This window comes from Odontesthes bonariensis, chromosome 18 (genome assembly GCF_027942865.1).
Source record: "Odontesthes bonariensis isolate fOdoBon6 chromosome 18, fOdoBon6.hap1, whole genome shotgun sequence".
Lineage (NCBI taxonomy): Eukaryota > Metazoa > Chordata > Actinopteri > Atheriniformes > Atherinopsidae > Odontesthes > Odontesthes bonariensis.
Window position 1 is genome coordinate 24,235,802 of NC_134523.1, and position 72,089 is coordinate 24,307,890.

The 72,089-nt window shown below is 41.1% G+C and overlaps 2 protein-coding genes across 2 annotated transcripts; both read right to left on the reverse strand.

Annotated features, from left to right (window-relative positions):
- Positions 1-14,716: 14,716 nt before the first annotated feature.
- On the reverse strand, positions 14,717-29,178 carry LOC142368292 (major histocompatibility complex class I-related protein 1-like). Its single transcript, XM_075450420.1, has 8 exons — positions 29,034-29,178; positions 26,537-26,797; positions 17,764-18,042; positions 17,342-17,644; positions 16,831-16,926; positions 16,574-16,591; positions 16,350-16,418; positions 14,717-15,928 (listed from the first exon to the last, which is right to left on the reverse strand). The coding sequence occupies exons 1-7, from the start codon at positions 29,083-29,085 to the stop codon at positions 16,372-16,374; spliced, it is 1,056 nt and encodes a 351-aa protein (XP_075306535.1). The 5' UTR covers positions 29,086-29,178; the 3' UTR covers positions 14,717-15,928; positions 16,350-16,371.
- Positions 29,179-36,394: 7,216 nt separating this feature from the next.
- LOC142367201 (major histocompatibility complex class I-related protein 1-like) lies at positions 36,395-49,054 on the reverse strand. Its single transcript, XM_075449158.1, has 8 exons — positions 48,914-49,054; positions 47,021-47,281; positions 38,979-39,257; positions 38,560-38,859; positions 37,843-37,953; positions 37,592-37,609; positions 37,410-37,456; positions 36,395-37,264 (listed from the first exon to the last, which is right to left on the reverse strand). The coding sequence occupies exons 1-8, from the start codon at positions 48,963-48,965 to the stop codon at positions 37,223-37,225; spliced, it is 1,110 nt and encodes a 369-aa protein (XP_075305273.1). The 5' UTR covers positions 48,966-49,054; the 3' UTR covers positions 36,395-37,222.
- Positions 49,055-72,089: the final 23,035 nt, after the last annotated feature.

Genomic DNA, 72,089 nt, shown 5'->3' on the forward strand with positions numbered 1-72,089 from the left:
CTCGTTATCTCGAGAAAACGTTAACGGCACCTCTTGTGCTTCATTCGGTAACCATGGAGACGGCCTGGACCCCTCAAATGAAGTTGACTATATCAGCAGGATCACTTAGGTGTAAACGCCTATTGAGCTGCAGTCGAGCCAGCCGTCTCCTTAAATGACGCGGGCTGATATGAAAGTTATCTCTACAAGACAAACAAGTTGTGAACACATAAAACACATATAAACAGGGGCGGACTGGGGAGAAAAAGTGGCCTCGAAAACCATCGGTAAATTAACTCTTTATCTCTAGATAACCATCAAAAAAAGGTTTATACGTACCACGTCCCCTCTGGGCTTCCGTATACATATGATTTGAAAAAATATGAAAAATAACAATAAATACACTATAAGATAAATAAAAACAAGTGGAAATTGTGCTACAGCCAGTATGTATAGCTAATTGGAGAGCCATCACATTGTATTAAACAATAGCCGCATTCGCACTGTAGGAACCTTTGGCAGTCCTATAACCTTTTAAGGAACGGGGCAATTTTTTCTCGCATTCGCACATACAGGAACTCGGTACCATCGCTCTCAGTTCCTATAACCATTTTAGCTCTTTCTCCGAGGCTGGGTCTGTTCTGGGTTCTGTAGGAACACATCTGACGGAGGTGTTTGGTGGTTGGTAGCTCCGTCCCTTGTCATGTTGTCACGGCTGAAATGTTTCCTCATACGACACGGACACAACCGGCGCGTGTTTAATAAGTTAAACTGACACGTGGTCTCCTTTGTCTGCGTCGCTCTGCTTTCCTTCCTTCATGAAACCAAGAAGTATGGCCTGCGCTCGATCCTTCGTCTCCTGACTCCTGTGAGCTCTTCCAGCCTCCATGTTAGACCCCCGATGTGATTGTCCATGATTAATATCACCATCATGCAGACCATGAACACGGTGGCCTCCCCGCTCTCCATGTTAGCTTCTTGGTGGTGTTTTTTCTTCTCTCCTTACTTTTCGCGGGTTTTGTTTTGTTTTGTTGTTGAATGTGGCGCTAAAGTAACACGTCGCTGTCACAGACGGCTGCGTCGCATCAGTCCCGACTCGTGCTAATGCAGACTGAAACAGTTCCGCTGCTGAAGGACAGTTATCAAAACGAAATTCGAGAAGGAATTTCAGCGTTCTTAGAACTACTCTGTCTGAATGCGGCTATTGTGTTAAACAGTGTGATGGCAGAGGGCACAAAAGAGCACAATCACTACATTTTACTCCTGGGTAGGATGAGTATATTTGACTGAATTTGCTGCCCAGCTGCCACAACTCATCATGGAGAGGGTGAGAGGGGTTTTCCAGGATGACCTGGATCTCGTTCTTCATCCTTCTCTGCCATGTGTCTCCAGACTGTCCAGATGCAGACCAACCACTGAGCCAGCCTTTCTCACAAGTTTATTTAGTTTGTTGACATCTCCAGTCTTGCAGAAAGAAGAGGGCACTGGCTACCACAGACTGGTGGTGCTTTCACTGAATGATCTGAGTCTCCTCAGGGAAAACAGCCTGCTCTGACCTTTCTTGTAGAGGGCATCAGTGTTGTGTGACCAGTCCAGTCTGTTGTTAATATGTACCCCGAGGTACTTGTATGAAACCACCTTCTCACTTTCTGGATACAAACAGGGACAGGTAAGCTTCTGTTCCTCTGGAAGTCAACCACCAGCTCTTTGGTCCTGTTGATGTTAAGCTTCAGATGGTTGTTTGTGCACCATACAATGAAGCTCTCAATCAGTCCTCTACACTCCTCCACTTCCTCATTGATGCATCCAACGATGCAGGAGTCGTCAGTGAACTTCTGCAGAGGGCAACAACCAGAGTCATAACAGAAGTCAGAGGGTGAAGAGGAACAGTGCCAGAACTGTTTCCTGGGATACGCCAATGCTGCTGAACACAGTTGAGATACAGGCATCCACTCTGACATGCTGTGGCCAACATGATGAGGTAGTTTGTAATCCAGGGTGTAGCGTCAAGGTGTAGGTTCATCTCAAGTAGCTTCTCTCCCAGCAAGAGAGCTGGATGGTATTAAAAGCACTGGAGAAATTTTAAAAAACTTTCACAGTGACTTTCCTGCTTGTCCAGATGGGAGAGCGCTATGTGCATCATTTAGATAATGGCATCATACACCCCAATGTATGGCCCAAACTGTAACAGGGCCAAAAAATGCTGTTAGCAGGGTTTTCATGTGCTGCAGAACCAGTCTATCAAAGGTCTTCATTTAATGTGAAGACAGGGCCACAGGTTGGTAGTCATTGAGTCATTGAGACTGTCAGAACCAGAGTTCGCGTTAACCGACAATTGTCCGTCATTGACGGATTTTTTTCAGCTATGACGGAAAAATTTGAAGGCCGTCCGTCATTTTGAGGGATTTGACCATTACCATTACCAATAATAAAAAAATAACAATAAAACACACAATTGGAATCATAGGCAAGTTATGACATTTTTCTTACTCTACATAAGTTTCATTGCCGTCACCAACTTTCAATCTGAGCCGCAGCTTTGGTGTTCAGTGGGCCGATACATAGCCAGCTGCGCGAGGGTGTTCTGATAGCCGCCCGTCTGTAACTTTGACAGATGATGAATCATAAAAGTAGCCTACCGGTAACCTCACACCCGACCTGGTGGTGGCGAGCTCGTGCATATTAATTAGCAATTTATTAGCGATTGATTAGCTGTCATCACGTTCAGAGGCTCTTGCCGGCTTCTTATCGTTTCATTGGGAGACATGTTTCCCGACTTCAGAGCTTTGGCTGAAGTGGCGCTGGTCATTCCAGTCTCCAGCGTCGCAGCTGAGCGTGGGTTCAGCCTTCAGAATAAAATTAAAACCTCAATGAGAAGTCGTCTGTCGGAGGCAAGGACGCAAAATTTCAGCAGGGGTTGTAGCTGAAACCGTGGTCTGTCCTGGGACCATGGTCTCTGGCACGGACCAGTGGTCACTACCACTAGGGGCGCTAAAGACACTGGTCCTGACCAGCTCCTCGGTGGTCTGTCCCATGGTCCTTGTGGTGTGAATGGTCTGTGAAGCGGTTTTTGTCATTTTAATACATATTCTCCCTTTTCAGGTCGTGGTGGCAGCACTGTTTGATGAATAAATCATAATCTTTTGTCCATAAAATACAAACTTCTATCGTTTGTATTATTTATGCGGGTCCATGTAGCCATGACCAGCTCCTCAGTGGTAGCGACCAGCTGGTCTCTGGCACGGACCAGTGGTCACTACCACTAGAGGCGCTAAAGATACTGGTCCTGACCAGCTCCTCAGTGGTCTGTCCCGTGGTCCTTGTGGTGTAAATCAGTTAGCGGGTGGTCTGTGAAGCGGCTTTTGTCATTTTAATACATCTTCTCCTTTTTCTGATCATGGTGGCAGCACTGTTTGATGAATAAATGTCATCGATCACAATCTTTTGTCTATAAAAGACAATCTTCTATTATTTATGCAGGTCCATGTGGTCACGACCAGCTGGTCTCTTGCACGGACCAGTGGTCAATACCACTAGGGGCGCTAAAGACACTGGTCCAGCACTGTTTGATGACTATAAAGATCTATGAAATGCAATCTTCTATTATTTATGCAGGTCCATGTGGTCACGACCAGCTCCTCAGTGGTCACAACCAGCTGGTCTCTGGCACGGACCAGTGTTCACTACCACTAGGGGCGCTAAAGACACTGGTCCTGACCAGCTCCTCGGTGGTCTGTCCCGTGGTCCTTGTGGTGTGAATCAGTAAGTGGTCTGTGAAGTGGTTTTTGTCATTTTAATTGTCATTTTAAACTTCTATCGTTTGTATTATTTATACGGGTCCATGTTGCCATGACCAGCTCCTAGTGGTCACAACCAGCTGGTCTCTGGCACGGACCAGTGGTCACTACCACTAGGGGCGCTAAAGACACTGGTCCTAATGCTGATCAGCTCCTCACTGGTTTGTCTTGTGGTCCTTGTCTTCTGCCTGTTGTCTTAACCAGAGTGGTCTTTGGAGTAGTTATTAATATATTTATATATATGTTTTTTTTAATATAATTAATTAAATTATTAATATATTAGATGAATGACCTCATTGACCTGGTAAAGCAAACGCTGTCCTTGGAATACAGCTTCCTGGCAAACACTGACTTCATTATTGACGTCATGGTGCCAGAGGTATGTTCCAATTTTAGTTGTTGAACAGACATAAAGGTATCCATTAATGTCACAGTTCTAACATTCTAACATAATTATATTTATGGGTAATCAAGTAACAGTAAGCTCAATTCTATCTGTTAATTTAACATTAATAAAACTGGTAATGTGTCCTTCCTCAATTTATTTATTTTTTGCCTTTGTTGTCCTGAACTAAAATCTCTTTTATGCAGGCCACAATTGACATCCTCATGAGGTTTGAGAATTTCTCAAGATTTTATGCCGAGAGAGTCCTTGGAAGGATCATCGAGTGATCAGGTGCTGGATAAAAAAGATTTGAGATTATTAAACTTTTACATTTTTGGATCTCCATTTGATGTCTACATTTCTTCCACTAAATTTATTTGACCGTTTCTAGATCAAGATTTGATACAAGGGTAATGCAACAAGCTCTTAAAATGCAACACATTAGTTTAAACTAGTCAGGAAGACAAGGACCTGCATAATCGATGCACTAGTCATACAACTACAACTAATGATAATTTAATCATTATGATTTCTATTAATATTAATGATCAATATTTGACAGACAAAAGATCATTTTACATGTATTCAGCACAGTGTTGCCAACAGAATGAGAAAAGGGAGATGTATTGAATATAGGCTACTAATATCCATCCATCCATCCATTATCTTCCGCTGGTCCGGGGATCGGGTCGCGGGGGCAGCAGCTTGAGCAAAGAGACCCAGACGTCCCTGTCCCCGGCCACTTCCTCCAGCTCTTCTGGGGGGACCCCGAGGCATTCCCAGGCCAGCCGAGAGACATAGTCTCTCCAACGTGTCCTGGGTCTTCCCCGGGGTCTCCTCCCAGTGGGACGGGCCCGGAACACCTCACCGGGGAGGCGTCCAGGAGGCATTCTCACCAGATGCCCGAGCCACCTCATCTGACTCCTCTCGATGCGGAGGAGCAGCGGTTCTACTCCGAGCCCCTCCCGGATGACCGAGCTTCTCACCCTATCTCTAAGGGAGAGCCCAGACACCCTGCGGAGGAAACTCATTTCGGCCGCTTGTATTCGCGATCTCGTTCTTTCGGTCACTACCCACAGCTCGTGACCATAGGTGAGGGTAGGAACATAGATTGACCGGTAAATCGAGAGCTTCGCCTTCTGGCTCAGCTCCTTCTTCACCACGACGGGCCGGTGCAGAGCCCGCATCACTGCAGACGCCGCACCAATCCGTCTGTCAATCTCCTGTTCCATTCGTCCCTCACTCGTGAACAAGACCCCGAGATACTTGAACTCCTCCACTTGGGGAAGGATCTCATTCCCGACCCGGAGAGAGCATTCCACCCTTTTCCGGCCGAAGACCATGGTCTCAGATTTGGAGGTGCTGATGGTCATCCCAGCCGCTTCACACTCGGCTGCGAACCGCTCCAGTGAGAGCTGAAGGTCACGGCCTGACGACGCCAACAGAACCAAATCGTCCGCAAAAAGCAGAGACCCGATTCTGAGGTCGCCAAACAGGACCCCCTCGACGCCCTGGCTGCGCCTAGAAATTCTGTCCATAAAAATTATGAACAGAATCGGTGACAAAGGGCAGCCCTGACGGAGTCCAACCCTCACAGGAAACATGTCCGACTTACTGCCGGCAATGCGGACCAGACTCTGACACCGGTCATACAGGGACCGAACAGCCCATATCAAGGAGTCCGGCACTCCATACTCCCGGAGCACCCCCCACAAGAGTCCCCGAGGGACACGGTCGAACGCCTTCTCCAAGTCCACAAAACACATGTAGACAGGTTGGGCGAACTCCCATGCTCCCTCCAGGATCCTGCGGAGGGTGAAGAGCTGGTCCACTGTTCCACGGCCAGGACGAAAACCACACTGCACCTCCTGAATCCGAGATTCGACTATCCGGCGGATCCTCCTCTCCAGTACCCCCGAAAAGACCTTACCAGGGAGGCTGAGGAGTGTGATCCCCCTATAGTTGGAACACACCCTCCGGTCCCCCTTTTTAAAGAGGGGGACCACCACCCCGATCTGCCAGTCCAGAGGCACTGCCCCCGATGTCCACGCGATGCTGCAGAGGCGTGTCAACCAAGACAGCCCCACAACATCCAGAGCCTTGAGGAACTCAGGACGGACCTCATCCACCCCCGGGGCCTTGCCACCGAGGAGTTTTTTGACCACCTCGGCAACCTCAGCCCCAGAAATGGGAGGTCCCACGTCCGAGCTCCCCAACTCTGCTTCCTCATCGGAAGGCGTGTCGGTAGGATTGAGGAGGCCCTCGAAGTACTCCCCCCACCGACTCACAACGTCCCTAGTTGAAGTCAGCAGAGCCCCGCCCTCACCATACACGGTGTTGACGGTGCACCGCTTCCCCCCCCTGAGCCGCCGGATGGTGGACCAGAATCTCCTCGAGGCCGTCCGGAAATCGTTCTCCATGGCCTCCCCGAACTCCTCCCAAGCCCGAGTTTTTGCCTCAGCAACCGCCGAGGCTGCGTTCCGCTTGGCCTGTCGGTACCCATCAGCTGCTTCCAGAGTCCCACTGGCCAAAAAGGCCCGATAGGACTCCTTCTTCAGCTTGACGGCCTCCCTCACCACTGGGGTCCACCAGCGGGTTCGGGGATTGCCGCCACGACAGGCACCGACCACCTTGCGGCCACAGCTCCGGTCGGCCGCCTCAACAATAGAGGCACGGAACATGGCCCATTCGGGCTCAATGTCCCCCACCTCCCCCGGGACATGGTTGAAGCTCTGCCGGAGGTGGGAGTTGAAACTCCTCCTTACAGGGGATTCCGCCAGCCGTTCCCAGCAGACCCTCACAATACGTTTGGGCCTGCCAGGTCTGACCGGCTTCCTCCCCCACCAGCGGAGCCAACTCACCATCAGGTGGTGATCAGTTGACAGCTCCGCCCCTCTCTTCACCCGAGTGTCCAGGACATACGGCCGCAAGTCCGATGATACAACTACAAAGTCGATCATCGAGCTGCGGCCTAGGGTGTCCTGGTGCCAAGTGCACATATGGACACCCTTATGCCTGAACATGGTGTTCGTTATGGACAATCCGTGACGAGCACAGAAGTCCAACAACAAAACACCACTCTGATTCAGATCGGGGGGGCCGTTCCTCCCAATCACGCCCCTCCAGGTCTCACTGTCATTGCCCACGTGAGCATTGAAGTCTCCCAGCAGGACGAGGGAGTCTCCCGGAGGAGCACTCTCTAGTGCCTCCTCCAGGGACTCCAAAAAGGGTGGGTACTCTGAACTGCCGTTCGGTGCATAAGCACAAACAACAGTCAGGACCCGTCCCCCCACCCTAAGGCGGAGGGAGGCTACCCTCTCGTCTACCGGGGTGAACCCCAATGTACAGGCGCACAGCCGGGGGGCAATAAGTATGCCTACACCTGCTTTACGCCTCTCACCGCGGGCAACTCCAGAGTGGAAGAGAGTCCAACCCCTCTCGAGGAGGCTGGTTCCGGAGCCCAAGCCATGCGTCGAGGTGAGTCCGACTATATCTAGCCGGAACCGCTCAGCCTCGCGCACCAGCTCAGGCTCCTTCCCCAGCAGAGAGGTGACGTTCCACGTCCCAAGAGCCAGCTTCAGTAGCCGAGGATCAGACCGCCAAGGTCCCTGCCTTCGGCTGCCGCCCAGCTCACATTGCACCCGACCCCCATGGCCCCTCCCACGGGTGGTGAGCCCGTAGGAAGGGGCTACTAATATATTAATTTAATTAATTATATAAAAAAAACACAATATAAATATATTAAATACTCCAAAGACAACTCTGGTTATGACAACAAGCTGAAGACAAGGACCACAAGACAAACCAGTGAGGAGCTGATCAGCATTAGGACCAGTGTCTTTAGCGCCCCTAGTGGTAGTGACCACTGGTCCGTGCCAGAGACCAGTTGGTCGTGACCACTAGGAACTGGTCGTGACCACATGGACCTGCATAAATAATAGAAGATTGTATTTCATAGATTTTTATAGTCATCAAACAGTGCTGCCACCATGACCAGAAAAGGGAGAAGATGTATTAAGATTACAAAAGCCGCTTCACAGACCACTCACTGATTTACACCACAAGGACCACGGGACAGTAGCCTGATTAACATAGACTTTCAAATCTCTTCGAGATTCTGGTCTGACCAAGACCATAACGAATACGATTCGAAATGGCCTGGTCAACCCGCCTCCCTCGGGTTGCTACTGTTTGAGGCCAGAAAAGGCTGTGCCTAAGCTTAAAGGGATAGTTCGTCTCTTTTGACATGAAACTGTATGACATCCCATATAGCAATATCATTTATGAACATTGACTTACCCCCCGCTGCGTCCTGTGAGACGAATCCCAGCTGAGCTTTGCGTTCCACGAAGGTAGTCCGGCTAGTTGGCTGGGGTCAAAAAAATAAAGCGTTTTGCTTCTCAAAAAAATATCCGTTCAAAAGAGTAATACATTTGCATCACAAAATGTTGTCCAGGAAAAAGTCAGACCTCGCTTCGCTTGGCGCTATTTTTGCCTCCCTTGATATCAATGCGTCCAATGTAAAACTGTGCAGACCGAAGAGCAGACCCAGCAGTCCCCTGCTTCCGAGCAGTAAACACCGTAACAGGTGCGGCTATCGCTAGGTGGCTAGGGAGTGCTCGGTTTGCTCTTCGGTCTGCACTTTTTTACATTGGACGCATTGATATCAAGGGAGGCAAAAATAGCGCCAAGCGAAGCGAGGTCTGACTTTTTCCTGGACAACATTTTGTGATGCAAATGTATTACTCTTTTGAACGGATATTTTTTTGAGAAGCAAAACGCTTTATTTTTTTGACCCCAGCCAACTAGCCGGACTACCTTCGTGGCACGCAAAACTCAGCTGGGATTCGGCTCACAGGACGCAGCGGGGGGTAAGAAAATGTTCATAAATGATATTGCTATATGGGATGTCATACAGCTTCATGTCAAAAGAGGCGAACTATCCCTTTAAGCCAATCACACCACTCTTTCCTCTGACGTATGATTTAGCTACCAGCGGGGCTAACTGGTAGATTAAACTCTTACCAAAGCCAGTAGGGAGCAAGCCAGGCGAAAACGTCTTTCCTGTCAAGAAACGATTCAAGGGCTGTTCTTTGCTCGATTTTTAACGAGAATCTCCCGTCGAACACTTTCATTACAGCATCTACAGCAGTGTCAAAAGCTTGATGCTGCTCCATGTTGATATTGAATGAAGCGCTTCCGTGTACAATCCATGGGTTGAGTGGCAGTTCAACCACGTCACTACCTTGAACCCGCCTTGGTTGGCGCTGCTCAAAGTTGATTGCTTCCCGACAAAGTGGGTAGAGTTCCCATTTTTTCGGGAACTCGAATCCACCTGAATGAGCAGTTGGCCTGAGTAAGTGTAGCAGAGCCGAAGGTGTTGCGTCACTGCGAGGGCGGAGCCTGGGTAACGGGACAGACCACTGAGGAGCTGGTCAGGACCAGTGTCTTTAGCGCCCCTAGTGGTAGTGACCACTGGTCTGTGCCAGAGACCAGCTGGTCGCTACCACTGAGGAGCTGGTCATGGCTAGGGCTAGCCTGACTACGTCATACTCACGATTCTAGTCAGAATGTGAGTCTGATACCGCTCAATAGAGATTTGAGTATGGGGCGTGTTTCAACCGAACCAGGAGAAAAAATGCCTCTTCGCTCAATTGGATAGACCTACAACCAATCAGAGCAACGTAGTATGTGACGTAGATTAAGCAACACACACTTGTTGTAGGAAGGACGGCAAAAACATCTTTTCTATCGATAAAAGCCTTTATCGCGTTCCTCTGTTCGTCTTTCAAAATGACTGCAATGTGGAGATCCTGTAGAACAGACTCGATGGCAGAATCTACACGCCCTAGCTCTCCAGCGGCAGCCATGTTCAGCTCTTTAGTGACGTAGTCGATAATGTCCCTGTTGATCATCTGTCCATCATCGTATAAAGCCCGCCCTGGCAATCTGATTGGGTCGACCGATTCTTGGTCGGGCATAATGATTTCCCAACTGAGCAGAGCCAGACCGAACTTCCCGACCAAAACTTTTATGGGCAGGGCTAAGTTCGGCTGGCACCCAGGCTAGATCATGGCTACATGGACCCGTATAAATAATACAAACGATAGAAGTTTGCATTTTATGGACAAAAGATTATGATTTATTCAAACAGTGCTGCCACCATGATCAGAAAAGGGAGAATATGTATTAAAATGACAAAAGCCGCTTCACAGACCATTCACACCACAAGGACCAGGGACAGACCACTGAGGAGCTGGTCAGGACCAGTGTCTTTAGTGCTCCTAGTGGTAGTGACCACTGGTCCGTGCCAGAGACCAGCTGGTCGCTACCACTGAGGAGCTGGTCATGGCTACATGGACCCGTATAAATAATACAAACGATAGAAGTTTGTATTTTATGGACAAAAGGTTATGATTTATTCATCAAACAGTGCTGCCACCATGATCAGAAAAGGGAGAATATGTATTAAAATGACAAAAGCCGCTTCACAGACCATTCACACCACAAGGACCACAGGACAGACCACTGAGGAGCTGGTCAGGACCAGTGTCTTTAGTGCTCCTAGTGGTAGTGACCACTGGTCCGTGCAAGAGACCAGCTGGTCCTGACCACACGGATCTGCATAAATAATAAAAGATTGTGATTTCTGAAATTTATCCATGCACCTAACAATGTGGGCAAACCGACTGGAGTAGGGAGAAAATACTAAAGCCGCTTCACAGACCACTGAGGAGCTGGTCAGGACCAGTGTCTTTAGCGCCCCTAGTGGTAGTGACCACTGGTCCGTGCAAGAGACCAGCTGGTCCTGACCACATGGACCTGCATAAATAATAGAAGATTGTATTTTATAGACAAAAGATTGTGATCGCTGACATTTATTAATCAAACAGTGCTCAGTGATCAGAAAAGGGAGAAGATGTATTAAAATGAGAAAAGCCGCTTCACAGACCACCCGCTAACTGATTTACACCACAAGGACCACGGGACAGACCACTGAGGAGCTGGTCAGGACCAGTATCTTTAGCGCCCCTAGTGGTAGTGACCACTGGTCCGTGCCAGAGACCAGCTGGTCGCGACCACTGAGGAGCTGGTCGCTACCAGTCTCTCTAGCGCCCCTAGTGGCAGTAACCACTGGTCCGTGCCAGAGACCATGGTCCCAGGACAGACCACGGTTTCGGCTACAACCCCCTCTCCAAAATTTAATGACAATCGCCTCGGCAGCAGTCTCAATTGATGCGTTCGATTACACACAAGCGAGCTCCCTATTCAAATCAATGCGGGCCAGAAGGAAGGTTTGAGCTACAACAGGTCAATTGCAGATTACCACTGCAACCATTCTAAGTGGACTGTTCATATTTCACTTCAATTGTTCTAAGTGGACTGTTCGTATTTTCACTACAATTTTCTTCGTTCGACTACGTTATAAAATAACATGTTCATATGCCCAACAGCCGCAATGTTTTTAGCAGCGAAAAAAACGAGTTCACAAGTGATCGAACGTCAATCTCTGAAGAAATGCATAAATAAAAAAAATATTAGATAATACACACTTGTTCTGTGAATTATTTTTTAAATGAAAATAAGTCAATAAAACACGAGTTATTATAAGCATTAGGATATAGCCTGTATATGTATATTAGCCTACCATTTAAAAGCCTGTATATTACCATTTAAAATAAAATGACGGATAATAATGGACAATGACGGAATTTTTACGACCCCGTCCATCAAAATGACGGACAGTGAAAAAGTCTAGCGCAACCACTGGTCAGAACAACTGATGTTCGGCACCGGAACAATGTGGGAGAACTCCAGTTGAACCTGGCTGGTGGTGAGGATAAGAGTGGGTGGAGGTGGTGGTGGGAGGGAACTGGACATACTCGCCACTGGTGGCTGTATTTTAGAAGGGGAACCAGGGAGTAATGAGTGGTCTCCACTGAAGTTTGAGGTGTGCAGAGGAGGGGGGGGGGGGGGGGGGGGGGTAGTAACAGAGGTGTCAAAGGATGTGAGTGGGAGTAGAACTAGAAATGAACCTTTTGAAAAATAGGCTTAGCTCTGTTCAGAAGTCCTGGACCCTCAGCCCACCAGGCACTGTTGTCCTGTAGCCTGTTATTAACCATATTCCATTCCACATCTCTTTGGTGTTATTTTACCACAATTTTTCCTCTATCCTCACCTTGTATCTGTATTTTGCTTCCCTCAGATTCCTGAGTTCCTCTTCCTGTACAGAAGACGTTTAATGACTTTACTGATCCATGGTTTATTGTCATGGAAGTGTTGGACCCATCTGGATGGTATAACTGTGTCCAAGCAGAAATTAAAGTAGTCTGTGATACATTGAGATAGGTCCTCAAAAGTCCCCGAGAAACAGTTCCCAGTTGAAGTGTTAAAAAAAATCTTGAAGAAGCCCTCCAGCCTCTTTCGACCAATCCTTCACACTCTAACCTGTCTCCCCAGAGGCTTATAAGTGGCTACAAGGTGGATGAGGTTATGGTCAGATTCACTGAGGAGGGACAAAGAAGTGCGGCTGTAGGGTCTCTGTGACATTGACGTAAAAGAGGTTCAGGATTTTGTTCTGTTGTCGCACACTTCCCATATTGTTTGAAGCTACTTAGGACAGGAGAGATACACACATGGTTAAAGTCACCATTGATCACTGTGATGGTGCTGGGATGTTGTTTCTGCAGTCTTGCAATGATTGAATGGATGACGTCACAGGTGACATTACACAATTTAGAGTTTACAAAGACAGCCATACCCGCTCTTCTTGCCGCTTTGTTTCCCTTGTCTGCCTACACAAGCTAGAAGACTGTGGCCGCTCTATATGTTTTGTGGCACATTTGGTAGAACAATTACGGTAACGACTTGGGTAACCCCCAAATGATCGAGGAACTAACACTGTTGTCATGTTTACAAAAAATATCCTTTATAATTGACCTAAAATGTAATTTGTATTCTCGTTTAGATGTAGACTATCCCCACCACAAATTGGAAGTCATTTTACAGTTTTTGAGAAAATTAAAGGAAAAGTCACCAATAAATGACAGAGTAACTAACAATGTTATCATATTAAAATAAAGAAATATCCTTTATACCCCTACCAGAATTTGTCACTGCATTCTTGTTTAGGCTGATGTTAACAATTGACTACGACTATTCTCGCATTTTAAAGTGTGTTGCCACACCACTCCACAAAGCTGTTCACCAAGCCTCATCAGCCCCACTGACACGGCCCATAACTGCAGAGTCATCAAAGAACTTCTGCAAGTGACAGGAGTCAAGACTCTTACTCAGTGGGTTTTTATGTTTTTATGTGACTGAAAGTCAGTGGTGCACAGGGTTAAAAGAAGGGGTGAGAGCTTGGTTCCCTGTGGAGCTCCTATATTACTGACCACCTGCTCAGAGACAAACTGTGGTCTGTTTGATAAGTAGTCAGTCATCCAGGAGGATGTGGAGGCCTCCACCTGCACCTTTAGCAGTTTCTTTTTCTGCAGAGCATAATGGTTTTTCTTAAATTAACTGGAGAAACACCTCAACAACAAAACACTTGAGTAACTTGTACAAGTACTAACTGATGTTTTCTTGAAAAGTACAAGGCCTTGAAATTCCCTTTCATTCTGGACACATGGCAACATTGTTAGTTACTCAGTCATTTCTTGGTGATTTTCCCTTTATTTTTTTCAGAAACTGTACAGTAAAATGACTTGATGATTAATTCGGGCAATACTCAACATCAGTTTAAAGAGAAAACATTGTATTCTTGTGAAAGTCATGTTCCCATGTCTCTGTGAAGCAGAGTGAACTCCATTCCTTCTAAATCTGCTGATTGTTAACCAATCTCATCTTTTGTTAACCAGTCCCGTTAACTCGTCTATTTTGTTGAGCAACGACCTCACGTATCTCATAATGACTGAAGGTAGAAAAGGTTTGACTCTCCAAAAGAATTTATACTCCCTGTAAAACAATCCAGTCCAATTTTTGTCTTAATGTGATTTTCATAAAAGACCCATTGTAGGATGACCTGCTGTGAAGTAAGAGAAATAGCTCTTTATCCAAATCCCCTTATTGGGAAATCAAAAGGGAAAGGAAAAAAAATAATGTCCCTCCATAGTGTACTGATAATGAAAAGAGCTGTTTAACTTACAAAGGGACATGAAGTCTGTAATCAGTTCAGCAGGTTTTTCTTTTCTTTACTCTCTACAAACCAAAGTACCTCACTAATAAACCTGATAGATGCAGTAAGAGCTTTTGTCTTATTAACACTGATAAACTGAAAAAAAAAGACAAAAATGACTGCTGAGCTTCCGATATAATTTCCTTATTCTATACATTTACAAGATACTAAAACTGAAAACACACTAACTTTACATCTTACATGACCTAAAACGTATTTTTGTTCAAAGTTTTCAGTTAAGAATCATTTCTACAGATAAAGGCCATGTTCATTTAATCTGTGACACCAGTAAATACTCATCAGGCAGCATTTATGAAACTGCAGCGTCACTCTGTTGGACATGTTGATGCTATAAAGAATTATAAAAAGACACTGAAATTTGGCTTATTGGAGACTTTATTTAAAAGCAAGAAAACTTCCAAAATTAAAAGAAGAGTAATAAAACTTATCTGACATTTCTCCATTAAAACCAACACCGGAAGTTATTTGAGCCCAACGGCTGAAGTTTTAAATGTTTACAAATCAAAATAAATCCCTTTTCCCAAAATATCTTCAATGCACGATGAAAAGCAGAAAATAATTCAAATCTCAGCTAAATATATTAAATCAAAGAAAAAAGAAAACCTCTACTTTGGAGTAAATTTAAATAAAACTTAAAATCATCATTTACTTCAACTTAATAAAATCAAAACAGTTTTATCACAAAAAAAACATAAAAGCAGAATATTTACACATTTGTAATATAATTTGGGCCAATGTTCATATCTGTTATCTGTGCATATAGATGAGCAGTATCTGTAATGTTCTTTTCCATTCTTATAGATTCTCTGGAAATAAAACTAATAATTTGGAGCTGCAGTATTAACCAGACAGTAATTCTGTTTAATTACTGAGAATCAAGATATTCATGAGATTAATGTAAAGCTATAAAGTTTCCTGATGACTGGAGTCGATTCCAGCTCATCAAACAGGAACAATTTACCATCAGGAGTAACTGAGATAAACCAGTTACACTGACTGATGTCTAAAATCTGCACTTTAAACGTCATGTTTTTAGCTGTTTATGGTTGATATCATCATGTTTTCAGACCCTAATAATATAGATTTATTGACAAGATGGATGCATGCATGTGGTTGTCCGTCTCTTTAGCTGTTTTTATGTAAGTGTGTATGCTTATGTATCATTAATATTAATAACTGACTGATTGAAATACAATAAAACCCCAAAACCAGAAATAAAAGTCTGTAAGTCTGTTGGATTTGTTGTACAACTACACAAACACAATTAAATGCTGATTATTTTTGCTTATTTGAAGAATATTGTGACACATTTTCTGTCTTTTCTCGTAAGAATATAAAGAAACTCTTTGATTTACCAGAATTTAAACAGTTCAACAATGGAAACGACCTCATTCATCATGATACCAAATCAAAATATTTGCCAAATTTTTCAATTTATCTTCCTTTGAATTTCAATGACTAAGAATTTATATTAACTTCTCTCATCAAATGTTAAAAACAAATTAATTCATGGTTTATAGAGAAGAGGGTGGTGATGTCGTTCCTTATTTCAGTGCAAACTTCATAAACCTGGAGAGACACAAAGATAAAAGATTAAATAAAGAGTTCTAATCAGGAAACAGTTTTTATTGTGTTAAAATGCCCTGAAATATAATTTTACATCAAAAAGTTTTTAGCTAGAATGCTTTAAAATCAGATTAATTCATGGTACTTAGGTTAAACCATAGATGTACATTTCTTTTACCATCTTTCTGAAGGTTAATATTGGAGTTAAAGTAAACTGCAGATGTGAAAAACTTCAGAAAAAAAAGTATTTGTACATTTCTTCTAATGATCTCAGTCAACGTTACATAAATTAGTTTATGAAAATATAACTTAAAGTCAGACTACAGTGTCTCAGAGGTGCATTACTGCGATTAAAGAATCACTCTCATATGGTTCTTACTTTTTCTAATTCAAGCAGCTTTGTTTAACATATGAATCAACTCACTGTGTTCCCGGCTGTTTGTTGTTCAGGGATTCGGGATCATTTGCTCCTGGACCTCAGCGTTTTCTACAGCTGTGAGGTCAGAACACACAGTTAGACCACATCCTGAATCAGGAATAAACAGCTGACAGAAACAGTCCGTAAGAAGTTCTCCAGCAGAAAATATAGAAGTCTGCTGTTACTACACAATTAATGTGAGATTTATACAAAATAAATGTATCACTTACGAGATGGAGGGCGCTTGGCTGAAATGAAAAGAAGAAAAAGCTCATTATTAAAGTTGTTACAGATTTAACATTCTCATACAGATCATGTCTTACAGCATCTTGTAATGTTCACTTTCTCATGAAAATGGCTCAAAGTCGTTCACAGCTTATTTTTTATTTAACCTCATTTTGTAATTGGAAATTTAGTTTTTTTTTCTTATTTGAACTTTACATAAAGTCAGAAAACTGAGAAAGTAGAAAATGTGTTTCTCTCCCACCGTTCTTCTTTTTGTAGAGAACGACTCCGATCACAGCGATGATGCCGAGAACAGCAACTGCAACAATGATGGGGACGATCATGATGGTGGCATTCGCTGTTGAGGAAACAAATAACACATCACAACTTTTTTTATTAATAAAATTCATAAACAATGATACTGAAGCCTGTATGTGGTCAGTGTTTGAATCTATTCACTATTTATCTGAGTATAGTTACTGTGACTCTTTGCTCAGTTCTGTCTGTGCTGGCTTCTGTCCACAAGACTGTTGTTACACTGAATATGTTTCTGTCAATATACTTAGAAAAGGAACAAAGTTTTTACTTTATTTCATAATAAGTAACTTATTTTTTGTCTAAATTGACATCCCATTAGGACATATGAACAGTAATAATGTGTTTCTGATCTATTACTTCAAACTATTCACAAAATATTGGAAGAAAAGACCAAACAACAACATCATAGAATAACATTTAGCATCAAACTTCATCAGATATGACTTTAGTCTTACAGCCTGCGTTGGTCTTGATTTTTGTTTTCTCCAGTTTGGTGGCGATGTCTTCCGCTCCAAGGAGCTGAAACACACATTCGTACTTCATCCAGTCTTCAGTTGGAACAGAGGAAAGTTTCAGGTCAGCGCTCATCTGGAAGGTTCCATCACTGTTGGGGAGGACCTCTCCTTTGACCACACCCTCATGAATCTCATCTCTATCTTTCCTCCAGAACAGTTCAGCTCTGTTAGGATAGAAACCTGTAGCATGGCAGCTGACTGGAGAGGAGGCAGACTTCTGGAGGAGAGACACTGAGGGGAGCTCTGAGGAGGAAAGAGACAGACTAACAAGTTTAATATAATATAAGATAATATAATATAAGATATAGAGGAGGCTGATGATCACAGTATCCATTTCACTAAAACAGGTGATGTGATTTTACCTGTTCGCTGGAGAGAGCTCTTCCCATAGGCCACATACTTCTTCAGCCACTCAGGACAGATCTGGGAGAGGTAACTGATCCATTGGGCATTATAAGCCTTGTCTTTGTCCCACTTGTGTTTGGTGATGACACCTTGTTGTTTTGGAGCGACCCATGAGGTTGTTTTGAGGTCAAATACTACTAAGTCGTCACCATCATAACCAAACTGAGTAAATCCTTTAACCTCTCCAGTCTCATCGTCCCACTCACATCCATACATTTCTTGGTATAAGTGGATACCTGAAAGACAGAGAGAGAGATAGTAGAGAAAATCTATGTAAGATCCAGCACGGTCACTCATAATTTTATTTGCTCTTTCTTGAACCAAGAAGGTCTGACTGAGCTTCACTTACTGAGGAGGTGCCCTGACAATCAGATGCAAGTTAAACCCGATCCTGAACATAACATCCCATCCTCTGAAACTCTACAGAGAACTGATCATTTAACAAATATCCTCTTCCTGTGAAACATCCCCGACTACAGACTGTTCTGAGTTTTATCCAGGAGCCGTCACTGATGGAGAGTTTCAATCCAATGTTTGATCACAAGGCTTCGCTGGTTAACAATAAATCTTTTTAATTCTAATTATTTACTAAATGATTAACTGTTTTAAAAATGTCAGAAAAAAAGTTAAAAGAAACAAATTACTCACCATTTAAAAAATTTAAAAACCAGGACCCAGGAAATGTTTAACTTTTACACAACAAAGTGATGATTTCACAAACAAAACTGATTTTCTGCAGGATATCAGTGAACAGAGTTACTGCTTAAACACTACATCTGTTTCTTAGAGCAAAGTTGATCAGATCTTATCCAGTTTTGTTACATTATGGACGTGCTGTGCCTCAATACAGAAGAGTCACGTGGAGTGAACCTCTGATGAATACGATATAGTGTAGCTCACCTTTAAAACTTATGAAAAAGGCAAACTCCTACGATGCGGCCGCTTAGTCTGTAAAACTTGTTTGTTTTTCAGGGTTTATATGTGTTGATAATAGGAATATTAAGGATTATTGACATAGTTTCAGTTACAATCTATATTTGTGCAGGTGGAAACCCACAATGTTCTTTTAGTTGTTATTAAAAATGTTTTAGATGGACAGAGATTTGTGTCAGGAAATATTTAAGTCAACACCTTTAGAATCAGTTTGTAAAAATCCTGCTGGCATTTATAGAATATGCAACTATGAATATTGAGTTTTTAATGATGAAGTCCCGCTGAATTCAAATGGTGTCTGAAATGATTCAGCGGCTGTCTGTCCACTAATGAGTACTTTATATAACCAACACTATAAAGGGATGAGAGTAAAAAGTGAACAATCCAAACACAGTCAGAGATGTTCAGAGAGGAGACGCCCCGATGAAGAGTCACTTCCTGTGTCTGTGTCACATGGTTTACCCCGACTGACACGCCCCTTTAGGAGACCAGCAGCAGGTCCTGAAGGGCCGTGTATACTCTCGCAGCAGTGTGTTGCAGTGAGCTTGTCGCAGGTATGACACAGTTATTTTTGATTTATGCCCAATTTTGAAGCGCGGTGTTAACATAATAGCTATGTTAATTCCACGCCACAACGCAAGAGGGACAATCACGAACAAGCTGGGATTGTGGGTGTGGTGGGTGGCGTGTTTCTTTTCCGGTTACGGAGGTCATTCAACAACAATGGCGACTGGACGAATGCGCACTTTGATTGAGATGCAGCTGATCGATCTAGAAATAGAAGAAATATTGCTCCTACTGGAGCTGGCAGAGAGGCGAAAGAATTGTCACGGTTAGCGTCACCATTAGCCGGTTAGCAAACCGGAAATACGCATAGTGTAGAGTGGATGTAGAGGTGACCAATCAGAGGCCTCCTTTCTCTCCTCCCTGCGGCGATATCTGCGGCACTGTCTGCGGTGAGTTACAATTTTGCGGAGGTGCACCAGAGTGTCTGCGTGTGGGGGGGGGCCCATGTCTGCGTTAACTGCGACACACACGCAGATGACCTGGTTTCCGACCATAAACCGCCCTAGAGTCTGTTCATTCTAATGGAGACGTGAGCATGAACACAGATTCTGATCATTTCTTTCACCCGCAGTTTCTGAAAGAAACGTTGGACCCATTTTAAACAAGACAAACATCTTCTGAAGATTCTGACACTAAACTGATATTTTCCAGACCAACGAATCAGGAGAAAATTTACTTTGTTTGAGGCTGAAATCTGACAACACAAAATCCTCTGAGTAAAAGTTTTAATATATGACCCAAATATAACCTACACACAACTGTATTATGATATGTACTCCTTATGCAACTCATCTTTTATTGATAAAATCATACAATACTCATCCAAATGTACTTTTATCCATCCAGGCTGCGTCTGAAACACTTATGCCACGCCCACTTTGGAGAGCAGAACTCTTATTATTATTTTGTAATCTTAGTGCAGCTTGAAATACGCCATCTTGTTGGTATAAAGGCTCCTTGAGTTTTATGGGATTGTGCTGTCAGCAGAAGTGAAGAAAACAAGGCATTGTGGGTATTACAGACATCAGAAGTGTTGTAGTAACAGAAGGTGGAACAGGGAAGTTTTATCAAGTTAAAACTATGGAGAATAACCACTTCCTCTGAGTTAAACTGATGAAATACCTCCAACACCTGTGAGGCTCTCATTAGTTATTATTTCACATTTCTTATCATACGTCTGATACGTGGCTACCTACAGTTAGCTTATCAGCTGAAGACACTGAGTTAAATCTGCACTCTGGTCTGTTAACCGTCATGATTTTTACTCTTGATCTTCCATCTGTGAGTTTCTCCTCCTTTAGTTCCTCTCTGATGTTTCTGTGGGCTCACAGTTACTGTAAAGACTTCCCGCAGCTGCACAAAGACGCCTGTTCGCTAACCTGCCGACTGCTACCCAGAATGCAGTGCGCTCATGGCGTAGTTGCCCGTTCTCTGTAAAGCAGCTGAATCTAAAACGCTGCTGAACATGATGTGTTTTCATGCTGTTGGTAAAGACTTTCAGCCACACTGAGTCGCCTCATTAGAGGAAAACACGATGAAATATTTTCTTCTTCCTCTTCAGCTCAGACAATAAAAACTGTTGCTGAAGGTTGGACAGACGGTCTGAGCTGCTTAAAGCCGCCATCAGTCCTCTCCATCATCAGCCATAACATCAGTGCATTCTAATGAACACACAGTTCAGCTGCTCTCACTGAATTATTTTCCTGTTTCTGCTGTCAGACGACTGAATGAGCAGAAATCTGACCGAGGCTCATAAATGTGAACGTTCCCCGCTAACCAGACAAACTGTGACTCCTGCACTGTGGTGCTGAGACGCTCCTTAAATCACTGTTTTACGATCATGAAGGACAAAGTGGACATAAAAGCAGCTTGATAACAGCAGCTGTGCTGTGTGCTGACAGAGAGGCTTAAAGAGGAGCTGCAGCACAGAAACTGAACCCTGTCTGAGCACACTGAACACACTGTTACTGTGTTTTCCACATTTATTTCATCCAGTCTGGAAAATGGGAAGGAAAAACTCTAAAACTGCTGCTTTAGTGTGGATTTACTGTTTGTTTTAACTGCTGAGCTTCACTGTTAACACACACTTGATGTAGTTTTACTTTCTTGTAGCTACTGGATGACGTGTTTCTCATTTTTTACTGTTTTCAGGAACTAAGAGGAGGATCGTGTCTCCATCTCTTCATCCTCCCACAGCAGCAGCAGTCCAACTCTAACCTGTCAACATGAACTAAAACGTGTCCCACTGAAAACTTTAAATCATGTCCTCGTCTCATTCTGAGAGTCAGAGAACAGACTGAGAAGAAAAGCTGTGTTTTTAATGAACGTACAGAATAACAGGACAGGAGTTCGATTTTCCTGCTTCGCTGAACATTTATGATCCGCGATCAGATCAGCGTTTGTGTTCATTCACTCGTCTGACAGCAGAGACAGAAAAATAACTGAATGAGAGCAGTTACACAGTGAGTGTGAACGTGAACACACAGTGTAGGCGATGATGGAGAGCAGCAGAGGACTGAACTGAGCTTTAACCAGATCAGACTGTCTGTCAAGCTGCTCCACACATGTCGGCTGTCATCTACAGTTTTTATATTTCTCAACTAAAAAGGAACAAGAACACATTTGGACATTTGTTACTCTGATTGGGTGTTTCAGTTTGGTTGGAGATCTTTACCAAATCAGCCTGAAAACACAGAGTGTTAAACAGTGTTTTCAGATTCAGCTGGTTGAGCCTGCAGGAAGTGAGCTAACAAGCTAGTTAGCGTTAGCTCACAGTAAAAGTCAGAAACTTAGAGAACAGTCACATATTTTCCTTAAAGGTTTTCTAATGTCAGCAGTGAGGTTTCATATATCAGAGATGGAAACAGAAGTGGAAACACCTTAACTCTCATCTTTCGGTGAGAGCTGCTGGCTGAATGCTAACAGCATCAGAGGTCTGTGGTCACTTCCCAGAGCTGCCTGCAGGAAGTGACTGACAGCTCATCTGACCAATAGGAGAGCAGCAGAGAGAAGCCCCGCCCCTGAAACATCCCTCTGATTTAAGAACAAACTCGCAAACAGGACGTAGGAGCTGTGATCTGAGATTAGGATTTCTTTTCATTTTAACCTGTAAATCATCATGATTAAACTTAAATAAATTTGAGCTGCAGTTGATGTTGAACGGTTCGTGGCACCACATTTCTTTACTTCTTATTCACAGACTAAATTAACTTTATACCACTTTTGTTTCACGTTTAGGGAACAAACTGATTTTTTCTCTCCTCGTTGTTGCTCGTCCAGTTACAATATTTTCATTAATCTACTTTGATGATGATCGTCAAAGTCACTGATCTTTAATGTTCTGTGAAGCAACGAGGAAATAACTGACAAACCTTTTCTGAATCATTGTGTGTTTTTAACAATGAACAGGCTGATCTGTTAACTGTGAGATAAAGATTGATCCCGTATGAGACATCTTCCACTGTATCCAGTCAGGCAGGTTAATTAAAACACTCGTGTTATATGAGGACCCGTCAGACGCAGCCTGGGTCTCCTTTATGGCCCTGATCTCCAGTTTAACTAACAAGGCTCTAATATTCCTCTATCAGCTGTGTGCTGTTAAACTGATATAATATCTACGACTACAAGGTTTCTACTGTGAAGTTATTCTGAGGCAGCTCACTGTCGGCAGCTCCGCAGAGTTATTCTGATTTAATACAGTGGAGTTAATAATGTTTCTGATTCACATTTATTTTTTCACTTCTTTTAAAAATATTCCTTCAGATTTGTTTCTGTAGTGAATGGAAACCCAGCTGCTGTGCATCAGGACAGAGTTTATTTAATCTAATCTGTGTTCTCCTACACATTATGGATTATTTCATTTATTTCATAAATACGGTTTATACAGTATTTTACTGTAAAACTTCAAGAAACTAAAGAAAATTAAATAAATTAAAGCCTGAAGATGAATTTTTAAACTGATTCTTTCTTCTTTTCAACCAACAAGTTGTTCATTTAACTTTAATCACATTAAACAGAGAAAACAGTGAAATGTTCATATCTGGGAAACAGAAACCAGGAAATGTTTCATGTTCCGTGTGATGGAAGAGTTTAATGAGTATCTGATTGGGAATATTTATGGTTTTATGATCAGTTAACGGCTGACTAATAATTTCAGCTCTGTGTGTGTTTATTACTCCACCGACACGCCGCCGTTAAACAAAGTCAAACTGATCCAAACTGTCGTCCAACTCTGTGTTTATCATCGATGAACAAAGTGTGATCAGAACAGTAGAGTTAATGTAATGCAGCCTGTAGTTGGTGGAGTTTAATTTGTGTTCATAAAGACTGTAAAGGACCTGAAACATGTGAAATATGTCAGTGAGCTACGGGGTGAAACATAAAGAAATGTTACTTTTCTAACAGATCCCAGCTGGTATGGTCTGTCTTTAGGTGTGTGTTTGCTGAATCTGTCAGGAGTTGAGTCAGACTTGTTGGATAGTTTCCTGCTGGGCGTTACTTCTGCTCACATTTAAAAGATGGTCCGTGTCGGTGCTGTTACAGGCTTCTCTCTCACTCTTACTGTCTTGTAGTTGGTATTTTGGTATCAGCCTCAGCTGATCAGCAGCAGGAAAGCTTCTCCAGCCACGTGCACACAATGACGTGCAGCAACGTGGACGTTATTTTGGTTAAAAAGGAGCGACAGAGTGAATAACTGATTAAAGAGTGAGGCGGTGTGAAATCATTTTATATAACTGCTCTAACTGCTATGAAACCTTTGAGCTTTGAGTTGTTTAAGTTGGATAAAATTCTCTGTTCTGGCGGCCGTGTTCTGAGTAGCTGTTAGCTTAGCTCCACGTCAGAATTCCTCCCTGATTCTCCAAAACGAGTCCTCGATATAACCAACACTGTGAAATGGATGAGACAGAAAAGTGAACAATCCAAACACAGTCAGAGATGTTCAGAGAGGAGACGCCCCGATGAAGAGTCACTTCCTGTGTCTGTGTCACATGGTTTACCCCGACTGACACGCCCCTTTAGGAGACCAGCAGCAGGTCCTGAGTCTGTTCATTCTAATGGAGACGTGAACATGAACACAGATTCTGATCATTTCTTTCACCCCACAGTCTCTGAGAGAAACGTTGGACCCATTTTAAACAAGACAAACATCTTCTGAAGATGCTGACACCAACGATTCAGGAGAAAATTTACTTTGTTTGAGGCTGAAATCTGACAACACAAAAACCTCTTAGTAAAAGCTTTAATATATGACCCAAATATAACTGAGATACATGAGGATTTTAATATTCATTCCTTATTTTCTACCCTGATTAGGGGTTTCAGTTTGGTTGGAGATCTTTACCAAATCAGCCTGAAAACACAGAGTGTTAAACAGTGTTTTCAGATTCAGCTGGTTGAGCCTGCAGGAAGTGACTGACAGCTCATCTGACCAATAGGAGCGCAGCAGATAGAAGCCCCGCCCCTGAAACGTCCCTCTGTATACTGTAACATTGAACTCCTGGTTCAAAAAAGAGGAAATAAAAATCTGTGACTGAAAAACTAAACATGAGAGAAACAAACCGAACTAAAGGAAATACATGCTGTGATTAAATATTAAAAGAACATTTCTTTAGTTTCAGATTTGAGCCTTTTTGACATGTTAAATGATACCAAATGTAACTTGTAGCTGTTTATGGATATAAGATGTTTTGTGATCTCTCATTTCTTTGTTCTTCTATTAATAAATAAGCAGAAGGTGGTTTTATCTTGATCTAATTAGTATAAGTAGTAATATGTCAGTAAATAAGGAGAAAAGTTCTAAATAATTTATTTCAACTGGAACTGAACACGGTCAAATTTTCAGATGAAACATAAAAATCTAAAAATATTCGTAAATTACAAACACGAGCCTATAAATATTTGGGATTTCTTCCAAATGAAATACTTAAAGGATAACTCCGGTATTTTCAACATTAAGCCTCTTTTATGAGTCGTTTGCAATGTTTTAGAACCCCCCTCACCGCTTTTTTGAATTTTACTCATTTTGATTCTTCTCAACCTGCTTCAGAACGGCAAGTCTTGTGCATGTCCTAAAAGGTCCGTAAAAGCACCATAAACGTCCGTTTTCAAAATAATCAACTCACCGGAGTGGTTACTGGTGTGCACTGGTAATCCATATCAAATTTCGTTGCGAAAAGTTGCTTCTGTCATGTTTTATTTGACATTTTGTAAATCCCATTGAGTTCTATGGAAGACTGGATGTACGTTGATATTACTCCGTCATCAAGTGGTGTGGAGTATAGCAAGTCAGATTCAACTGCTGAGCGGAAGTTTATCCACGGCTGTGAGGTGGCTAAGAAAATAGTGCGAGCATGAACGAGCTGCCAAATAAAACACGACAGAAGCAACTTTTCGCAACGAAATTTGATATGGATTACCAGTGTACACCAGTAACCACTCCGGTGAGTTGATTTTGAAAACGGACGTTTATGGTGCTTTTACGGACCTTCCTAGACATGCGCATGACTTGCCATTCTGAAGCAGGTTGAGAAGAATCAAAATTAGGCAAATACCGGAGACAGCAGTAAAATTCAAAGCGGTGAGTGGGGTTCTAAAACATTGCAGACGACTCAGAAAAGAGGCTTAATGTTGAAAATACCGCAGTTCCCCTTTAATTAATCATTAAATCATCAAAATAGCTGATCAATAATATTTGGTTAATTTTCTAATCAAATAATCAACAGTTTCAATATTGTATAACTTCATCTTTACAAAAGCACATAAATTAAAGTTGTTCTTGTCATCTTGTCCGTAGTTCAAATGTAAATTTATTTTAGGACGGGTAAAATATGAGTGTTTGACCATTTAGATCTGATCTGAAAATACATTTTACATTAAATTAAGTTTATAAAATACTTTTTGTGTCTTTATACGGGGACACAAGAAAAACTCCAAAGTTTAAGGAACCAGGATGTAGAGTTTCTGCCTTGTTGTGAAACTGTTTCCAGTCCAGATGAAACAATGTGGTGAAACTCTGCTCGTTGCTCCAAAATGCACAGAAACACTGCATCAGTGCAGTTTAACAGGTGAGATGTGTGTGTTCAGTCTGACCGTGTGAAAAGGCTTCTTACAAGAGAAGAAACACTAAAACCATCAGAACACACGATGTGCGTGCATGTGTGTGTGTTTCATACGTTGCAACAAACAACAACACAAAACACACAAACAACAGACGGCGGAACAGAAACAAACCTCCAGTTTGGTTGAAACGCCGCTTCAAAATGTCAATGCCGGCTTTGAAGGTCTGCTGGGAACCCATAAAGTATCCAGTGTTCCTCTCCCAGTACTGTGGATCTACTACCTCGTTCATCCAGTCCTGTTTGGGCACTGTGCTCCTGGTGTTGCTGTCGTAGTGAACTATCTGAACTTCATCAAACAGTCCAACAACAACAAACTCAGGGAAGTTTAGGACTTGTGAGGACGCAGTGTAGAAATACTTCAGCGAATGAGTCACTGTAAAAAAAAAAAAAAAAAACTGATTTCAAAATTTCAACCATTTATATATATACTGTATATAAATACTTCCCCCCCGTGGGGGAAATTTAAAATGGAAATGATAATTTTAGAAAATTTTAATTAAAAATAAACAAAAATTCAATCCAAATTAAGAGGAGAATAAACTATTTTTCTTTTTTGTATTTATATGTATTTATATATCAGTGTTTCCCATACATACTTTTGGCCGCCATAGTTTCCGAATCCCAATCGTTTGAAACACAGCGATTTTTTTTTTTTTTTTAAACAGCGATTTCCTCGAAACCAACCAATATGACTATACAACAGGTTAATTAGTAATTAAACATGTCCTAAAGTGTGCAATGTCAGAGTTTTGAAGTTTAGTGGCAAAAAAGGTTTATGTGTTATTAGTCGCTGTCGGGGCGATTGACACACACGTTATCGATCAGTGGGTGCGCGTGCATAAAGTTCAGCTGTAATCATCGTGATTTCGTTGACAAACATATTTTTTTGACCTATTTATATTATGAGAAATAATGTGAAATTTGAGCAATGACGAGTACACTAGTATGTTGTCCGGTATGTTGCTTAAAAAAATAGTAAGCTCAATAGTTTCTGTTTAAAATAAAGTGTTTCATCCGTCCCGACTAGGCGGAGCAGGGTGAAGTTGGTTTTATATTCGACATTCGCCTATTTTCTGGCTTTGTAATTGTAATAGCGTCACGAAAACCGCACCAATTAGCGTCAGGATGGTATTAATATTTACAGAAAACTAAGACTAACATACCACAGGCTTTATCAACTCACCAAAGCAAGCAAGTGTGGCGAAAGATCAGAGTAACCGCGCCAAATATACTTCTAAGTGAACTACGGCAGCCGGAGCGCTTAGGGACCGTCGCAAAAGTGCAACGCCTTTTTTTGTTGCTGTGAAGCTGTGAAGCCTTTAGTTGGTTTCACAGCTTATCAGGTTCAAAATTTCACCATAAAACTATTTTTTGTCAGTTTGTGTTTCTAATGGTTAATCTGTGTTTCTCTGTACTTCTCCCACGTGAGTTAAAAAGTGGTATAACTTACACATTTTATTGTGATTAGAATATTTCATACAACACAATGATAAAATTATTGGATATTTCTCTTTTTTTGCTTCTTTTCATGTGAACACAGCATTAAATGACACAGTTAATCACTTTGTTATTAGTTAATGATTTCTGACAGATAAACTGACAGAATTACAGTTTCTAGTTAACTTCAAACATATTTGGACTTTTCTGAAGAATAATTTCTTGTTACGTATATACTGATACCAAACTGAACCCAACCTTGATATTAGTCACCAAATTATTGATCTAGATATAAAACAATGTTCATATTTTTAATTGATAGCTTTCAGGGTTGTATAATTAGACCAAAAGAGTAAATCAAACTCTACATTTATCTAATGCTAACAATGTGCAACTATGGTCAAATAAGAAAGCATTTACATTCATTAGAGAACGATGTTACAGCCCATCTTTACCAAGAAGGAAGCTGATTTCCTCTGAGAGGTCACAGTGTCTTTGAAAACAACTCTATAGATGTGAAAAGTGTTTAACATGAACAAAAATATAAATGTGGCAGCCTCCTGTGGACAGGTTTCCATAATGTGGAAATGTCTATAATTATTAGTGACGTAATCAATTAGCTTCTAAACTGAACAGAAAATGAGGATTTTCAGTTTCAAATCATATTTACAATTATCAACCGATGAGATTTGATGAGAAAAGAGTAATTTTATTCTCGCATTCATCCCTTTTTCTCCCTTTTATCTTTATTTACAGCCATGTACAGTGAGGTGGACCCAGAGCGCCATTTCGATGCCATCTTGAACCATTTCCGAGTCGGACACCAGCTAATGATCATCAAATGAATATTGAGTAAATTTATATTTGAGCAAACAGGCACCTCTATCAATATCCATAGAAATAATCAGATACATACCATTTCCTTGCTTTTCTAATTTCAACAATAAAGTTTGATAAATTAGGACTTATAGTTATGAGCAAAATAGATTTTACTGCCTAAACTTTTAGGATAATTGATTGTTTTAATCAGCTGTTTAATATGCAAAGATTTTCAAAAACTAGTCGGTTTGACACAATGAACGGAAACGTCTGTAGGATCTTTCTCTATTTATATATGTAGCAAATATAATAATAATATAAATAATAAAATAAAATAAAACTTCTAAACTCACCAGCGGCCGCGCTGTGTATTCCAAGGAGGATGAAGAAGATAAAACTCTTCATGTTGTCCGTCAATATCAGAACTTTTATCTGCTTGTGCGCTTCGTATCCAGCACCAGTCTCTCTGTGTTTTCAGCAGCAGAGTCAGAGCTAAAGTCTGATAGAAGGAGGGATAAAACAGAGAGAAGTAAACACCTACACTCTGTCTGAGCCAATAGGAATTTACAATGAGCCTCAACGTCACTTAAATCTGGGTCAAACTGACCAACATAGGTTTTATTGACGAAAGTGAAACTAAAATCCGTTTTTTTTCTGCTTTTTTGTAACCAGGTGGAGAAACTTATGGGTTTCACCTGTAAAGCCCACCTTTCTTCTTATAACAGGAGTGTTTAATCTTTGCTTCTTTCACCTTCTGTGTCAGATTTATTTCAGGTTAATGGGATCTAAAGTGCAGAAATGTTGTTTTCTCAGGGGTCACCAGTCCCTCTAAGCTGAACATTAACCTGTGCAGCTGATGATATCTTTGTGTTTGATAATGGCTGATGTGAGGACACTGAAAACAGTTCAAATCATCAACAGATAAAGTTGTGTTTTGCTTCATGTCACAGTGACTCTCTGAGGTGAGGAGCTCCCTCCTGTGGTTCAAACTTTCAGTTCACTTTCTGTGTTTGGAGTCTAAAAATGTTGTTTCAGTTGTTTCTGCTAAAGATAGAGATCATACAGCAGCCTCACTTCAGTTTTACTACTGATATTACAAAAAGATCACATTTCTACCATGAAAGAGAATGAAACAGCTTGTTAAACACAAACAGTTCTGTCAAACAGGCTAAATGCAGCTGAGGAGCCATGTGCACTGAAACCTGCCTGAAGGGAAATTTAACACCAGAGTGGATGTTTCAACACTTGATGCTGTTTTAAGTTTTCCTTCTGATTGGAACTGTTAATATTTCTGAATTATTAACTCCTTAATGGACTTTATATGTATGATAAAATTCAGGTTTAAATGTTTTTAAAACATTATAAAAATCATATTTTTTATACAAACAAAAGTAGAACTGTATGTGCTGCATCTGATTTTAATTCAAATCTCATTTTCTGATGTTTATTTTCTTGACACTGAAGCTCGAACCAGAAAAAGACACTTCCTGGTTATTGCTGATAAGCACCATGGTCTAAATCAGCTGAATAAATAAAATGAGTATCAACTATTAAACTGCTTGGAAGGGCGTCATTGTAAGGACATGCTGTATTCTGAAATCATCATACCTTTAAAATATCCAATATATTTATGAAAAATTTTTCCTTTATGAAGCAATAAGACTAAAATAAACAATAAATAAATGTAAAAATAGTCGCTTTATTTTATAAAACCACCAAAGACACAAAGTGTTTATTTTCCTTCACTTTTCATTTTCCTTCAAGTCTCTTAAATGTTTTGGATACCATTGCTCCGTCAAGGTTAGAACGGTTAAAAGTAGGCAAAGGGCGCCATGGAGGAAAGAAGAGTCGGTCAGGGCACAGAAAAGGGAGTGCCGGAGAGCCGAGTCAAAGCTCCGGGTTCATTATGAGACTTACAAAGAAAAGCTATGTGTGTTCAACCAGACTTTGCGTGGAACAAGGGAGAGTTATTTTTCTGAAATCATCAAAAACTGCAGTAACAACTCTCATGTCCTGTTTGCTACAGTAAACAGATTAACAAACCCTCCAGTTTCACTGCCTTTAGAACTCATTTCTACATCCAAGTGTAATGAGTTTGCAATATTCTTTAATGACAAAGTTCAAGGCAATAAAAATGCAATAATTTCCACAACACAAATAACTACTCTGCAGCCAGCGAGACACCTAGAGCTGACACATTTCACACCTGTTACTGACAAAACAGTCGAAGAGACCATCTGCAGTCTGAGTTCATCAACGTGCTGCCTTGATGAGTTGCCCACTAGATTCCTAAAGTCTGTGCTGAGCAGTTTGTTACCACAACTCGCTCATCTAGTCAACATCTCACTCCAGACTGGAACATTTCCAAAGGCCTTAAAAACTGCTGTCATTAAGCCTCTTCTAAAGAAGAGCAATCTTGATGCCACAGTACTGAACAACTACTGGCCCATATCAAACCTGCCATTCTTAGGCAAAGTCCTAGAAAAAGTTGTATACCAACAGCTTAGTGACTTTCTCCTGTCTAACAATGCTTTTGATACTTTCCAATCAGGCTTTAGGCCCCACCACAGCACTGAGACAGCTCTGATCAAGGTGACAAACGACATCCGCCTGAACACAGATGCAAGTAGAGTCACAGTCTTAGTTCTGCTGGACCTGAGTGCTGCCTTTGACACAGCTGACCATGCAACCTTATTACAGAGGTTAGAAGACTGGGTGGGAATCTCTGGTAGTGCTTTAAACTGTGTCTCAGACCAAATTTCACCAAAATAGTTCACTGTGTCAGCATTAATTCTTGTAAATTCAATTCTTTCATTTGTTTGTGTTTTTATCTGTGTAATTTGTAACTGTGTTTTGTATTTGCTGCTGCCTATCTTGGCCAGGTCTCCCTTTAAAAAGAGGTTCTTAATCTCAATGGGATCTTCCTGGTTAAATAAAGGTTATTATAATAATAATCAAGAGGGGTTGAATCACATCTTCAAATTGTTTTTAAAAAGTCTGGGATGTTTCCAAGTGGGAAGAACAGTGGGTCTACTGACACCTGCTTACTTATCTCATTACTCATGTTTGTGCACATTGTTCCTCCAGAAAGCCTGATCCCACAAGCAATGAAATGTAAACATTATTGCTAATATTATATTGTAATTCCTTAAATCTTTGCAGACAGACACTCGGGAGAGCAGGAGGAAAATTCTATTTTTTCTGTATATTTCTGTATATAATTTTGAGATAAAATACTTTTGGCCTCTGCATTTCAGGAGAAACTCCTCGAGTCTTTTAAAGACAACTACAAGTTATATCAAATGGAACTTTTTATATATGTGTAGTGTCTGAACTGTAGGTTTTTATAAAAATCCTTATTTGAGACGCCATATTCTGTTTTCAAAGTCTCAAATGTTGTTTCAAACCTTCTTTTATCAAAGAGACCATAAATTTTGCAAATACTGTGGTCTGTGATGAAAGTTCTGTCAGCCAGAGTCATAAAAGGATTGAGAGAGTGGTTACGTCTAAAAGTCTTCCTCAGTTTGCCCCGCGCCAGCAGAACATTATTTATTAAGGGGTTACTCTTGGCTATGTGCGGTATTTTATTCAGCTGTTGGTCCAGCAGATTAACAGCTGAAAAAGGTCTGAACATCACTGATTCGATTTCAAGCCACGGACATTCTGGTTGCCTGGTGACCCAAGAGGAAAGAATCCTGGCTTAAAAGCTAAGGTATAGTTTTCTTTGTGTGGTAAACCCCACCCACCTCGTTCTTTTGGGATCTGAAGTACATGTACAGCTTAAGAAATTAGAATATCATGAATAAGTTCAATATTTTCTGTATATATCATATAGATTCATTACACATAGAGGGGAATATTTCAAGCCTTTATTTCTTGTAATTTTTTTATAATTATGGCTTAAAGATAATGAAAACCCCAAATTCAGTGTCTCAGAAAATTAGAATATTGTTAAAAAGTTCAATATTAGGAACTCAGGGTGTCACACCCTAATAAGCTAATCAACTCAAAACACCTGCAAAGGTTTCCTGAACCTTTAAACGGCCTCAGTCTGGGTTCAGTGGGCTTCATAATCATGGGGAACACAGCTGATGTGACAGATGTTCAGAAGACAGTCACTGACAGCCTCCACAAGGAGGATAAGCCAGAAAAGGTCACTGCCGAAGAAGCTGGCTGTTCACAGAGTGCTGTATCCAAGCATATTCATAGTGGAAGGAAAAGCTGAACCAGCAACAGGGATAACCATAGCCTCGAGAGGATTGTCAAGCAAAATCCATTCAAGGCTTTGGGGGAGCTTCAGAAGGAGTGGACTGAGGCGGGAGTCAGCGCATCAGGAGCCGCTACGCACAGACGAATCCTGAACCAGAGACGACGTCAGAGGCGTCTTACCTGGACTAAGGAGAAGAAGAACTGGGCTGTTGCTCAGTGGTCCAAAGTCCTCTTTTCAGATGGAAGTAAATGTTTCATGTCATTTGGAAACCAAGGCCCCAGAGTCTGGAGGAAGAGTGGAGAGGCTCAGAATCCACGTTGCTGGAAGTCCAGTGTGAAGCTTCCACAGTCGGGGATGATGTGAGGAGCCATGTCATGTGCTGGTGTTGGTCCACTGTGTTCTCTGAAGTCCACAGTCAACGCAGACATCTACCAGGAGATTTCAGAGCGCTTCATGCTTCCTTCTGCTGACGAGCTTTATGGAGATGCTGGTTTCATTTTCCAGCAGGACTTGGCACCTGCCCACACTGCCAAAGCTACCAAAAGCTGGTTCAGTCAGCATGGTGCAGAGGTCAGAGGTCATGACTCGAGTCATGTGACTTGGACTCGTGTCAGACTCGAGTCATGAATTTGATGACTTTAGACTCGATTGACAAAATCTGATAAGACTTGTAACTCTACTTGGACTTTAACATAAGTGACTCGTGATTTAACTCGGACTTGATCCTTTTTGACTTGAAAAAACTTGCTACTTTCCCCAAATCCAAAGATTAAAAAGTATGTTGACACAGATGCTCTATCTCTATTTGCACGTGTGCATCGGTGTGTGTGTGTGAGAGAGAGAGAGTGTCGGCACAATATCCAGTCAAATTAGATCCACGTTGTTTTGATCTGACAGCATCAACTAATCAAATTACAGGACAACCAATGAAGAGGAAGCTAGCTACAGGCTAGTTTGATGGCAAGGTAAAGCAGTACGAATATTGGCCGGGTTTCCCGAAAGTGTTCTTAGCATCATAGAAAAGCACAACCCTGTTCATTGTCATGTTCATGTACCCCCCCTTCCAATCTCTCTCTCTCACACACACATACACACACCAGTCTCTCTATGGATGGCGTGAATATATTACATATAGATTTATGTTTGTGTGTGTCTCTATATCTGTGAGGGCCGTAGCAGAGGATGTGAACATGCAGGAGTGGAAGGAGAGTTTTTGGAAAGTGTGGATTTGTTCAGGATGTGAAGAAGACAGTTTTAGAGAAAATGTTTGAAAACTAAAAAGACTGTTTTGCAAAACTAAGGATATTTTGTGATGGAGATGAACACTTGGAAGAGTTAGGACAGTTTAATAGAGTGCAGATCATTTTTTTGGGAGAGAGGATATATTTTATAAAGTGTTTGAAAAGGTTAAGGTTACACTTGGGTTTTGAAAGGAGTTAAAAAGACTGAAAATATTTGATTATATGAGATCAATACAATACAGGACAGAAACTGCTGTGCAACTAGTTATAGTGCAATAAGCTATGGAAATACAATGTCAGCACTTTTTGAGGAAATTATATTTGCATTTGTTTATTTCAAATGTGTTTGAACAATGTTCTTGCAAAAAAAGATTTGATAAATAAATACAGATCTTAAAAGCATAAATGATCTGTGTAAATATTATTTCTCTGTTGTTAAAAGGACTCGAAATTGAAACGGTAGGACTTGGGACTTATCAGGCTTGACTCGGGACTTGAGGGCAAAGACTTGAGACTAACTTGTGACTTGGTCCCACCTCTGGCATGGTGTGACTGTGATTGACCAGCAAATTCGCCTGACCTGAACCCCATAGCGACTCGATGGGCTGTAGTCAAGAGGAAGATGAGACCCCAAACCCAACGATGCAGATGACCTGAAGCCGCTATCAAAGCAACCTGAGCTTCCATTACACCTCAGCAGCGCCACAGGCTGATCGCCTCAGTGTCACGCTGCATCGCTGCAGTAATTCATGCAAAAGGAGCCCCAACCAAGAGTTGGGTGCATAGAGATGATCATACTGTCCAGCAGCCTGACATTTCTGTTTAAAATATCCCTTTTTTAATTGATCTTGTGTAATATTCTCATTTGAATTAGAATATTGAATTTGGGCTTTTCATGATCTTTAAGCAATAATTGTCAAAACTACACGAAATAAAAGCCTGAAATATTTCACTCTGTAATGAATCTATATAATATGAGTTTCACTTTCTGAAATCAGTGACAAAAATTTTTCATTATAATTCTAATTTTTGCAGCTGTACTTGTATGTGCGGCTTGATTTTAGTTATCCTGCCCAAATAAAGTCAATAAAATCAGTTTATTAATAGCTTTAAGAGCCTCAGACTTGAAAATAACAAACAGCATGGATGTAGGATATGTATTTCTGGAAGGACTGTCATCTTAATGAGGTTAATTCTACCTAAAAATGATACAGGAAGGTTCTTCTATTGTGTTAAATTTCCTTTAGTGTTTCTTATTAAACTAGGAATATCTTCTGCATAAAGCTGAGCAAGTTTGGGAGCAATTTTAACTCCCAGATATCCAAATCCTGTTGGGCCCCAGCGAAATGTCATTATTTCAGACCTTAAATCCAGATATTGATCCAAAGCCTTTCATACAATCAATCAGCAATGGTAATGACTCTGCTGGTTCTGTTAGTGTCAGGATATAATTTGCATATAACAAAACTATGTTCATCTGTTCCAGTTGATAATCCTTGAATATGTGGGATTTGTCCAATAACCACAGCTAAAGCTTCGATGGTGAGAGCAAACAGAAGAGGGGACGATGGGCTTCCCTCCTTAAGCTGAAGGGAGCAGAAAAGAGATAATTTGATATATACAACAGTTTAATCCTTCCCAAGAAATTAGTCCAAAACCAAATATTTTCATCACTTCAAACAAATATTCCCAATCAGTTCTATCAAAGGCCTTTTCAGCGTGCGGGGAAACATCTGCCCCGGGATTTTTATTAGAGCTAAAATAGTGAATTATGTCAAATACACATCCCGTGTTGAAACCTGTCTGATCTGCATCCACAATGGAAGGCAACATCAGTTCCAATCTCAGCGCTGGTATTTCTGATAATATCTCATCATCCACGCAGAGCAGGCTTGGGTTTTTATCTTTTTCTCCTTTCAGCACTTAAAACAGCTCCACCGGGAAGCCTTCTGCCCTCGGACATTTGTCCGATTGGAGCTGAGATGGATGTTTTTATTTCTACCTGTGAAATGGAAGCTTCAAGAAGTTTCAGATTCTGACAATTAAGGGAAATTTAAATCTAACCTAAAACCTCTTCTAAAAAAGGATGAAATTGGGTGAGATGCTTTAAAAATGACTTCCCATAAATGAACAGCTTCACTGCTTCCTGACAAGTGGAAAATACCTCTGATAAGATTATTCTTAAAAAGATCCTTTTATGTTATGAAAGATCTTTGGGCTTCAAAAAATTAAGACACTTCAACAGTTTCTTTCCTTTTAAAGAACTTTATTAATTTTCAAACCCCTCAATACATCTTCTAGTATAAATCTGGAATGCTTTACTATGTATTATGCCGTCATTAATCCCAAACACAAACTATAATAACAGAAGATACAACAGGAGCTTTGAAAAGAAGCTTTGAGATAAATTAAAAGAAACAACCTCTTTATTCTAAAGAACCCAAAGATTATAAAATACCTTTTAGTTTAAATCAATATTGTATGTACAAACACATGATTGAGATTTTCAAATTGGGAACAAAAGAGCAAAAAACTTCAAATATATTTAAACCCCAACAAACAGCAGTAAAGATCTGAGACAAATCAGACAAACTGGCATCTTACAAGTTCATCTGATCTTAATTGTTTCAAGGATTTGTTCAAATTAAAAGGTGAATCATCTACAGAAGTGTTTATATTTAATGGTCTCCTGTTTTAATAAAGACACAACAAACATGGCCCAGCTGAAGTGAACAGTGTCCAGAAGCATCTGCTGACACAGCTGATTCTCCAGCTATGATTGACTTAAGAAAGATTTACCTACAGAGTAAAACTCATGCTGGCTCTGACTTCCACACATTTAACAAACAGAGCTGCATTTAGCAGAAGTCACAAAAAAAAAAAAAAAAAAAAAGTCAATGAACAAGAATGAAAAGTGGATCTAAGAAAACAGTAAAAATGCTGATCAGCGACAAACTATCAGAAATCGTCTTTTAGGAGTGAATTTTTGCAAATTTTACTGTTTGATTTCCACTGAAAACTTTGCTTTTGCTCATTTTTTAATTAGAAGCAGAGACCTCAGAAACAGAATGATTTATTTTCGTTGGCACGTTCAACAGTTGGCGCCCATCATCGTCTGCTTTTCGTTGTCCTCCTGTGAAGAAAAGGTCAACAGAAATATTGAACTCACCATTTCTCAAACGACGCAGTTTTTATTTCAAACATCAAACGACAGCAACATATTTTAAATGCGATTTCACCTGGAACAATACAACAGTATAACGTACTGATGTACTCACTTTCTTGGAGTCTGGATCTTCATGAGAAGAGGATGAAGTGTCAGAAGCTGCAAAGCAAAACAATTTCACATGAAAAGGATATTCATGTTTTAATATAAATGATGCTGCCAGATTGCTCTGATTGATCTTAAAAATGCGTTATTTAAAACTCATTTTATCAAAATATTATTAAAAATACTCACTGTTGGTTCGTTTAAACCCTGAAACAGAAAAAATGCATTTGAGAAAATTAATTTGAGGAAATTAATTTAAGGACATTACAATAGAATCAGCCTAAAAATAACAACTTTTAACCATCTGCAATATAAAAAAGTCTAATTTCACACAGTACTGACTCAGAGATGTAGTTAAAAAGGCAACAACAGCCAACACGAGGATATGTCATATACATTTAAAACTGACTTCCTGATGGAAGAACATCTTTCTTCCTCACCATGATTTCCTTTTTTCCAGTAGACGACTCCACCAACAACAACACCTGCCAGGACAAGTATTCCCACAAGAACTCCAACAACAGCAGCAACGGGGAAACCTGAACCTGAACCTGAAACAAAATTATTCATTCAGTTGAATCACAGGCTCATTAGATTATGGACTGGATGCAAGGAAATAATGTATGTATAAATATAAATTTCAAATAAAAGTTTTGTTCACTTCACTTTCACCTGACACAAGTTTAAATTGTAAACAAACAACAAAGCAGCTAATCATAAAATATCCAAAGTGAACAAGGTAAAAGAAACTTAATCTCAATCTGGAAAATAGCAAAAATAAAACACAAGTTATGGCAAAAAATCTGAATTAATGAAGAGAGTAAGAATAGGCCACCTGAATTTGAACAAGTTATTACTTAAAAGATTATTAATACAATAATATTAAAATAAAGAAATATGCAGAGGTGAATAAAACTTTAAGAGTGTTGAGTAATTAGTGCAGTTTCTGAGGGACATGAAGGATGAGCGGTGCTGAGGTTTCCTGCTGCTTTTATACCGAGGAAACTACTCACTGAAGACTGAGAGATCAGCGAGAACAAACTGTGTCATGATCAGGCCGCTCTGCAGAGAAAGTGTGCTGAACAAGAAAAAACCCAGCAGAATATAGATAAATGATGTTTTAATGAGAGTTCAGTGTCATTGTATTCCATTCTTACCGTTACCCCTGACTTTTCTTTTCTCCAGTTTGGTGATGAGGTCGTCTTTGACACCAGAGAGCTGAAACACACATTCGTACCTCCCCCACTCTTCAGGTGTGTCTGATGAAAGTTTCAGGTCAGCGCTCATCTGGAAGGTTCCATCATTGTTGGGGAGGACCTCTCCTTTGTCCACACCCTCATGAATCTCATCTCCATCTTTCCTCCAGAACAGATCAGCTCCGTTAGGATAGAAACCTGTAGCATGGCAGCTGACTGGAGAGGAGGCAGACTTCTGGAGGAGAGACACTGAGGGGAGCTCTGAGGAGGAAAGAGACAGACTAACAAGTTTAATATAATATAAGATAATATAATATAAGATATAGAGGAGGCTGATGATCACAGTATCCATTTCACTAAAACAGGTGATGTGATTTTACCTGTTCGCTGGAGAGAGCTCTTCCCATAGGCCACATACTTCTTCAGCCACTCAGGACAGATCTGGGCATGGTAACTGATCCAGTAGTCAGTATAAGCCCTGTCTTTGTCCCACTTGTGTTTGGTGATGACACCTTGTTGTTTTGGAGCGACCCATGAGGCTGTTTTTAAGTCAAATGTTACCAAGTCGTCACCATCATAACCATACTGATTAAATCCTTTAACCTCTTCGGTCTCATCGTCCCACTCACATCCATACATTTTTTGGTATAAGTGGATACCTGAAAGAAAGAGAGAGAGATAGTAGAGAAAATCTATGTAAGATCCAGGACGGTGACTTTTTATTCAGCTAAGAAGGTCTGACTGAGCTTCACTTACTGAGGAGGTGCCCTGACAATCAGATGCAAGTTAAACCCGATCCTGAACATAACATCCCATCCTCTGAAACTCTACAGAGAACTGATCATTTAACAAATATCCTCTTCCTGTGAAACATCACCGACTACAGACTGTTCTGAGTTTTATCCAGGAGCCGTCACTGATGGAGTTTCAATCCAATGTTTGATCACAAGGCTTCGCTGGTTAACAATAAATCTTTTTAATTCTAATTATTTAATAAATGATTAACTGTTTTAAAAATGTCAGAAAAAAAGTTAAAAGAAACAAATTACTCACCATTTAAAAAAATTTAAAAACCAGGACCCAGGAAATGTTTAACTTTTACACAACAAAGTGATGATTTGACAAACAAAACTGATTTTCTGCAGGATATCAGTGAACAGAGTGACTGCTTAAACACTACATCTATTTCTTAGAGCAAAGTTGATCAGATCTTATCCAGTTTTGTTACATTATGGACGTGCTGTGCCTCAATACAGAAAAGTCATGTGGAGTGAACCTCTGATGAATACGATATAGTGTAGCTCACCTTTAAAAATTATGAAAAAGGCAAACTCCTACGATGCGGCCGCTTAGTCTGTAAAACTTGTTTGTTTTTCAGGGTTTATATGTGTTGATAATAGGAATATTGAGGATTATTGACATAGTTTCAGTTACAATCTATATTTGTGCAGGTGGAAACCCACAATGTTCTTTTAGTTGTTTTTAAAAATGTTTTAGATGGACAGAGATTTGTGTCAGGAAATATTTAAGTCAACACCTTTAGAATCAGTTTGTAAAAATCCTGCTGGCATTTATAGAATAAGCAACTATGAATATTGAGTTTTTAATGATGAAGTCCCGCTGAATTCAAATGGTGTCTGAAATGATTCAGCGGCTGTCTGTCCACTAATGAGTACTTTATATAACCAACACTATAAAGGGATGAGAGTAAAAAGTGAACAATCCAAACACAGTCAGAGATGTTCAGAGAGGAGACGCCCCGATGAAGAGTCACTTCCTGTGTCTGTGTCACATGGTTTACCCCGACTGACACGCCCCTTTAGGTGACCAGCAGCAGGTCCTGAAGGGCCGTGCATACCCTCGCAGCAGTGTGTCGCAGTGAGCTTGTCGCAGGTATGACGCAGTTATTTTTGATTTATGCCCAATTTTGAAGCGCGGTCTGCGCTATGTTAATCCCACGCCACAACGCAAGAGGTACAATCACGAACAAGCTGGGATTGTGGGTGTGGTGGGTGGCGTGTTTCTCTTCCGGTTACGGAGGTCATTCAACAACAATGGCGACTGGACGAATGCGCACTTTGATTGAGATGCAGCTGATCGATCAAGAAATAGAAGAAATATTGCTACTACTGGAGCTGGCAGAGAGGCGAAAGAATTGTCACAGTTAGCGTCACCATTAGCCGGTTAGCAAACCGGAAATACGCATAGTGTAGAGTGGATGTAGAGTTGACCAATCAGAGGCCTCCTTTCTCTCCTCCCTGCGGCGATATCTGCGGCGCTGTCTGCGGTGAGTTACAATTTTGCGGAGGTGCACCAGAGTGTCTGCGTAGGGGGGGGGGCATGTCTGCGTTAACTGCGACACACACGCAGATGACCTGGTTTCCGACCATAAACCGCCCTTGAGTCTGTTCATTCTAATGGAGACGTGAGCATGAACACAGATTCTGATCATTTCTTTCACCCGCAGTTTCTGAAAGAAACGTTGGACCCATTTTAAACAAGACAAACATCTTCTGAAGATTCTGACACTAAACTGATATTTTCCAGACCAACGAATCAGGAGAAAATTTACTTTGTTTGAGGCTGAAATCTGACAACACAAAATCCTCTGAGTAAAAGTTTTAATATATGACCCAAATATAACCTACACACAAGTGTATTATGATATGTACTCCTTATGCAACTTATCTTTTATTGATAAAATCATACAATACTCATCTAAATGTAATTTTATCCATCCAGGCTGCGTCTGAAACACTTAAGCCACGCCCACTTTGGAGACCAGAACTCTTATTATTATTTTGTAATCTTAGTGGAGCTTGAAATACGCCATCTTGTTGGTATAAAGGCTCCTTGAGTTTTATGGGATTGTGATGTCAGCAGAAGTGAAGAAAACAAGGCATTGTGGGTATTACAGACATCAGAAGTGTTGTAGTAACAGAAGGTGGAACAGGGAAGTTTTATCAAGTTAAAACTATGGAGAATAACCACTTCCTCTGAGTTAAACTGATGAAATACCTCCAACACCTGTGAGGCTCTCATTATTAGTTATTATTTCACATTTCTTATCATACGTCTGATACGTGGCTACCTACAGTTAGCTTATCAGCTGAAGACACTGAGTTAAATCTGCACTCTGGTCTGTTAACCGTCATGATTTTTACTCTTGATCTTCCATCTGTGAGTTTCTCCTCCTTTAGTTCCTCTCTGATGTTTCTGTGCGCTCACAGTTACTGTAAAGACTTCCCGCAGCTGAACAAAGACGCCTGTTCGCTAACCTGCCGACTGCTACCCAGAATGCAGTGCGCTCATGGCGTAGTTGCCCGTTCTCTGTAAAGCAGCTGAATCTAAAACGCTGCTGAACATGATGTGTTTTCATGCTGTTGGTAAAGACTTTCAGCCACACTGAGTCGCCTCATCAGAGGAAAACATGATGAAATATTTTCTTCTTCCTCTTCAGCTCAGACAATAAAAACTGTTGCTGAAGGTTGGACAGACGGTCTGAGCTGCTTAAAGCCGCCATCAGTCCTCTCCATCATCAGCTATAACATCAGTGCATTCTAATGAACACACAGTTCAGCTGCTCTCACTGAATTATTTTCCTGTTTCTGCTGTCAGACGACTGAATGAGCAGAAATCTGACCGAGGCTCATAAATGTGAACGTTCCCCGCTAACCAGACAAACTGTGACTCCTGCACTGTGGTGCTGAGACGCTCCTTAAATCACTGTTTTACGATCATGAAGGACAAAGTGGACATAAAAGCAGCTTGATAACAGCAGCTGTGCTGTGTGCTGACAGAGAGGCTTAAAGAGGAGCTGCAGCACAGAAACTGAACCCTGTCTGAGCAGACTGAACACACTGTTACTGTGTTTTCCACATTTATTTCATCCAGTCTGGAAAATGGGAAGGAAAACCTCTAAAAATGCTGCTTTAGTGTGGATTTACTGTTTGTTTTAACTGCTGAGCTTCACTGTTAACACACACTTGATGTAGTTTTACTTTCTTGTAGCTACCGGATGACGTGTTTTTCATTTTTTTTTTACTGTTTTCAGGAACTAAGAGGAGGATCATGTCTCCATCTCTTCATCCTCCCACAGCAGCAGCAGTCCAACTCTAACCTGTCAACATGAACTAAAACGTGTCCCACTGAAAACTTTAAATCATGTCCTCGTCTCATTCTGAGAGTCAGAGAACAGACTGCGAAGAAAAGCTGTGTTTTTAATGAACGTACAGAATAACAGGACAGGAGTTCGATTTTCCTGCTTCGCTGAACATTTATGATCCGCGATCAGATCAGCGTTTGTGTTCATTCACTCGTCTGACAGCAGAGACAGAAAAATAACTGAATGAGAGCAGTTAAACAGTGAGTGTGAACGTGAACACACAGTGTAGGTGATGATGGAGAGCAGCAGAGGACTGAACTGAGCTTTAACCAGATCAGACTGTCTGTCAAGCTGCTCCACACATGTCGGCTGTCAGCTACAGTTTTTATATTTCTCAACTAAAAAGGAACAAGAACACATTTGGACATTTGTCACTCTGATTGGGTGTTTCAGTTTGGTTGGAGATCTTTACCAAATCAGCCTGAAAACACAGAGTGTTAAACAGTGTTTTCAGATTCAGCTGGTTGAGCCTGCAGGAAGTGAGCTAACAAGCTAGTTAGCGTTAGCTCACAGTAAAAGTCAGAAACTTAGAGAACAGTCACATATTTTCCTTAAAGGTTTTCTAATGTCAGCAGTGAGGTTTCATGTATCAGAGATGGAAACAGAAGTGGAAACACCTTAACTCTCATCTTTCGGTGAGAGCTGCTGGCTGAATGCTAACAGCATCAGAGGTCTGTGGTCACTTCCCAGAGCTGCCTGCAGGAAGTGACTGACAGCTCATCTGACCAATAGGAGAGCAGCAGAGAGAAGCCCCGCCCCTGAAACATCCCTCTGATTTAAGAACAAACTCGCAAACAGGACGTAGGAGCTGTGATCTGAGATTAGGATTTCTTTTCATTTTAACCTGTAAATCATCATAATTAAACTTAAATAAATTTGAGCTGCAGTTGATGTTGAACGGTTCGTGGCACCACATTTCTTTACTTCTTATTCACAGACTAAATTAACTTTATACCACTTTTGTTACACGTTTAGGGAACAAACTAATTTTTCCCCTCGTTGTTGCTCGTCCAGTTACAATATTTTCATTAATCTACTTTGATGATGATCGTCAAAGTCACCGATCTTTAATGTTCTGTGAAGCAACGAGGAAATAACTGACGAACCTTTTCTGAATCATTGTGTGATTTTAACAATGAACAGGCTGATCTGTTAACTGTGAGATAAAGATCGATCCTGTATGAGACATCTTCCACTGTATCCAGTCAGGCAGGTTAATTAAAACACTCGTGTTATATGAGGACCCGTCAGACGCAGCCTGGGTCTCCTTTATGGCCCTGATCTCCAGTTTAACTAACAAGGCTCTAATATTCCTCTATCAGCTGTGTGCTGTTAAACTGATATAATATCTACGACTACAAGGTTTCTACTGTGAAGTTATTCTGAGGCAGCTCACTGTCGGCAGCTCCGCAGAGTTATTCTGATTTAATAAAGTGGAGTTAATAATGTTTCTGATTCACATTTATTTTTTCACTTCTTTTAAAAATATTCCTTCAGATTTGTTTCTGTAGTGAATGGAAACCCAGCTGCTGTGCATCAGGACAGAGTTTATTTAATCTAATCTGTGTTCTCCTACACATTATGGATTATTTCATTTATTTCATAAATACTGCTTATACAGTATTTTACTGTAAAACTTCAAGAAACTAAAGAAAATTAAATAAATTAAAGCCTGAAGATGAATTTTTAAACTGATTCTTTCTTCTTTTCAACCAACAAGTTGTTCATTTAACTTTAATCACATTAAACAGAGAAAACAGTGAAATGTTCATATCTGGGAAACAGAAACCAGGAAATGTTTCATGTTTCGTGTGACGGAAGAGTTTAATGATTATCTGATTGGGAATATTTATGGTTTTATGATCAGTTCACTGCTGACTAATAATTTCAGCTCTGTGTGTGTTTATTACTCCACTGACACGCTGCCGTTAAACAAAGTCAAACTGATCCAAACTGTCGTCCAACTCTGTGTTTATCATCGATGAACAAAGTGTGATCCGAACAGTAGAGTTAATGTAATGCAGCCTGTAGTTGGTGGAGTTTAATTTGTGTTCATAAAGACTGTAAAGGACCTGAAACATGTGAAATATGTCAGTGAGCTACGGGGTGAAACATAAAGAAATGTTACTTTTCTAACAGATCCCAGCTGGTATGGTCTGTCTTTAGGTGTGTGTTTGCTGAATCTGTCAGGAGTTGAGTCAGACTTGTTGGATAGTTTCCTGCTGGGCGTTACTTCTGCTCACATTTAAAAGATGGTCCGTGTCGGTGCTGTTACAGGCTTCTCTCTCACTCTTACTGTCTTGTAGTTGGTATTTTGGTATCAGCCTCAGCTGAACAGCAGCAGGAAAGCTTCTCCAGCCACGTGCACACAATGACGTGCAGCAACGTGGACGTTATTTTGGTTAAAAAGGAGCGACAGAGTGAATAACTGATTAAAGAGTGAGGCGGTGTGAAATCATTTTATATAACTGCTCTAACTGCTATGAAACCTTTGAGGTTTGAGTTGTTTAAGTTGGATAAAATTCTCTGTTCTGGCGGCCGTGTTCTGAGTAGCTGTTAGCTTAGCTCCACGTCAGAATTCCTCCCTGATTCTCCAAAACGAGTCCTCGATATAACCAACACTGTGAAATGGATGAGAGAGAAAAGTGAACAATCCAAACACAGTCAGAGATGTTCAGAGAGGAGACGCCCCGATGAAGAGTCACTTCCTGTGTCTGTGTCACATGGTTTACCCCGACTGACACGCCCCTTTAGGAGACCAGCAGCAGGTCCTGAGTCTGTTCATTCTAATGGAGACGTGAGCATGAACACAGATTCTGATCATTTCTTTCACCCCACAGTCTCTGAGAGAAACGTTGGATCATTTAAAACAAGACAAACATCTTCTGAAGATGCTGACACCAACGATTCAGGAGAAAATTTACTTTGTTTGAGGCTGAAATCTGACAACACAAAAACCTCTTAGTAAAAGCTTTAATATATGACCCAAATATAACTGAGATACATGATGATTTTAATATTCATTCCTTATTTTCTACTCTGATTAGGTGTTTCAGTTTGGTTGCAGATCTTTACCAAATCAGCCTGAAAACACAGAGTGTTAAACAGTGTTTTCAGATTCAGCTGGTTGAGCCTGCAGAAAGTGACTGACAGCTCATCCGACCAATAGGAGCGCAGCAGAGAGAAGCCCCGCCCCTGAAACATCCCTCTGTATACTGTAACATTGAACTCCTGGTTCAAAAAAGAGGAAATAAAAATCTGTGCCTGAAAAACTAAACATGAGAGAAACAAACCTAACTAAAGGAAATACATGCTGTGATTAAATATTAAAATAACATTTCTTTAGTTTCAGATTTGAGCCTTTTTGACGTATTAATTGACACCAAATGTCACTTGTTGCTGTTTATGGATATAAGATGTTTTGTGATCTCTCATTTCTTTGTTCTTCTATTAATAAATAAATAAAAGGTGGTTTTATCTTGACCTACTTAGTAAAAGTAGTAATACGTCAGTAAATAGGGAGAAAAAAAGTTCTTAATAATTTATTTCAACTGGTACTGAAGACGGTCAAATTTTCAGATGAAACATCTAAAAATCTAAAATATTCGTAAATTACAAACACGAGCCTATAAATATTTGGCATTTTTTCCAAATTAAATACTTAATTAATTATTAAATCATCAAAATAGCTGATAAATAACATTTGGTTCATTTTCTAATCAAATAATCAACAGTTTAAATATTGTATAACTTCATCTTTACAAAAGCACATAAATTAAAGTTGTTCTTGTCATCTTGTCCGTAGTTGAAAGGTTAATTTATTTTAGGACGGGTAAAATATGAGTGTTTGACCATTTAGATCTGATCTGAAAATACATTTTACATTAAAGTAAGTTAATAAAATACTTTTTGTGTTTTTAATCGAGGACACAATTAAAACTTTTGTCTGTCCTGCTCCAAATTTTAAGGAACCAGGATGTAGAGTTCCTGCCTTGTTGTGAAACTGTTTCCAGTCCAGATGAAACAATGTGGTGAAACTCTGCTCGTTGCTCCAAACTGCACAGAAACACTGCATCAGTGCAGTTTAACAGGTGAGATGTGTGTGTTCAGTCTGACTGTGTGAAAAGGCTTCGTACAAGAGAAGAAACACTAAAACCATCAGAACTCACGATGTGTGTGCATGTGTGTGTGTTTCATACGTTGCAACAAACAACAACACAAAACACACAAACAACAGACGGCGGAACAGAAACAAACCTCCAGTTTGGTTGAAGCGCTGCTTCAAAATGTCAATGCCGGCTTTGAAGGTCTGCTGGGCACCCATGCAGTTTCCAGTGTTCCTCTCCCAGTACTGTGGATCTGCTGCCTCGTTCACCCAGTCCTGTTTGGGCACTGCTCTCCTGGTGTTGCTGTCGTAGTGAAACATCTGAACTTCATCAACCAGTCCAACAACAACAAACTCAGGGAAGTTCGGGACTTGTGAGGACCCAGTGTAGAAATACTTCAGGGAATGAGTCACTGTAAAAAAACAACAAAAAAAACCTGTGATTTCATGTTTCAGAATTTTACAGTATATATATAATATATATATATGTGTGTGTGTGTGTGTGTGTGTGTCTATAAAATGTATTTTACAATAACTTCTCCAACGTGGGTTAAAAAGTGGGTTATCTTGCACATTTTATTGTGATTAGAATTTTTCATACAACACAATGATAAAATTATTGGATATTTCTCTTCTTTTGCTTCCTTTTATGTGAACACAGCATTAAATGACACAGTTAATCACTTTGTTACTCGTTAATGATTTCTGAGAGATATACTGACAGAATTAGAGTTTCTAGTTAACTTCAAACATATTTGGACTTTTCTGAAGAATAATTTCTTGTTACGTATACTGATACCAAACTGAACCCAACCTTGATTTAATCACCAAATTATTGATCTAGATATAAAACAATGTTCATATTTTTAAGTGATAGCTTTCAGGGTTGTGTAATTAGACAACACGAGTAAATCAAACTCTACATTTATCTAATCCTAACAATGTGCAACTGTGGTCAAATAAGAAAACATTTAAATTCATTAGAGAACGATGTTACAGCCCATCTTTACCAAGAAGGAAGCTGATTTCCTCTGGGAGGTCACAGTGTCTTTGAAAACAACTCTATAGATGTGAAATGTGTTTAACAGGAACAAAAATATAAATGTGGCAGCCTCCTATGGACAGGTTTTCATACTGTGGAAATGTCTATAATTATTAGTGACGTAATCAATTAACTTCTAAACTGAACAGAAAATGATGATTTTAAGTTACAAACCATATTTACAATTATCAACCGATGAGATTTGATGAGAAAAGAGTAATTTTATTCTCGCGTTCATCCGTTTCTATCTCCCTTTTATCTTTGTTTACAGCCATGTACAGTGAGGTGGACCCAGAGCGCCATTTCGATGCCATCTTGAACCATTTCCGAGTCGGACACCAGCAAATGATCATCAAATGAATATTGAGTAAATTTATATTTGAGCAAACAGGCACCTCTATCAATATCCATAGAAATAATCAGATACATACCATTTCCTTGTTTTTCTAATTTCAACTGTAAAGTTTGATAAATTAGGACCTAAAGATATGAGCATAACAGATTTTATAGCCTAAACTTTTAGGATAATTGATTTGTTTTATAATTGTTTCGTGGGCGGTTGTAGCTCAGGAGGAAGAGCAGTCGCCCACCAATCGGAAGGTCGGTGGTTCGACTCCGGCTTCCACGGGCTACATGTCGAAGTATCCTTGGGCAAGACACTGAACCCCACGTTGCCTACCGATAAAATCTGTTGGTGTATGAATGGTTGTGTGAATGATTATAAAGCACGTAGTGTGTATAGATGTAGACGTGCTGTATGAGTGTGTGCGAATGGGTGAATGTGGCATGTAGTGTTAGAAGCGCTTTGAGTGGTCAGTTAGACTAGAAAAGCGCTGTACAGTCCATTTACCATTTTGTTTTAATCAGCTGTTTAATATGCAAAGGTTTTCAAAAACTAGTCGGTTTGACACAATTAACGGAAACGTCTGTATGATCTTTCTCTAGTTATATATGTATCAAAATTATTAGAATATAAATAATAAAATAAAACTCCTAAACTCACCAGCGGCCGCGCTGTGTATTCCAAGGAGGAAGAAGAAGATAAAACTCTTCATGTTGTCCGTCAATATCAGAACTTCAATCAGCTTGTGCGCTTCGTTGTCCAACACCAGCCTCTCTGTGTTTTCACAGCAGAGTCAGAGCTAAAGTCGGAGAAAGGAGGGATAAAACAGAGAGAAGTCAACACCTACACTCTGTCTGAGCCAATAGGAATTTACAATGAGCCTCAACGTCACTTAAATCTGGGTCAAACTGACCAACATAGGTTTTATTGACGAAAGTGAAACTAAAATCCGTTTTTTTCAGCCTTTTTGTAACCAGATGGAGAAACTTATGGGTTTCATCTGTAAAGCCCACCTTTCTTCTTATAACAGGAGTGTTTAATCTTTGCTTCTTTCACCTTCTGTGTTAGATTTATTTCAGATTAATGGGATCTAAAGTGCAGAAATGTTGTTTTCTCAGGGGTCACCAGTCCCTCTAAGCTGAACATTAACCTGTGCAGCTGATGATATCTTTGTGTTTGATGATGGCTGATGTGAGGAGACTGAAAACAGTTCAAATCATCAACAGATAAAGTTGTGTTTTGCTTCATGTCACAGTGACTCTCTGAGGTGAGGTGCTCCCTCCTGTGGTTCAAACTTTCAGTTCACTTTCTGTGTTTGGAGTCTAAAAAGTGTTGTTTCAGTTGTTTCTGCTCAAGATAGAGATCATACAGCAGCCTCACTTTAGTTTTACTACTGATATTACAAAAAGATCACATTTCTACCATGAAAGAGAATGAAACAGCTTGTTAAACACAAACAGTTCTGTCAAACAGGCTAAATGCAGCTGAGGAGCCATGTGCACTGAAACCTGCCTGAAGGGAAATTTAACACCAGAGTGGATGTTTCAACACTTGATGCTGTTTTAAGTTTTCCTTCTGATTGGAACTGTTAATATTTCTGAATTATTAACTCCTTAATGGACTTTATATGTATGATAAAATTCAGGTTTAAATGTTTTTAAAACATTGTAAAAATCATATTTTTATACAAACAAAAGTAGAACTGTATGTGTTGCATCTGATTTTAATTCAAATCTCATTTTCTGATGTTTATTTTCTTGACACTGAAGCTCGGACCAGAAAAAGACACTTCCTGGTCATTGCTGATAAGCACCATGGTCTAAATCAGCTGCATAAATAAAATGTGTATCTACTATTAAACTGCTTGGAAGGGCGTCATTGTAAGGACATGCTGTATTCTGAAATCATCATACCTTTAAAATATCCAATATATTTATGAAAAATGTTTCCTTTATGAAGCAATAAGACTAAAATAAACAATAAATAAATGTAAAAAATATTTGCTTTTCATTTTATAAAACCACCAATGTTTATTTTCCTTCACTTAAAAAATGTCACCGAACAACATTAACTACAAATAACCACTTCCTGTCTGTACATGAACCTTAAAGCTTCAACTTAAAATGGTCACAGATTGTTGAAGGAGCGAAGCCAAACTCTCGACACAGATGACACAGCCATCATGGGGTGTATCAGGGACGACCAAGAGGAGGAGGACAGGAGTCTGGGGAGGAGCTTCTTTCTCTGGTGCCACATGAACAACCTGCAGCTCAACACCTCAAAGACCAAGGAACTGACCTGTTGCTTTGATTAAGGGAGAGGAGGTGGAGGTCGTGGACACCTGCAAATACCTCGGGCTGCAAGCTGGACCGGACAAGCAGCACAAGGCAGCTGTATAAGAAGGCCCAGAGCAGACTGTGTTTCCTGAGGAGGCTGCAGGAAGCTCCTGTGGGTCTGCTGTTGTTCGGGGAAGACTCATATATGAAAGCACAGGACACAGTTTATGCAAACGATTAGGTTTGAGAACACCCCGTGTTCTAATGTTGATGATCTGTTGAACTCTTACACATCAAGTCTCTTAAATGTTTTGGATACCATTGCTCCTGTCAAGGTTAGAATGGTTAAAAGTAGGCAAAGGGCGCCATGGAGGAAAGAAGAGTCGGTCGGGGCACAGAAAAGGGAGCGCCGGCGAGCCGGGTCAAAGCTCCAGGTTCATTATGAGACTTACAAAGAAAAGCTATGTGTGTTCAACCAGACTTTGCGTGGAACGAGGGAGAGTTATTTTTCTGAAATCATCAAAAACTGCAGTAACAACTCTCGTGTCCTGTTTGCTACAGTAAACAGATTAACAAACCCTCCAGTTTCACTGCCTTTAGAACTCATTTCTACATCCAAGTGTAATGAGTTTGCAACATTCTTTAATGACAAAGTTCAAGGCATTAAAAATGCAATAATTTCCACAACACAGATAACTACTCTGCAGCCAGCTGGACACCTAGAGCTGACATATTTCACACCTGTTACTGACACAACAGTCGAAGAGACCATCTGCAGTCTGAGTTCATCAACGTGCTGCCTTGATGAGTTGCCCACTAGATTCCTAAAGTCTGTGCTGAGCAGTTTGTTACCACAACTCGCTCATCTAGTCAACATCTCACTCCAGACGGGAACATTTCCAAAGGCCTTAAAAACTGCTGTCATTAAGCCTCTTCTAAAGAAGAGCAATCTGATGCCACAGTACTGAACAACTACCGGCCCATATCAAACCTGCCATTCTTAGGCAAAGTCCTAGAAAACGTTGTATACCAACAGCTTAGTGACTTTCTCCTGTCTAACAATGCTTTTGATACTTTCCAATCAGGCTTTAGGCCCCACCACAGCACTGAGACAGCTCTGATCAAGGTGACAAATGACATCCGCCTGAACACAGATGCAAGTAGAGTCACAGTCTTAGTTCTGCTGGACCTGAGTGCTGCCTTTGACACAGTTGACCATGCGATCTTATTACAGAGGTTAGAAGACTGGGTGGGAATCTCTGGTAGTGCTTTAAACTGTGTCTCAGACCAAATTTCACCAAAATAGTTCACTGTGTCAGCATTAATTCTTGTAAATTCAATTTAATTTATTTAATTTGTTTGTGTTTTTATCTGTGTAATTTGTAACTGTGTTTTGTATTTGCTGCTGCCTATCTTGGCCAGGTCTCCCTTGAAAAAGAGGTTCTTAATCTCAATGGGATCTTTCTGGTTAAATAAAGGTTATTATAATAATAATCAAGAGGGGTTGAATCACATCTTCAAATTGTTTAAAAAAAAGTCTGGGATGTTTCCAAGTGGGCAGAACAGTGGGTCTACTGACACCTGCTTACTTATCTCATTACTCATGTTTGTGCACATTGTTCCTCCAGAAAGCCTGAATAATGTCCCAATCCCACAAGCATTGAAATGTAAACATTATTGCTAATATTATATTGTAATTCCTTAAATCTATATATACAACTACAAGTTCTATTAAATGGAACTTTTATATATCTATATATGTAGTGTCTGAACTGTAGGTTTTTACAAAAATCCTTATTTCAGACGCCATATTCTGTTTTCAAAGTCTCAAATGTTTCAAACCTTCTTTTATCAAAGATACCATAAATTTCACAAATGCTGTGGTGAACTGTGGTCTGTGATGAAAGTTCTGTCAGCCAGAGTCATAAAAAGGATTGAGAGAGTGGTTACGTCTAAAAGTCTTCCTCAGTTTGCCCTGCCAGCAGAACATTATTTATTAAGGGGTTACTCTTGGCTATGTGCGGTATTTTATTCAGCTGTTGGTCCAGCAGATTAACGGCTGAAAAAGGTCCGAACATCACTGATTCGATTTCAAGCCACGGACATTCTGGTTGCCTGGTGATCCAAGAGGAAAGAATCCTGGCTTAAAGGCTAAGGTGTAGTTTTCTTTGTGTGGTAAACCCCACCCACCTCGTTCTTTTGGGATCTGAAGTACATGTGCAGCTTAAGAAATTAGAATATCATGAAAAAGTTCAATATTTTTTGTATATATCATATAAATTCATTACACATAGAGGGGAATATTTCAAGCCTTTATTTCTTGTAATTTTGATAATTAAGGCTTAAAGATAATGAAAACCCCAAATTCAGTGTCTCATAAAATTAGAATATTGTTAAAAAGTTCAATATCAGGAACTCAGGGTGTCACACCCTAATAAGCTAATTAACTCAAAACACCTGCAAAGGTTTCCTGAGCCTTTAAACGGCCTCAGTCTGGGTTCAGTGGGCTTCATAATCATGGGGAACACAGCTGATGTGACAGATGTTCAGAAGACAGTCACTGACAGCCTCCACAAGGAGGATAAGCCAGAAAAGGTCACTGCTGAAGAAGCTGGTTGTCCACAGAGTGCTGTATCCAAGCATATTCATAGAAAGTTGAGTGGAAGGAAAAGCTGCACCAGCAACAGGGATAACCGCAGCCTCGAGAGGATTGTCAAGCAAAATCCATTCAAGGCTTTGGGGGAGCTTTAGAAGGAGTGGACTGAGGCTGGAGTCAGCGCATCAGGAGCCGCTACGCACAGACGAATCCTGAACCAGAGACGACGTCAGAGGCGTCTTACCTGGACTAAGGAGAAGAAGAACTGGGCTGTTGCTCAGTGGTCTAAAGTCCTCTTTTCAGATGGAAGTCAATGTTTCATGTCATTTGGAAACCAAGGCCCCAGAGTCTGGAGGAAGAGTGGAGAGGCTCAGAATCCACGTTGCTGGAGGTCCAGTGTGAAATTTCCACAGTCGGTGATGATGTGAGGAGCCATGTCATGTGCTGGTGTTGGTCCACTGTGTTCTCTGAAGTCCACAGTCAACGCAGACATCTACCAGGAGATTTCAGAGCGCTTCATGCTTCCTTCTGCTGACGAGCTTTATGGAGATGCTGGTTTCATTTTCCAGCAGGACTTGGCACCTGCCCACACTGCCAAAGCTACCAAAAGCTGGTTCAGTCAGCATGGTGCAGAGGTCAGAGGTCATGACTCGAGTCATGTGACTTGGACTCGTGTCAGACTCGAGTCATGTGACTTGGACTCGTGTCAGACTGTAGCATGAATTTGATGACTTTAGACTCGACTTGACAAAATCTAATAAGACTTGTAACTCGATTTGAACTTTAAAGGGGACATATTATGCAAAACTCACTTTTTGCGGGTCTTTGTGTTGATATTTGGGTCTCTACTGTTCCTTTAAACACTCCAAGCGCGAAAAAAACCCATCCATCCATTTTCTGTAGGTCAGAAAGACTTTGCTGTCAAGAAAAAAATGCTGCTGTGAGCCATTTGTATGGCTCCCTTCTTGTGACGTCACACGAAGGGAATTTGCATTTACCTGTCGAGTCCCCACCCACTCCCCACCCTCTACATTAGTTGAAGGTCCGCCATCGTGTATCGAGCATCGAGCATTAGAGATGCTTAACTCGAATCTTTTGGGCAATCCGGGCTGATCGGATCATTTCGAGGAGGGGATTCGAGTTATACGGATCACTTGAATCACTTGAGTCACTTATTAAAAAAAAAAAAAAAAAAAAACCCTTTCTGCCGTTTAGTGGCTATGCGCCTTGCCTTTTTTTTGTCCCATTTATCAATTCATTTTGATAAATCAAAGAGCAGCCTACGGCTACAAGTTCATTCATTTATTTTTGTCAAGTAATAATTTAATGCCATTTTATCTGAAAGCCAGACACAACAGCTAGTGTGTGCATTTACACAGCGACAAATGTGGTAGTGAAGTGAATTCGATAGAGGAGAATCGCCGAACCGGTGTAAAAAATGAGTGATGAAGGAGTCTGCTGACAAGAACTCAGTCGAACAAAAGAAATCTTTATTTCTGTCGTCAGGTTCGTGTCTAATTTACAGAAAGATGCATCTTCTGGAGAAAGTCTGTGTCCAATAGCCCTATGAAATCCTTTCTGCTCTTGGAGAGAAAGTCCTCACTCTTTAAAGGTTTTTCAAGGCCACTTGTCCAGGCGTTAAGCCAAGAGAGATGGTCTGACTGTACGAATGTCTCATATCAAATCTACCTTATTTGGTAATGCAAGGGCTTATTTTTCAGTGTATCTCAGTGTCTTGCACGGAGACGCGCGGAGGCGTCTTGAAATTAACCAGCTGTGGACTCATTAAACTCCGGTTCGTCCATTTTGTCTGTGGACTCAATGAACTCAGTTCAGATTTCCTCATGTGCCTTGGGCCCCATTTTGCCTGTGAGTCCATACACCTCATTCCCCCCTTCGGGACTACTTAGAGTCCCGAAACACAAAATGGCCTCTACAATATGTGTCACGGTAAATGGTCAAACCCATGAATCTGCATCAACAAAGACCTCACTTGTTCGACATTATTGATTGCCCAATCTCTTAATATATAATAAGCCCTCAATTTCTGAGTCAACTGATTAGTTAAACTCCTATTTACGTGTCTATGCGCACATTATTTTAACTATTTTAGACTAGGTAAGCTAAATTTATCATATAATTAGTCCAAATTCGGCTACAGTAAACCAGCCTACCGGTCTCCCTCCAGTCACACAGCTCATCAGTCTCCTGACATGACTAAACATTCATGTCCTGCTCTCCCATACAATCTGTGTGTCTCTGTGGGGAACCTGCAGGTCAGTTGTCATCCAGTCGATAAAAAACCACCCTTCCTAAAAAGTGGGGAAAAAGATTGGATGACCTAAGGGAATGTCACTCTGGTGCCAATCTAAGCAAGCAATCCCTGTTTCATATTAACAATTACCTTTACCATTAACGTCTAATTTCAGGACCTTTATGGTCAATTTGGTCCAATTTCCTCCTATTATGTCCACAAAGCGTGGCTCCTACTGTATTACAGAGAATAGGCTATATCAAAAGCATAATGACAACAATATCACAAGTAACATATAAGTTCACACTCCATTATGGCATACAATGCAGATTGAAATGGTTCATAACAGCAACCAAGATTATAACATCAACGATTACATTTTTCATGATTATAACTCAATCCACACAATTCTAGAGTTTTAGCATGCTAGTACTACTGAAAAATATCAATGCATTTGCAGTGGAGTAGCCGTGTAGCTTAGTTTCCATCTTTTGTTATCCAACGTCCATTTTCCTTTATCGTATTCTCCTGTCCAGGGTCCCACAGTCCATTTGCATCACCCCGTCTCAAGTCTCTGAGTCCATTCCGTGGGGGTCCCTGGACAGCCAGTGTCTCTCAGTTCGTTTCCCATTTCCCAGAATGTCATCCTGAGAAGAAAGAAAACACCCACCAGTATCTTGCCGGAAAATTAACTTATGCTACAGTATATTGCATGATTACATAATTGTCGCACGATGTGTCCAAACTCCGCTTCCAGAGTCCTACTTACTATACCTGTATATGTTGTTTACTAATTCCCCTAATTTCTATATTAGTGTGTATGTGACATGTATCTACTTGTGTCCACCCATCTTATCCTGTTAGCCTCAGCCTAGTCATTCCCCCCTTACATCTGTCAAAACTCCCGTACAGAGTTGGAACACCTCGGCGTCTGGCCACACCACTGCAATAGCAGATTGTTAAGTAAACCACTGTATCATAAATGTAGACAAGGTTAATAAGACTGCACACTGTCAGAAATAAGTGATAAACCATGTAAAAACGTCACACTCAGTATAAAACTATAAAATATGTTTGTGGTAATAACCGCTAGGCTTTCCATCCCAGGAGTGGCTGCTGCATGGTGCTAGAAACAGAACCTCTTTTCTAGTCTGGTTTCAACCTTTCCTCACTCAACTGGCAACTCCGCAATGAGCACATTTCTTAGGAACACGAGTTGGAGTGGACCCTGGCCAAAATAACAAACAAAACCTGTCTATCTTGAATATAGTTGACTTTCCTGACAAAATTAATGCAAACCAAAAATACAGTCATCTTACCTCCCTAGAGTAATATAAACAGGAGAAAACTGGGTTAACAAAATGGCCGTCCACTCCTACTGCATGATTGTCTTAGTTGTATCTTTAAAGTGGATACATATCCATGATATCATCCTCTGCTTCCACCTCTTCCGTGTCTTCATTCCACCTGCCCCTTTCCAATAATGGCATTTGTGTTTGGTTCTCCTCTTTTTCCTGTTCGCCGAACTGTCAATGGGGTGAATCTCCTCTGCTGGTGGTTCTTGTTGGATTGTAACGACCCCGTATGGCAATTTTAGACTAGCCATAAAACAACAACCTGTCCATCCATATGGTAAAAATAGATATGCTTTATTACCACACACCCACCAGATGTCTTTAAAGGTTCCAATGGTCACATTTACAGGGAGGAGTTCATGTTTAACCCACAGGGTCCTACTCTCTCGTTTATCCGGGGCATGGACAGTTATCCTTGTCTGACCTTCAATTTCGTTGTTTGCTTCTATTCTGACTTGCATCTTATAGCTGTCGCACTCTGATATTCCTACGAACATCCCTTCAGCCCCGTGAGTGTCGTTTGAACAAAAACAGACTTTGGCCTTAACGGCCACTACTTCCCTTGGATCGGGCCGTGCTGCTGCCGCCTTCTCCTGTTGATGTTGTAAATTAAGATATGGCAAATCGCTTAACCATGTACATTCCTATTTGGGTGTAAATAGATGTTTTGACAGAGCCAACCACCTATCCGTTGGTGCTTGTTGATTATATAACAACCAAAATAACGCATACTCCTGACACAAGGGACTAAGTGGCTCAGGTATTTTCTCCAGAATTGACGGCCATGTGTTTGGTGCTGGAACCTTTACAAAGCAAGGGCAGTTATCAAGTGTAGCTCGCCGTACGGAATGAGTCAGTTGTTGGAACCACATGTTCTTATTAGCCCATGGGTCAGTAATCTGCAATACCGAAGAATCAAACCCAAATGCCCTCCATTTATTTTCTCTTTTATAAATGGTCTGTTCATCCGCAGCTGCGTCATTTTCTTGCTGTTCAAAATCTAGTGTATCTTTGTCTAATTTCCTATTGACATGGTAAATGGTGTCCGATGGTACCTCCTTTTTCTCCACCGCGCTTGTTGGCGGAGCAGATTTCGCCGTGGTACTCCCTATCCTGTTATTGTTATTGGAGGTAGTGTTCATTTTCGCTACAGTCCCCCGAGCAATACTAGTGGTTGCCGGTTCTATTATTTCCCCTTTGGATGTGTGTACGAGTGGAGGGAATTGTGTTGAGACAGGTGTTGCTTCAGGAATTATCGTCTTTGTTTCCGCCCCTCCATTTCTTAACCTTAACCTTACATATTTGACTTCAGGTTCAGCTCTATTACGCCCTTCTTTCCCCTGGGTTGGGGACCCAAAATATATACACGTATACATTCCTTGATCCCTTTTTTGAACATGACGCACAAAAAGACTACAGTCTCCTTCTTGTTTCACCCTCCTTGCCTCATTAACCAGTACATACTTTGGTGGTGCGTTGATGGTGGCATTTGAGTAGGTTATCAGTTTTCCGTAGTTGTCTTTCCACTGTGGTAGATGGGGTCCTCCCACGTCCACCACTTTGCACTCGCATGGAGGCTGGGCCAACTGACCCTCGGTCACTATCACCTTAATCGCCGTATCGCTCGAGTTTGGTCGTTCTGCGGCCGGACTTTGGCCTCCTTGGTACAGATGACTCTGTGCCACTTCTCGAAGCGTCATTGTTGTTCTCTTTGATCTTTGTTGGATTGCTTTCTGGAGAAGAGGCCCCCGTTGTCTCTGGCACGTGTTGCAAATTGATAATAATAATAATAATAATACCTAAGTTTTATATAGCGCTTTTCCAAATGCTCAAAGACGCTTAATTGATGACCCCAAATCTTTGTAGACCCTTTTACTTGGACCGCTGTCCCTGTGCTGCGCACAATTTCAAATGGTCCTTCCCGGCGTTCGTTAAACCACTTTCTCCTAAAGACCTTCACGAACACTTTGTCCCCTGGCTGCAAAATGTCTCTCTTTTGCTCCGCAAGCTTCTCCTGCTCGTGGTCCTGTTTCTGCCTGTCAATGACATACGTGGATATGTTCCTATGTAACCATATACTTAACGTATGTCTTCATTTCATCTTCCAACAGAGACAAACTTGGACCTTTCCCGTTTGTTCGCAAAAAGGGCGTGGGCATTCGTCTGCCCGTCACCAACTCATGCGGTGTCATTTGCAAATCACGAAGTGCGCCTGAACGGCATGCCATTAGAGCAAGTGGAAGCGCTGCCACCCAATTCAGTCCCGTCTGTTGACAGATTTTTACAAGACGGTTTTTCAACACGCCGTTCATTTTCTCACACATGCCTTGGCTCTGTGGATGATAAACCGCTCCAAGACGTTGCTTGATTCCTAGTTTCTGTAGGATCAGTTTTACTGTTCTATCAACAAATTCTCGCCCGTTATCTGATGATATTCTATCTGGAAGCCCCCATCTGGGTATGACTTCACGACACAGGAACTTAGCAACAGATTGAGCGTCTTTTCGCCCAGTTGGGCAGGCCTCTGACCATCGTGAGAACCTGTCCACTACCACCAACATGTACCTTTTGCCGTCCACTGGTTTTATCATGTCAACAAAATCCATTACTAACTCCAGCATAGGGATGTCGAAATGTGCTCTGGAGGAATTGTCATACCTCTCCTAACATTATTTTTCAAACAAATGGCACATCTTCAGATGACATGATCCGCCTGTTCGAGCAAGTACGGTGCCCAAAAACCCCGTACTCTTGTGTGATCTTTCTCTTAACTTCCCCCCTTGCAACATGGGCGTGCCCGTGTGCTTCCTGAATGAGCCAACCTAACAAGTCTGGGGGCGTCACCATCAAACCCTCATGGTTTCTCCAAAGACCCGTAGGGTCTTGACTGGCACCCCTCTCAGCCCAATGCTGCTTGTCCATCGCACAAGCTGCTTCCTGCATTAAATTCACATCTTTAAGTGTGCTTTTGTCATCTAGGTCTAGCTTTTTCAACGACAAAATCCGTTCCGTGTGCTTTACTATCGCGTAGCCGGCTACCAACTCACTGCCTATCTGATAGCAGGATCCATTTAAAGCCTGCTGATGGTTTACAAATCCCAGAACGGTTTAGGGTCAAAATACATCTGTGATATGTTCAGAGAATGCAACCTATCAGAGTTCTCAGATCCAAGGACTCAGGTCAGCTGGTCCAGTCCAGAGTCCAGACTAAACATGGAGAAGCAGCATTTAGCTGTTACGCTGTCACAAGTGGAACAAACTGCTAGTGGAGATTAAACTTTCACCAAATGGAGACATTTTTAAATCCAGGTTAAAAACATTTCTTTTCTCTTGTGTCAATGCATGAAATCTGCACGATATCTTTGAACTTATCTGGACTGTTGCTTGTTTCTAAATTCATTTAAATGATTTTATTTGTTTCTCTTTATATTCTTTTATGTATTTTAATGCTTCTTCCACTCCCTGCTGCAATACTTTTATTCTGTGCAGAGCACCTTGAATTGTTTGTACATAAAATGTGCTATATAAATAAATTTGATTTGATTTAATTATATAACTGGGCCGCACAGTGATCTACCCTGTGCTTGGTCACAAAGCTATTTATCTGTGGTAAACCATACTTCAGAAAGGCATTCTTCAATTGCTTTCAATAATTTTTTTTTTCTTTTTTTTTTTTTTCTTCTTCTGCACTGAGATTTCCTTAAAAACCAAACTTCTTTTCCCATCTCGTCTGAGTGGCCTATTTAATATGATCAGTGTCCCGTTAAAACATTTATTTGACATTCACATCTCTATTCCTATTTTCTTCTAAACAAGCCTTCCTCATTTTATGTCCCTTTAATAGCCAACCAGTTTGAATGGAGTACACTTGAGCAACTGATCAGATCAGCGGAACACTGTTTTTTGTTGACTTCGTTATGTTTCCCCCAGTCTGTTGTTTCACTGAGGCACTACTGGATAATTACAACCCAAACCAGTTTATGCACAGATCACCTTCCTATACATACTTACATACATACAAACAAACAAACAAACTATTATTTTTCTCAATTTCTCATCTCTGTTTTAACGTACATACAGTCATTTATCGCTGTAGTTTTCTCCCACTGACTATGGACTCCTTAACATTTTAACTCACGTTTTTGCAGATCTCAGTTAAATAGTACACATTAATATTGAACTTTACTGGGTGAGCAGGTCTTTGTTGCCTTCAGTAGCCTATGTGAACCTCTATGTCTATGTATGAATATCTTTCTTATATTTCTTGGTATTGTTCTGTGTGTGTGAGGCCTAAACCCAATTTCTATGTGGCACCCGCGGTGTCACGGGAGCAGTGGTGGTACTCTGTTCCGCATCGTCTTCATTTTTGTTAATCCATGCTTCATACCATAAAATTGGAAATACTATAATAAAGGTAATGATAAACAATACACAGGTAGTTCCTCTTAACCCACAAAATCCTGGTAATCTGAATGGATGCCACGGCCGATGTCTGTCCATTTTCCTGTCTTATTTTAGCCGCACCCTATGTTCTCGTTTTAGCCGTTGTTTTCTTCACTGAGGTTGAGATGAACCTCTCCTGTTGAGAAAGTTCCCCTTTGTAGTCAGACTTATGCTTCAGAGAACGGTGGTGGGTAACTAATCTTCCCCTTTTTCTCAAGGTCGTGGTCTTACTAGTTTACAGTGTGATAAGTGAATCCAGGAAGTCCTTTCTACTTTTTCAGCTGCTGTGGGTGTTGTACATAGTACCTGATATGGACCTTTCCCCCTTTGGACTGGGCCAGGTCTTTGTCCCTTTTTCTTTTATCGGTTTGATGAGGATCCAGTCTCCGGGTTTTACTGTCTTCAGAGATTCCTCCACAGGTTCACCTGGAACAGAATTGACAGAAGAGATCTCTCTCTCCTTGTTAACATTTTAACCATGTATTCTGCAACGGTTTCTTCTCTCTCTTCCTCGTGTTTGGTGAATGGTTTCCACTGTGGGAGTACAAATGGTCATGCATTATCTCAAATGGTATTAATCTTGCGATAATTGAAATGATATGCATGTTTAGTGTCGTGTCTGTGGAGTTTTGACACGCTTTTAGTTTTCTGTTTAGTTCTTACCATTTCTTAGTTTTGTTAAGGTTTAGGTTCAGGTTTCGTATTTAGGTTTGTCATGTCATGCCACCTTTCCTCAGTCCTTCTCCTGTCCTGCCATCAACTGCACTCAATCACTAATCCCCCTCCACAGTATTTAGTCTCCCGGTTTATTCATGTTCACTGCCAAATCCTCACTAGTCACTGGTCACTGAAATTAAGTACCCTTCTTGGGTTCAGTCATAGTCATAGTCCTGTTTTGTTTAACTTTAGTTATGTTTTGTTTTTGTTACTGTTTGGTTTTTGATATCCGGCCCAGCTGCGCTTTTCCTTGAAACCTTTTTGATAATAAACCAAGTTTAGTTTTTGAAAGAATTCTGTACCCGCATGCTTCCTCGCATCTGCCCTATCTGACATTTAGGACTACTAGTGGTAAACAGTGAAACCATTTTCCTGTTTCTTCTATGATTTTTCTTCAGTCTTGACATAACTATTCCATTGTGTCTTTCCAGTCATCCTGCTGACTGATATGGTGATATGTCTAGTGGTTTGTAAGGTATATTTTTAAGTTCTTTAGCATCAGGGAGATGACATTGTTTACTAAGTATGTTCCATTATCACTGTAGGTTTTTTCCCATAACTCCCAATCTAGGAAATATTTATTTTCCCTGTGCCTTTGCTACTGAGAGTGCATCTGCTTCTGCGCATGGAAATACTTCAACCCATTTGGTAAAAACATTTATTATCACTTGGCAGAATTGTTTCTCTTCCCATTTAGTTAATTCAACGGAATTCATACAAATGTGATGAAAAGGGTTCTCTAGCTTTAAGGAATTATCCTCATATTGTCACTTGAGTGCCCTGTGGCTTCTGTTTTGCATATATTTGACCTGTTAGACACAAATTTATTTACTTATTTATTACTTATTAAGTAATTAGTAAACCCATATGTTGTAAAAACCTTTGTTTCTTATTGTTACTATCCCCCCTGTTGAGACATGACCTAGTCCATGACTCAATACTGCACCATGATTTAAACAAGCTTTTTATGTGTCCAGCACATCTATAAATTGCTACTTTAGCTAACCGCTGAATAGCATCTAATAATGCTAAAATCAATTCTTTATGACGTATAGATTCACCTGTGGATGTCCTCATACATCTATTTTTCCCTTGCTGTGTTAACCCGCCTACTTTTGAGGGAGCATATTGATTGCTAATGTAAATGTTAACCACCTGTTTGTTCTCTAACTTACTACCTTTAGTTACAACTACCAATTCAGCTATTTGATTAGAACAATTGTTTGGTTGTGGTCGTTTTAAGAGAACTTCAGCTTCAGTTACGACAGCAACTTTTGTAATATTTGTGTCATCAGGGTTCTTCCTATGTGACCTTATGTTACGACCCCAGGTCTAGGGGATCAGGGTGGTAACATAAAATGTGTCCAGAGGGAAGAAGTTTAAGTGTAAAAATAATTTATTACAACAAAAAAGGTTCCCAAAACAAAAGAGGGGTACACTGTAACCAAACAAACAACTAATTGAAAACACTAGAGTTGGCTAACTCAAAACACTAAACCAAACAAACAAGTAAAGGTACAAATCCAATCAACGTTTTCGTAAGTCTTTAAACAAATGACTGCAACAAGCCAAGTGGGGGGGATCAGCTGCACAAAATGACTTCCTAAAGCTGTCCCCGTGGTGAAATGACTTCAGGAGCCTTTTATGATTTGCAGGTGGACCTCATCCCTCACTGATTGGGTTGTCATCTCCCGCTGGTCCAATAGCGTAGCTTTGCAGTTCCCAGGCAGCCAATCACCCAAGAGTGCTCCAACACTCGAATCTGCATACAAAAAGAGTCATGCACATCCTCTAGAGGCCAGGGGCCGTAACACCTGTCGACAAGCATATTTATTCCTGCATTTTCATAATGTATGGCATTCAAGTCTGGCCTGGGTAAGACACTTATAGTCATTTCTGATATGCAATCCTGATGCTCTCCATCTCGTAGGGCAGGCAGCTGTGAGGATGGAACAAGTGAAGTCCATCTCTCTACCACGAGGTGTGGCTGTGAAAGAACAACAGTTATGCAGGAGAGATGTCTGGAAGGAGACAAATAAAATGTTTTGTTGAGTAACAATATCACAGTCACTTTATGAGGTACCTTAATCATTAATGCGTGAAGTAACCTTATAGTTTCTGATGCCATAGATGCTACTACTTGAACACACAGCAACAGTGTCCGGGCCACTGATTTAAAAAAATATGATCTTGTCACTTTTCCCCCTTCCAGTGGAAGCTGGCCTTTGACAGCAATTCAGCTGTAGGTCTTTCATTAGGAGTTTTTCACTCCCCCGTGCACGGTTTCAGCACCGACCCTGGGGGGCGGAAAGAGTGCCGAGATTTGTTTAGGAGGACCTAGTTGTTAAGAAAGTTGTTCTTTCAATGAGACTCAGTCTGTTAAAACAAACACACAGCAACAAGCACAAACATGTGTGTGTGCATGTATGTGGGCATAGGAGTGTAAGTGCTCGTGTGTATGCGTGTGTGTATGTGTATGTATGTTGATATTTAAAGACTCTGTGGATAAGTCACACTGGCCTTATTAGGCCGTAAGGTGAACCTCGAAAACTCCTTCAGAACACCAGGCTTGTTCCGCGCTCTCCGAACCAAACACGCTTCAGCTCATAAAAAGATTTGAGTTATGTTGAGGTTTAAAAAAAGGTTTCGCCGCTCAGAACATAGTACTTTTTTAGTTCGCAACGTTTAAAGGAATAACTAGTGCCTGGCAAGGCGTATGTACATATTCGGCAGGCGTAATAACAGTTTGGCTCGCGAGAGGTGCCACGGTTGAGACGTCATCAGAATGGACGAATCGGATAGCTGGTATGTCAGCTGAGCTGGTAAACAGAAGCAGTACCGCAGTGGAAGCGCGATCATCCAGCAGTACCGAAGAAGACGAAATTTCGATTGAAAATGTTAGAAAAAAGAAATCTTCCAAACGTAATATTTGTTACATGCACATATCTTCTGTTAAGCATGAGGAAACACAGAATTTCACCTGCACAAGGTGGAATGGAAGGAATCAGAAGGAACAAATAAAGAAGCACTTGCTGAGTTCTTATACGATGCGTGGCCACATGCTGATCTTACAGCAGTGGGAAGAAAGCTCAGCTTTACATAGCACAGCAACATGTCACCGTGACTGTACTGGAAGGTGTGCAGTCTGTTCATGCTGTGGAAGACCTGCAGTGTGACCACGAAGAATGTGACACTGGTGTTTTTGCATGCACAACATGCTGCACAGGAACATAAGACTGTCATTATTAAGAGCCCTGACACTGATGTAGCAGTCATTGCTGTGAGTCTGCAGAAAGATTTGCCATGCAGCTTGTACTTTTTCACAGGGACGGGCAACAGAACACGCATAATGGACATTACCAAGGTGTCATCAGCTCTCGGAGCCAGTGTGTGTTCAGCCTTGATTGGGATCCATACATTCACTGGGTGTGACACCACAAGGCAAAAAGAAGACATTTGCTGTGGCATGCGAGAAAGATGTCTACCTGAAGGCTTTCAGAAATCTGGGGACTGAATTTAACTTGGACCACTCTACATTTGCATTACTTTGCAAATATGTATGCCATTTATACCATCAGCCAACCGCAGAAAACATCAATGAGGCTAGGTACAAAGCTTTCTGTATGGCATCATCAGCCTTGCCAGAATTATCTATCCCCCCAACAAGTGATGCCCTCCACCAGCACTGCAAAAGGGCAAATTATCAGGCTAAAATAATGAGGTCATGTGTAAAGCAAAAGATTGGACTCATTTGAATCGGTGGTGGAGAGGAGGACACTGAACAAACTGTTATCCATCATGGATAACCCCACCCATCCTCTCCACCAGCTGCTGGTTAACCAGCAGAGCTCCTTTTCCAACAGGCTCATCCAGCTCCACTGTCACAAGGACCGTTTCAGGAAATCCTTCCTACCAGCAGCCATCACCATATACAACACCTCCCCCTCTGGCTGGAAGAGAACTTCAACCTCAATAGGCTTGAAGTCTCTTCTAAAAAACAATAACAAAAAACAAAAAATACTGTAGATTTGTACATAGCAAATGTTTATTCACTATTTTTATTTATTTTATATTATTTTATTTTATTCTATTTGCTTGTTTTTTACTACTTTAATTGTTTTCATATACTGTATGCTGCTGCAACAAAACAATTTCCCAAATTGGGATTAATAAAGTATTATTAAAGTAGACTTGTGCAGGTGTTCCAGCTGTTCAAACACCACAAAGGAAACAGAGGATAAAGAAGATGACAGCTGCCCTGACACTGACAGTGAGGAATAGTGTATGTGTGTGCGCGCGCGTTTTTTTTTTTTTTTTTACCTTTATTCTATTCCATTTCCTTTTATTATGGTTATGTATATAAGTTTATGCCGGTTGATGTGTATGCCCTACTTGTTTTGATTTTGTTATGTGTTGTATAGTTATTAGTGAATAAATCATTAAATGAATACCTGAATGGTAAATGGCTAAATTGGCTCAATTCAGAAATACATGAATGAGCATTATCGTTGATAATTATTATTTTATGTTCACTTTAAAATGATATTTTGCGAGATTCCTTTCTGTAGGTTAGTTTTGACAGCACCAGGCAGGTTGTCATTTTTCCAGTTTGTTGTCGTAAATCGGCAACGTGATTGGTCCAACGCGGTCACGTGGTGTCCTGTGACGTCAAAATCGTCATTCAGCCCTGCGGAAAATATCTTCAGAAAACGTCTCGGTTTAAAAAAAGTACAGGATTCTGTGACGCGAAATTTTTTTTATATGTGCAAAATAAGTTGGTCATTTTTATCAGCTAACGGGCATGTAGTTCGGAGAGCACGGAGCGAGCCTAAACGAAAACGGGGTTCACCTTACGGCCTATATATGGCTCGGGCGCAGCTTCTCTGTCTGCTTGGACCCTCCCACACACTCGAGGAATCACAGAAACATCCCATTCCTATCCATTCTATGTATTCTAAGAATCTAAATCTTTTTTCTTCTTTTTTTTTTTTCGTTTTCCTCCGAAGCACTTGCTGATCTGGTATGAGACTCAGCCGATCCTAAATCAGATTTCATGCTTAACTCGAATTTTAAGGTTGTGCATCTCTTAATTTTCTCCGTTGGTATTGATTAAACAGTTGATTAACTAAAAATGAATGTCTGTCAATATATTTTGGGATCTAACTCCAGCGCTTTTTGTCCAAAGTCAAATACCGTATGCGCGTATGTAACCCCTCTTTGCCTGATGAAGCTACTGGTATAATTTTTTAGGTTTCAGTTTCACTATTTGGACCGGTTATCAGAAGACTAATGCCCCTTTTCCACCGCCAAGCTAGCCCTACTCTACTCGGTTCGATATAGCCCAACACTACACCACACGACACGGCACCAGTAACATTTCCTTTTCCACCCAAACTGTGGCCTGGAAGTGGGCGGAGTCGGCCCGTTCACCACTAACGTGACGTCGGTTTCAGGTGACTACAAAGTGTCACGCCGCGGTTAGTCAAAAGTTAACACAACGATGGAGTGTAATGTGTAATGCAGTTGACAGTTCATATTGTTTAGTTAAACCAAGCTCTTTATTAAAAAAGACAGTACAAAAGTAAACAGCAGGAGTTGTCTCAGATACAGGCGTCTGTGTTGGTGCCGGTGGAATGCAGATAGCAGCTGTTGCCTCAGCTGCAGATTGCGATGCCAGTGTCGGTTCTGAAGCCTGCGGGATTGGAGAATCTTCGCTGACCTCATGAACCGAACACTCATCGGTTGAACAAACCGAGTCTTGAGTGAAAAAAAATAAAAAGTGTGAACATACGAAACGCATAGGTGAGACACTGTGCTAGCCTTCCAAAACAGCGTTGTTTGCTAGCTCACTCAGAACAACTTACATGAGACACCTGTGTAACTTTTTACACAAGTTAAAGACTGAACATGTATTTGTTACGATATAAAACATGCATTTGTTAAGATATAAGCGTTGCACCAAGGGGATAAGAACAACACCAGAGGTCGCGTTAACCGACAATTGTCCGTCATTGACGGATTTTTTTCAGCTATGACGGAAAAATTTGAAGGCCGTCCGTCATTTTGACGGATTTGACCATTACCATTACCAATAATAAAAAAATAACAATAAAACACACAATTGAAATCATTGGCAAGTTATGACATTTTTCTTACTCTACATAAGTTTCATTGCCGTCACCAACTTTCAATCTGAGCCGCAGCTTTGGTGTTCAGTGGGCCGATACATTAGCCAGCTGCGCAAGGGTGTTCTGATAGCCGCCCGTCTGTAACTTTGACAGATGATGAATCATAAAAGTAGCCTACCGGTAACCTCACACCCGACCTGGTGGTGGCGAGCTCGTGCATATTAATTAGCAATTTATTAGCGATTGATTAGCTGTCATCACGTTCAGAGGCTCTTGCCGGCTTCTTATCGTTTCATTGGGAGACATGTTTCCCGACTTCAGAGCTTTGGCTGAAGTGGCGCTGGTCATTCCAGTCTCCAGCGTCGCAGCTGAGCGTGGGTTCAGCCTTCAGAATAAAATTAAAACCTCAATGAGAAGTCGTCTGTCGGAGGCAAGGACGCAAAATTTAATGACAATCGCCTCGGCAGCAGTCTCAATTGATGCGTTCGATTACACACAAGCGAGCTCCCTATTCAAATCAATGCGGGCCAAAAGGAAGGTTTGAGCTACAACAGGTCAACTGCAGATTACCACTGCAACCATTCTAAGTGGACTGTTCATATTTCACTTCAATTGTTCTAAGTGGACTGTTCGTATTTTCACTACAATTTTCTTCGTTCGACTACGTTATAAAATAACATGTTCATATGCCCAACAGCCGCAATGTTTTTAGCAGCGAAAAAAACGAGTTCACAAGTGACCGAACGTCAATCTCTGAAGAAATGCATAAATAAAAAAAATATTAGATAATACACACTTGTTCTGTGAATTATTTTTTAAATGAAAATAAGTCAATAAAACACGAGTTATTATAAGCATTAGGGTATAGCCTGTATATTAGCCTACCATTTAAAAGCCTGTATATTACCATTTAAAATAAAATGACGGATAATAATGGACAATGACGGAATTTTTACGACCCTGTCCGTCAAAATGACGGACAGTGAAAAAGTCTAGCGCAACCACTGAACAACACTTACCATTTTCCATCGCCTCCAACAAAGACGTCGCCGAATCCACGCCGTTCGCCGGGCGGTGACCGTAAATGCCGTCCATTTGGTCGAACCACTTCCATGTCTTTCGGTTTGACCCACTCCGGCTGTTGTGGTCCTTTACCTGCCGGTAATCACTCTTCAGCTTGTCTCCGGTGATAGCCATGGTTAGCCATCAGCTTGGCTGGAACACCTTCTCATTTCGTGTTGCTCCGTCCAGTTCCTCCTGTATGCGGTCCTCGGCCACCACACACAGAAAGGTCTGCACCTCGCTCACTGTCCATGGGTTGGCTTTCCTTCTCTGGTCTTCCATCTTCGCAATTCTGTTTATTCTCTGTTGCTCTCGCAGGTGTGTTTTCATACGGCGGGTGATTATTTAAAACTCCCCGCCCGAGCTTCGTTGCGTGTATGACGTAATTTCACCTGACCAATCAGTGGACAGCACTGATCACGTGACGTTTTAGCACAGACTAGTACCTACTAGACCCACCTCTGAAGTAGGTACTTGCCGGGGCTCAAAATTGTAACGGGTCCCACCTTCAACCCGCGGTGGAAAAGCTCCCAATCAGGGTAGAGTGGGACCGTGTAGAGCTGTGTTGGTACAAAAATGTTCGGTGGAAAAGGGGCATAAGATACCGCTCATGGAGCCCAGGGGTAAACATCAACACTACTCACACAAGACTTAGCTTTAGAAAAAATTGTATTGTCAAACAACAGAACTATATGACAACAAGTATAATGCTCAATATGAAAAATAACAAACTGCGCGCTTAAATAAAAGAAAATAAAAAATAGGAAAAATGTCCTTTGTTGTGTATGGTCTGTATGCGTTTTTCTTTCTTCAGTGTGAGCTCAATGTTTTTATTTCGTTGGGGCCCTTTGATCTTCCTGTGTCTCACTTGTCCTACCCCACTGCAGATTTGGGAGGTAAGTTCAGTGGTCCTTGATCCTTCGGTTCTGGCTCGCCATCTGATTCCCTGGATCAGTCTCACCAGTGGATATCTGGAAGCCGCCTGGTGACTATCCAGTGCTGGTGTCTCCTTTCACGCGTAGACTTCTGGTTCAATTGTAATTTAATCTCATCCAGTCAAAAAACCTGACCTGCAGAACAGGCCACATTCATTCATTTTAATTAAATTAAATCACCACAGGTCACTTCCGAGTTAAAGTAAACAATAACATACCTATGACCCATATATAAATTTAATTAAATCAACAAAAATATTTCTTTCCCATAGGTCTCATCTTAGAAATGTAAATAAAATGAAAATACTCAAAATAACCCTTAGTATTAATTATTTGAATGAAATAACGAAACAAGGTCAATTTCTCCCTTTTTTCCCCTCATACAATACACACACACGTAGCTTAGCATTTAACCAAATTACCCTGCAGTTTTAGCAATTAGCTCGTCAGTTAGCGGTTTGCAATGTAATTCACACGAGCTGCGGCACTAGCGGCTAATGCACAGGTAACAAATTAGCATTTAGCGGCTGAATTAGCACTGACGCTAACAACGTTTACTCGACGCTCTCATCCTCAAACTGCACATTTAACTCACCGCCGAGCAGGAAACTTGAACCGAGCACTCAGTGGAGTCAGCTCACGGTGAATTCTGATGTTTTCACTCGGTTTTTCACACTTCTGTGTATCTTTTGGTCAGAGCGTCCTTCACGCAGTTGGATGGTGTAACTTCTCCTCCCGCTCTAACTATCTCCCAAGTGCTGTGCGCAACTTGCCGAAGCTGTGCTCTGACGTCATGACGCACGTCTCCCTCTGCTCTGTGCGCTGCAGTTAACCCTGTAAATGCCAGCTCCCTTTCATACACATTCATAAACTTAAAAACAGACTTTTACTCCGTTTTTTTTTCAGCTTTTTGACAGCTTATGAAGCCTGGGCTACACGTAACCAGCTCTTCTCACCCCCTCCTTTTTCCTCCTCTCTTGTTTTGCCGTGAACGCGCACCCACAGGCCGCTTCAAGCCCGCACTGCTGCAACGCACACACACTGTGTCTCGGTCCTTTATCGACTTATGTGGAGGGTCCTGAGTTTTGGGTATTGGCCCTCCTTTGGCTCTCATGTACATTCGGTGAGAAAAACAAGAACCGCACTTTAACACTTAATGAAACAGAGCACATGTTAAATGTATTCACTTTCCCAATAAATAAGCATGAACCCCACCATCATTACCACGATTTCCTAACTCTGACAATCCCCCTCTGTTTGTTATCTGGAGTAACGCTCTCCAAATCTCCCGCTATAAGCCAAAATCCACTTTTGCAAACACTTTTTATTTTTCTCTCTTTCGTCGTGAACGCGCACACACATTCTCCGTTTCCCCACACTTTTTTTTTTTTTTTTTTAACAGAAATGTGTTTATCAGAATCCGTGCACACTGATCGTCTCATTAGATGGACAGATCTTATCAGACACACAAGAACTCACAATATGACAGTTATTGTCCTGTTTTCAGCAATCACACACCCATGCTATCCCCACAAACCACGCAAAGACACGCGCATGCCCATGTACTCGCATCTCACCATCTGTCAGTTCATCCATCATCAATAGGAACACTCCACCCAAGCACGCCAGTATAGTATGAAAGTTAGTGGATAGCTACCAACAGACAACGTACACAGACAACATATACACATATAACATTTAAACCAAAGACTTCACAACACATTTCAACCGAACAGCCAGACAACAGAAAACATTTACCCCCAAGCCGGCATATTTTCTCTCTCTATTTTCTCTGTGCGCGCACCCGCGTATGTCGACAGCTGTTTAATATTTTAATAATTGTAGCGTGCACTGGGCCACGCCCGAACTCATTTTACCGACAAAAGTTCCTGATCACTTAATGCCACAGTCAGGTCAACCGACCTGTAAATAACAACAACTTCTTCTTAGCGCTTGACGTGTCTTTCAACGACACCCGTTTCACAACTTCAGCGTGCAGCGATAACGCGCATTAATCATTTTACCAAAGCTTGGCTCCAAGACCGAAAACAGCATCTGTGGTTTCCTCTC

Coding starts and splice junctions, on each gene's coding strand:
- LOC142368292 (XM_075450420.1), bottom strand. CDS start 29,085: ATGAAGAGTTTTATCTTCTTCATCCTCCTTGGAATACACAGCGCGGCC. Junction 18,043..26,536: donor GCGTTTCAACCAAACTGGAG/GTTTGTTTCTGT, acceptor TCTGTCTTTCAG/GTATCCACTTATACCAAGAA. Junction 17,645..17,763: donor GAGCTCTCTCCAGCGAACAG/GTAAAATCACAT, acceptor TTTCCTCCTCAG/AGCTCCCCTCAGTGTCTCTC.
- LOC142367201 (XM_075449158.1), bottom strand. CDS start 48,965: ATGAAGAGTTTTATCTTCTTCTTCCTCCTTGGAATACACAGCGCGGCC. Junction 47,282..48,913: donor AATACACAGCGCGGCCGCTG/GTGAGTTTAGGA, acceptor GTTTTTTTACAG/TGACTCATTCCCTGAAGTAT. Junction 37,954..38,559: donor AAGAAAAGTCAGGGGTAACG/GTAAGAATGGAA, acceptor ATTTTGTTTCAG/GTTCAGGTTCAGGTTTCCCC.